This window comes from Helicoverpa zea, chromosome 2, assembly GCF_022581195.2.
Source record: "Helicoverpa zea isolate HzStark_Cry1AcR chromosome 2, ilHelZeax1.1, whole genome shotgun sequence".
Taxonomy (NCBI): Eukaryota; Metazoa; Arthropoda; class Insecta; order Lepidoptera; family Noctuidae; genus Helicoverpa; species Helicoverpa zea.
In genome coordinates this window covers 11,653,486-11,715,494 of record NC_061453.1, presented here as the reverse complement: position 1 = coordinate 11,715,494, position 62,009 = coordinate 11,653,486, and the positions used below count along the sequence as shown (strand labels likewise).

At 35.8% G+C, this 62,009-nt stretch overlaps 4 protein-coding genes across 8 annotated transcripts; all 4 read left to right on the top strand.

Moving 5' to 3' along the window:
• The first annotated feature begins 1,991 nt into the window (after positions 1 to 1,991).
• On the top strand, positions 1,992 to 5,396 carry LOC124639712. The gene is made up of 8 exons (XM_047177173.1): positions 1,992 to 2,025; positions 2,938 to 3,030; positions 3,297 to 3,438; positions 3,820 to 3,959; positions 4,169 to 4,229; positions 4,443 to 4,554; positions 4,851 to 4,946; positions 5,247 to 5,396. The coding sequence occupies exons 2-8, from the start codon at positions 2,955 to 2,957 to the stop codon at positions 5,304 to 5,306; spliced, it is 687 nt and encodes a 228-aa protein (XP_047033129.1). The 5' UTR covers positions 1,992 to 2,025; positions 2,938 to 2,954; the 3' UTR covers positions 5,307 to 5,396.
• Positions 5,397 to 17,337: 11,941 nt separating this feature from the next.
• On the top strand, positions 17,338 to 19,113 carry LOC124645082. Its single transcript, XM_047184828.1, has one exon. It carries the CDS (start codon positions 17,413 to 17,415, stop codon positions 18,727 to 18,729), a length of 1,317 nt encoding a protein of 438 aa, XP_047040784.1. The 5' UTR covers positions 17,338 to 17,412; the 3' UTR covers positions 18,730 to 19,113.
• Positions 19,114 to 22,567: 3,454 nt separating this feature from the next.
• On the top strand, positions 22,568 to 28,659 carry LOC124640077. 2 transcript variants are annotated; one of them, XM_047177704.1, is made up of 8 exons: positions 22,568 to 22,708; positions 23,958 to 24,046; positions 24,327 to 24,465; positions 25,153 to 25,292; positions 26,305 to 26,365; positions 27,540 to 27,651; positions 28,060 to 28,155; positions 28,530 to 28,659. In XM_047177704.1, the coding sequence occupies exons 2-8, from the start codon at positions 23,968 to 23,970 to the stop codon at positions 28,587 to 28,589; spliced, it is 687 nt and encodes a 228-aa protein (XP_047033660.1). In that variant the 5' UTR covers positions 22,568 to 22,708; positions 23,958 to 23,967; the 3' UTR covers positions 28,590 to 28,659. The 2 variants fall into 2 exon arrangements, with proteins under 2 accessions (XP_047033660.1, XP_047033651.1); XM_047177695.1 differs by lacking the exon at positions 22,568 to 22,708 and adding an exon at positions 23,382 to 23,442.
• A 1,206-nt stretch (positions 28,660 to 29,865) lies between these two features.
• Positions 29,866 to 33,710, top strand: LOC124640054. 4 transcript variants are annotated; one of them, XM_047177673.1, is made up of 9 exons: positions 29,874 to 29,924; positions 30,400 to 30,449; positions 30,600 to 30,701; positions 30,971 to 31,127; positions 31,441 to 31,586; positions 31,943 to 32,003; positions 32,244 to 32,367; positions 32,734 to 32,829; positions 33,532 to 33,710. In XM_047177673.1, the coding sequence occupies exons 3-9, from the start codon at positions 30,608 to 30,610 to the stop codon at positions 33,619 to 33,621; spliced, it is 768 nt and encodes a 255-aa protein (XP_047033629.1). In that variant the 5' UTR covers positions 29,874 to 29,924; positions 30,400 to 30,449; positions 30,600 to 30,607; the 3' UTR covers positions 33,622 to 33,710. The 4 variants fall into 4 exon arrangements, with proteins under 4 accessions (XP_047033621.1, XP_047033629.1, XP_047033612.1 ...); XM_047177665.1 differs by lacking the exon at positions 30,400 to 30,449 and having other exon boundaries at positions 29,866 to 29,924; XM_047177656.1 differs by lacking the exons at positions 29,874 to 29,924; positions 30,400 to 30,449 and adding an exon at positions 29,950 to 30,001.
• The last annotated feature ends 28,299 nt before the right edge of the window (positions 33,711 to 62,009 follow it).

Sequence of the window (62,009 nt, the reverse complement as noted above, 5' to 3'; positions counted from 1 at the left end):
ACGACGCAATTTATGAAGTTTATAATTTACCTACTTTTTAATATAAATCCGGTTCGGATATTACAAAAGTGGTGTTCGAAGCCTTGAACGCATAAAAAGGGGTATAATAAAAAGTCATATTTTGAAGAGCGCGGTAAGATTTGGCACAATGTTGAAACTTTATATCTATCATTTATTAAAAGAAAGGATATTCTGTTATATTCTATTTTTTCTCTGATTAAAAAGTATTAAATTCTGAAATCATGGTCGTCGTTTCAGCCGAAAGACGTTTACCTACTGCTAGATAAAAGTCTCTATCAATGTTCGCGCTTGCATTGATCTTCAACAACCCGCATCCACTGCTTCCCGACGACCTTTGCCAGGTCACCTGTCCATCTAGAGGGGCCTGCCCACGCTGAGTTTTCCGGGTTGCGGTCACAACTCATGAACTTTTCTGTCCATCTTTCATCTGCTCTGCGAGTTATGTGGCCTACCATACTCGCAGTTATTCTACTTCAGGTTTGAAATTCTGGGTTCGATTCCCTGGTCGGGTCGAAATCGCATTGTGGGATTTAGAAACATTTATTAAGCAGCCCGGAGCCTGAAAGTTCGTCCATCGGAGAGCACGTAAAAGTCCTACGCCTGTGGATTGCAGTCCCATCAGGCTATGAGAGTGGACGCGTAGTGAGTGCACCTGTGTCTGCGCAAATGCTTGTGCACTATAAAATGTCTTACATAGTTGGCTAGTCCTTACATGAGAACAGCCGCCGTAGCCGATAATCGGCTAGGAGGACATCATTATTAAAAATGTAAGTATGCCAAAATACAATACAGTAACTGCGAATATTGAGCGGTTCCTTTTAGATGATTATCGCAAATAAACTAGTTTATCACTGTTATAATTAGGTCTTCAACATGGCTTCGATGCGGTATGCAACAGTGATAAGATGCTATCAGCCCAACTTCCCGATATCGGTTAATGAGGATGCCAGTTTCTTTGTTTGGTTAATTTTTTTGTTGCATAATAATTGTTTTGACTAGAAAATTAATTTTAGGTAAAAAAAACACCAAGCCTCACTCCACCAAACTCACGTTTCAAGTGGCTCATCATTCATCCGAATCCTAGGAAAGAACAGGCCCGTGTCGGCGGCGCGCGTTTTTCCACACGTTCCTCAAAGAGAGTCAGCAAACCCCAGAGGGGCTAAGGCCTGTCGGGGCTGCGGAATAGTTTGATAGAGTTACCACGGCCCTGGTACATAAAGGGCTTGAGAAGGAACATGATGGGTTTCGAAATGAAAATCAAAAGTCATTTGATCAAAACAGCACTTTTCAAACGTCAGAAATTTATAAAAAAGACAGCCCCCAAAACGCCCACCCTTCACCACTTCCTATGTGTTTTTGCTGGGAAGAAGAAGTGGCGCAAAAAACTCCCCAGCAACACAGGACTGTACGTATGTAGATTAAAAGAACTATTTATTGGTTTTAGTCTGTAAGAATCTGACACTCCCTCAAGCCCGAGTCACACCGGAATGGCAGCGACGGCAGCTAGCTTTTCAAGCGATACTGATACTTTTAAGTATACATAGTTTAAGTTTAAATTATTTCACACTGAAAGCGCTCGCCGCAATGCTGCACCTATGGCACCTGCATATACGCACCTATCATTTGATGATTTCCCAACAAAATAATATAATAATAACATAGAAGTATTATTAGTTTACATTGCCTACTATTTTAGTATAGATAAACAAGACTTCAGTAGCACGTTACGTTAGGTTAGTAACTTCCTACAGCTTTTCCGTCATCTGGTAACAACTAGTATGAACTCGTAAATTATCTTATCTTCTCCCAAAAATACATCGCACCCGTTTGTATCTGGCTGCGTACCTAATTTTGATTGATAAACAAACAAAATAATTAAAAGATGTTATCTGAGAGATGAGACCGATTGATTAGCAATCAAATTAAGGGTCAAACGCTTCCGAATAGTATAAATACGGTCATTTTTTTATCAATCATATCATTCTACTTCTGAAATTTTGTAAGGTAAGACTTGTTAATTAGATACAAATACCATCAAATATTGTTTTTATAAAACATCTTCCATCTCAATAAAGTATCTTTTTAGGGTTCCGTACCCAAAGGGTAAAACGGGACCCTATTGTTTTCGCTCCTCTGTCCGTCCGTCCGTCCGTCCGTCTGTCACCAGGCTGTATCTCATGAACCGTGATAGTTAGAGAGCTGAAATTTTCACAGATGATGTATTATTATTGCCGCTATAACAACAAATACAGAAATCTAGAATAAAATAAATATTTTGTTTTTTTTTTGCAAATTTTTGCTCTGGTACGGAACCCTTCGTGAGCGAGTCCGACTCGCACTTGACCGGTTTTTTTTTCACCCTTTCACTTAATGTAGTGTGTCAATCTACCCACTTATGTCTTAGTAGACCATACATTGGTCATGTCACTAGATGAATTAGTGTAAGATTCAGCACCGATGTTCAGCGCAATGTTCAAGTGCGATCGTGACGTCATGGCTGCGTGCATTATCTCGATTGGCTTGCAATGATAATATTAACTACTTTCACACTAGTTCCGATCCTGTAGAGATACGGGACGCACTTTGATTTAGCTTAATCTTTGTTCAAGTTTGCACTTTGTTCATTATTTATACTTTCAGTTTGTTTCGTTTATGTTATTAACGGCTTCTGTTCTTTTTTTAAGTTTAAACTTCATAAGCTGTTTCGTGGACATTTAATAATTAGTTGATTGTTTGGAACGACTATCATATCAACCTCCATTGTTTTATTTACGAGACATGTTTAATATAATAAAGAGCATAATAAATTATGTATCTAATTTATATAGAACAGGTATAAATAGAAAATTCAGAAAAGTAGAAGGTATTCTTAACTAAGATATTTTTGTTATAAATTGTATTTTGTTTACTTTTCAGTTTACCGAAAAATCAAAATGAAAATCATCATTGCTTTCTTGGGCCTGATCTCAGGCATCAGTGCCGTTCCTTTCCTCGAGAAAATTGTTCCAAGTGAGTAAAAACTTCTAACTTTTAAAAACAAACGACGAAACATTTGTTTGTCGGTACCCTAAGAGAGTCAGAAAACTTGTTTTTCATTTCAATATCTGCCAGAAAAATCATATTTGATCCTATTTAATTGAGCAGCCTATGTGGATTATAGAGGTAAGTTTGAATAACTCCAGGTCTCAGTGCCCTCGAAATAGCCTTAAAATATTTGCTACTAAATACAGGAGAATAATGATTGCTTCTAAAGTCACGTCTTTTACCAATTTCAGGCTACTACTTACAAGACGAGCGATTGGTGAGTGGTTCTATTGAGAGTGCTATTCAAGACGCCAGCCAGTCCATCAAAGATGCTGGACTCGACCCGTTCCACATCAAGAGAGAAAGTTCCAGTTTCGCCCTACCTGTGCCAGTGTAAGTAACTAATATTAAGCGTACCTACCTTCTCTACGTCTACTACGCTATGCTACGTCTACTAGATCATTTGCCCGGCTTATCTTGGCGTAGGCTGTCTGTGTTAAGAGAGTTGATAAAACTTAATAACTTTTTTGATTGATTAACTTTATCAAATCTGTTTTTGGATGGGCAATCCTTTTACCGTCTTTTTGTTTTACCGATTAAATCCTAAAACTCTTTCGAACAATCTCACAACACTAATATTTTTTGGCGATGATTGTGTGTCTAAATCTTCCAATTAAGTCAATGCACTTGCATTTGATAATTATAATCCATCTGCCTGTAGTCTTTTTTGGATAAATGTTCTCTTAATTCAACGTTATATTTGTTACCTTTCAGTATCTTCAACTACGAGGCGTTTATTGAGGAGATATTGAGCACCGGTCTCAGTGACATCAAGATCCACAGAGTCAACTACAACATTATCACTTCCCGCCTTAACTTCGATATTGAGTTGCCTCTCATACACTTTTCCGCAGGTTATTATACTAAAGACCTTTAAAAAATATTAATAATCGTAGATACATAAAATTAGGCATGTAAACAATTGCGGTGGATCATAATGACGGAGAAAAAAAATGTAATATTGATAAAAATTAAAGTGCAAACTTTGATGACCAGACACATAAAATTACAGTGTAGTAGGACATAGAAACAACCCCTTATAAATTGCATGTTTTTGAAACAGGTGCTGCTGCAGCCGAAGGAGTACTCTTCAGCAATAACCTCGATTTCAGCGCTTCTGGCAAGTAAGTAATCGTAATACAAAATAAACAAACTCATTATACTACCATAACAGTTTTACTTAATCGAATAAAATAGCAATGTAATGTAACATTCGAACTTGTTGCTCAACGTCGAAAGGAGGGTTACTGCCTTTTGCAATCCCTATGTCTCTCATCATCATCAGCCTCTATGTAACAGATAGGTTCAAGTAGTAATTAAATGTTTGTTGCTTCCAGAGTGGAGATCGTGAGCATCCGTGTGACAGGCCAGGTCCGTGTCAGCATCGGCATCATCTCTGGCATCTCAATCCGCAGCATCACCATCAATTTGACTCTCAGAGACATTGTCGTAAGTTCTTCTCCTTTATTCCTCATATCAACCAATTGCCGTCCGCAGCAAATCGAAGGTGGAGGCGATTGAGGGCAACGATTTCCTCTGTTTTTATTAAATTGAGCAATACTTATTTAGCAGATAAAATAATCTTATGTTCTTACCCATACATTAAGATATTTTCAAAACTCCCATTTAAATATAATATTTTTTTCTGAATTGGTATTTTATTGATAAAAATTATACTAGCTCAATTCTCTTCTTTTAAGCGTATTACTATAAGTAATACCTATTTTTCTTTTCAATTCTTCCAGTCTGATGTGAACCTGGTCATCCTGGGCAGAGACCTTTCCGACGAGTTCAACAATTTCGTCGGCTCAACTATTCCTAACACTATCAAGGCTCACAACGTAAGTTACACTTTTGAATTTATATTTATTAGATTAAAATTTCAATTGAAATTATACCACAGTTTATGAGACGTTTTGATAGAGGTAAGCTTTATCAAGTTTAGCTTCCTCAGTTTTCGTAGTGTCATCAATTATATTTCTTTCTATTAAACTTTGGTATTTGAAATTATTTTCACAAAGTTGGCATCTGCATTGTAAATAGTCCATGTTATTACGTTAATGCTCTATACTATTTGTTTGTATTTATGTCATTGTTTACATAATAACATACTAAAGGTTTTTTTCTTTTATTGCATGCAGAAAGAAATCAACGAGCTCTTGGAGATAGTTCTACTGGAAGTCATCAATGCTAATTTGTAATTTTATTTTACGTTTTTATATTACGGACTGATATACTCATAGTCTTAATAGGATATGGTTTATAAAATAAATGTTTTTGTTTTGCAATAATTTTTGTTTTTAATATTTCCAATCTGATAAATATTTTTACGATCAAATAAGGAGTAGTTCCTTTAGTTCTAAGATATTCAAAAGTGTTTGTATTCTTGTCTCTCAAAGTCTGACTCAATTAGTAACAAAATAACTAAATCTGATAAAAAAATTAAAACCTAAATGTATGAGGCATTTCTGTTAGAGCTTTGAGCTTCGTGATTGAAGATATTGACACACAATACTTACATAGTAAATTTTTAACCTATCTATAGATGATCTTTCCTTTCCCTATTTGATGAAACATAGGTCATTTAAGTAAGGTAATAAGAAAAATCCGTCGATCTAAAGGCCCATTTTTAGGCTTCCGTACCTCGAAAGGAAAAAACGGAACCCTTATAGGATGACTTTGTTGTCCGTCTGTCTGTCTGTCTGTCTGTCTGTCTGTCTGTCTGTCTGTCTGTCTGTCTGTCAAGACCCTTTATCTTAAGAACGCGTAAACGTATCAAGCTGAAATTCACATGAAATACTCGGGTCTATTGTCCCTTTAAGCTGTGAAAATATCAAACTTCTAAGCCAAGCCAATCAAAAGATACAACCGATTATGTCGATATTTTCAACAAATTTTCGACACTCGCAAAGGAATCAAAACCTACAGGGTACTTCCCGTAAACTCAGAATCTTGAAATTTGGCATGAAGCATTGTCATATAATGCAAATATAGGAAAAATTGCGAAAATCACATTTTTTTTGTTATATAATATAATAAAAATATTTTAATAAAATGAAACTTACTACCTTATTTCTCACGAATGAATAAAGGTACCAAATTGAAATTTATACCAAATACCTAGGTCTATTGTCCCTTTAAGCAATGAAAAAATCAAACTTCTAAGTTAACGCGATCAAAAGATACAGCAGTTTTACCGACACCTTAGACGAATTTCCGTCACACGCTAGGGAATCAAAACCTACAAGGTACTTCCCGTGAACTCAGAATCTTGAAATTCGACACGAAGCAACGTTATATAGTACAGATAAAGGAAAAATTACGAAAATGATAAACTTGAAGTTACATAAAATATTAAAATAATATTATTTTTGCTTACATGACATAAAATATTTTTTTAATAATTATAAACTTACTACTTACCCTTTTTCACATGAACGCGTAGAGATATTAAAGTTTTGATAAAAAGTGAAATTCATATCAAACACTTCTTAAATATAATGGCCTCTAAACTGTGAAAATTTTTAAATCATTCAAAGGTCATTGGGCACCTTAGTATGGAAACCATACCCACGGCGGATACGAACGAAATATAGCACAGTATAATGATAAAGGCTCTGATTTACTATGGCATTAGTCGCATCAATGTGAACCATGGGAATCTAGAGAAAATCAGGTGTAAACATCAAATATTTTCCTCATTTCAATGGGGAATTTAAACGACCACGTTTGACGGATTTGAGAAATCATTTCTTTGTAGTGAAAGAGTATACTCGCCGTTTATTTCCATTGTCATCAGGTCAGGATCTGATGATGGAAATCCTGAGAAATCGAGGGCAACTATCAGAAATTGTAGGCATGCATAGGATTTAAACTTGATTCTCAGATGTATGTCTGGTGATACTATCAAACAGTGAAGGTTTAGAGCTTACCTGATGATGGAGACGTGAGAAAGTCGAGAGAACTCCTTAACGGTATGTTTTTAGTTACGTCGTGTTTATATTATTCGTATTGACGAGAACTTTTCTCAAAAGTTAAAAATAAAAACTTTTTACAAAAAAAAAACAACTTCTAAAAACAACAATAAAACTGTTTATATGCATCGGTCTAGATCTCGGTGGTTAAATAAATATAGATGCATCCTCTAGACACCGACTTCTAGACCGATGCACCTAACATCTTTTTAATTTCTTTCTTGCTTTTGTTTTCTTGTTGCTTTTTTATATGTTTGAAGTTGGATTTGTTTGTAAAATGCTACAAAATAAAGCCGACTTTATAAAACAAAGAAAGGGACAGAATACTTTTGTCAAGGCTCTAGAAACGTAAAGCCAGCAGCCCCGAATCCTACTCTCTAGCAGTCGTTGTTACAATTCGACAGCTACAAGTCGTCAGGCGGTTTCGAAAAAACCTGAAACTGGGGCTCGTTAGGTGATTAATCCCTCAAAAATAAAAGATCCCATTCCTGCAATGGCTGCTTTAACCCAAGTTAGTAGTGAATTCTCGTCACCTAAAATAAAATAAGCTCCAACACAAGGTTACGTTATAAATTGTAAAGGAGTTCCCATAACTATATCTGATCTTTGCTATCGATCCCACAATGGCAGTCAAACCTATCTATGTGAAAAGTCTTCGCCAATACGAATGAAATAAACCCAAACACGTGGTAGTTGCAACATACCGTTCAGGAGTTCCCTCGACTCGTAGTCTCCATAATCAAATCAGCTCCAAACCTTCACTGTTTACCAGTACCCTCAAAAATACACTCACATATCTGGTTATGACTCGATGCGTGCCTACAATATTCAAGAGTTGCCCTCGATTTCTCAGGGTTTCCAGATTCTCATCAGATCCTGGTCATCCGAATTGGCACCTTCCTTCTTTATGAAAATTCTTTAACAATAAAAACTAGCATTGCAACCTGTACAATCCTCTGAAACTGCTTGTCTTTTATATTTTTCAAACGATTCTGGACATTCGTCTCCATGGAATTTTAATAAAATATTATATTCAAAGAAACGTCATACCATTCTCCACGATTTAAAACTACTTTGATTCATGTCCGCCACTTTTTACAAAGCGAGTCAGATATGCCCAATGACCTTTAAGACATAATTAGTTATTTTCAATCAAATTTCTGAATGATGACTATAAAATGTTGTATATAAATAACTTTTACAAGGTACTGGCCTACTATTTTAGTTATTTTATAAAATTATAAAATAAAAAATATTAACTATTTTGACTCTCACGAAATTACCATAACTAAGATTGTTCTAAACTTAACGGTTGGCGCGAAACTCACTTTTTATCTATACAGGATTTGTACGGAACCCTCGCTGCGCGAGTCCGACTCGCACTTGGCCGGTTTTATTATTCTCTTGGTTCTAAATAAAATATTCGAAAGGATCCGTCAATTCGGTTTTCAAGGGGTAGTTCCACGACGGACGCGAGTGCGCGATTAGTCACTCAAATCTTAGAAGCCTGGGAGAGTTCGCAGAAGCCATCGGCATACTCTGTGATCTCTCCAAGGCATTTGATAGCGTGGATCACGATACACTTACTTTGAAGCTGAAACACTATCTCGAACTTCTCCGACCTCACTTATCCAACGGACAGTAAAAATTTAAAATCTGCGGCTCAACATCTTCGGGGACCGTTGATGAAATGGGCGTGCCTCAAAGCTCTCTACTGGGTCCATTACTGTTTCTAACTTATATAAAACACCTTCCATATATGTTGTTTGATATTTCAGATGTTAGTCATATTAATGAAAGCCTAGAAATTCTCTCCAAACAGTTCGAAGCTAACAATGTTCTGCTTGCCTAACGTCGCGTCGCCGCGGTTGAGAGTTATACAAGCTGTTGATTTGCATCCGTGCCATATTCAAGGAGGTAATTATGCTAATGATTCTCGACCTAAATCAATAAAAAAAATTGTACGTAATTTTTTTCTTTAATTTTTTTTCGGAATTCCGTAAATGTCATCTAGCCTTATAAACTTGGCGCGTATGTTACTGGCCTTAAAATCGTGCTGCACCCTCACACAAACGCAAACACAAAGCATACGCAACGATCACTCATAAATTTCATTCATAAAATTAGATTACTTCTGAAATACCACGACATTACAATGACAAAAAAAGCAGTGCATATTAGTTATTTCCCGACTACTGTAATTCCAATCGATTATTTACGTATTGTATGTCCTCCTCCTGAACTATGGCACAAATGCAAATCAACACGTTGTATAAAGCTCAATGAGAGCAAACTAGAATTAATTAACAGAACTGTCTTTTCTGAGCATTACCATTGTCAGTAAATTGCAGTCGGGCGCCCATATATCCTCCCTATCAGGGTGACTTAGTTCTGCTGCTTTTGCAGTCAGAAAAATAAGACAACTGACCGATGTAGCTACGGCCAGGCTAGTTTACTTCGCCTATTTCTGTAGCTTAATGTTATATGGTATATATTGTTGTGGGGGCAGCGGCTGATGTCTAATATTTTTTTTAGTTCACAAGTGGATCTCTTAGATACTTCTTTAAGGAAACTACTTACGTTTCCTTCTTTGTATAAGTTACCGGCCAAACCCGATTTCAGGATAAACTAGTTTTGCCTAGGCTAAACTAGTTCTTCCTAAACGCGAGAGTTAACTAGTTTAGCCTAATTCAAACCAATTTGTCCTAAGCCCGATAGGATAGACCTAGGCTTTTCCAGACGAGTTGATCCTGATATAAGTACGCACACGAAAATTAATATACTTACATTACCTTCTTTGTACATTTTCGAAAAACCTTCATAAATTATGTTGAGAAATAAGTTGTTTCAGGGAATTATACATTTTTATAACAAGCTACCTAAAATCCTTGATTTTACACATAAAAAGTTTAAAAATGTAGTTGAAATAATTTTGATCAAAAAGGCGTATAATAAAATTCAGGATTTCGATTCAGGGACGCCCCGCGTATTTTTTTTCTCTGCACATGTGGCTTATCCGGCGACCACTAGCACGGGAGCGCCTCTGACCAGATTAGCCAAGCGGAGCGCTAGTTGCAATATCTGTTTCAGAATTTGGTTAGCCATTATTATTTCTTGAATTGTATAAATTATTTTTCTCTTTACATTTGCGCTGAAATTGTTCTGAACAATTTTTTAATACTTGTTGTGTGTTCTCAGGAATAGCTTGAAACCATAAAATAAATGTAAACAAATATTAATTAAATTGACATTATTTGTTCTTTTTTCTTAATTAATATTGTTTCTTGCCGGATCTTCTCCATAGGACCTACTCTTTGGAACCGTGAAATAGTTTGACGTTTCGAAAGGACTTTCATAGGTAGGCCTACTTGAAGTAAAAAAAATATATTTTGACTTTAACTAAACCTTGATTAAATATTTTGGGAATAAGACACGGAAAATTTCAACCATAATATTCTCTTCATTGAGAGCGTTTCAATAATTATACCCAAAGACAAGTCTCTTTTTTGACTAAACATTTTATAATTATTATATGTATATGTTACCGTAAGATTACAAACATCGTTAGATTACAATCTATCTCGAGAGATTGTAAACTGTCGAATTATTGTGAACCGTAACATCTGATTGCAATTTAACGCATTATTTTTCGCTATATTATAATCTATCGATGAGAAATTGTCAAATTGTCAACTGTCCGAAAGCTCTCTCTGATTGGTCAGTCTTTTTGTAAGATCGACCAATCACGACCAGCCGTTCTGTTCCCATGGAGTTCCCGTAGAGTTAGGAATGAAATAGAGGTGTCAGTTAAATAAAATAAATGCTCTTCAAAAATTCTTCAAGTATTAAATTTATATAAAAATAACTCTTATAAAAATACAGTTAGGTATTTTGTCTTCAAATACAAACTAATATTTAAAAATAAAATAAAAGGGGTGCTAATTAAACAGGCTTCTTTTTAATATCATTATTCGCCCCCAATATTCGCCCCCAAAAATGTATGTTGCCTTCTATATTACTAAGTCAGCCACAATTAATAAAGCGTCGAGCATCTAAATAATACTATCTTAGCCACGAGTTATCTTCCACTCTAAATACAACTCAGCATGATGGTTATTTTTTTGCATCTAAATTTGTAGCATGCATTCTAACAGTAAACTTCTTAAATACTATTAAATGACATCATAAAAATATTTATTTACCTTCTAATTTTTTAACTCGTACCTACTGAGTTTTTTGTTTAAAATATAACACATCCCATATTAATTGACCCAGCATGGAAGTAAGCATGCAACATGCAGCAAGCATAACTTCTGTCACGGCTCCGGCGCTGCGGGGCTCCGGCGGTCCCATGCGAGCTTATCGTCGCAGATGGTTTTCACGCTCACCACCGCAGCTTCGGCTTGCTGGCCGGCCGAGCCGGCCAGCCTCAGCCGCGGCGGCGAGCGCTGAAACTACCTGCGCCTCAGCTCGCAGGCCGCCTCGCCCCTCCGCGCCTACGCGGTTTTGAATTGCACTCTAGGGGTAGGGCAGACAAGACTACGTGGAGTCGGTTTTGCAGCGATTCGTTTTCGTCACTAACTTCAATTTTTAATACAATTTTTAATTGTGTGTAATTTGAGTCTTAAAAATTAAGAACAATTTTTGATTTTATAAAAAATTAAACCGTCACTTATTTTTGCACGTCAAAGAGCTGTGACACCGGGAGTTGCAAAGAACATTGTCTTTTTTGACGTTCTACCAATCAGCGCGCAAGATGCATTCCGTTCTACGCCAGTTGACAATTTGACCGCTCTACATCGCTCTCGATCTTACAAAAAGACTGACCAATCAGGGAGAGCTTTCGGACAGTTGACAATTTGACAATTTCTCATCGATAGATTATAATATAGCGAAAAATAATGCGTTAAATTGCAATCAGGTGTTACGGTTTACAATAATTCGACAGTTTACAATCTCTCGAGATAGATTGTAATCTAACGATGTTTGTAATCTTACGGTGACATATACAAATATGTTTATGGGAAATAATATATCGCAATGTACTCGAAAAAAAGTCTTAAAAAACTACCTAGGCTATCATTGTTAGATTTTTTTGGGGAATAAATTAATAGTGAAAAAAATAATTATTATGGTATACACGAGGTTAGCAGAAAAGAAAAATTACGTAGTAATATCCATTACTCGAATTATGTCAGATTTAAATGAGGAATTTTACCTCATCTAGGAATAATCTAGGAAAATAAACCGGCCAAGTGCGAGTCGGACTCGCGCACCGAGGGTTCCGTACAAATGCTGTATAGATAAAAAGTGAGTTTCGCGCCAACCGTTCAGTTTAGAACAATCATAGTTATGGTAATTTCGTGAGAGTCAAAATAGTTAATATTTTTTATTTTATAATATAACTAAAATAGTAGGCCAGTACCTTGTAAAAGTTATTTTATTGAAGTTATTTATATACAACATTTTATAGTCATCATTCAGAAATCTGATTGAAAATAACTAATTATGTCTTAAAGGTCATGGGGCATATCTGACCCGCTTTGTAAAAAGTGGCGGACATGAATCAAAGTAGTTTTAAATCGTGGAGAATGGTATGACGTTTCTTTGAATATAAATATTTTATTAAAATTCCATGGAGACGAATATCCAGGATCGTTTGAAAAATATAAAAGACAAGCAGTTTCAGAGGATTGTACAGGTTGCAATGCTAGTTTTTATTGTTAAAGACATTTCATAAAGAAGGAAGGTGCCAATCCGGATGACCAGGATCTGATGAGTATCTGGAAACCCTGAGAAATCGAGGGCAACTCTTGAATATTGTAGGCACGCATCGAGTCATAACCAGACATGTGAGTGTATTTTTGAGGGTACTGGTAAACAGTGAAGGTTTGGAGCTGATTTGATTATGGAGACTACAGAGAGTCAAGGGAACTCCCGAATGGTATGTTGCAACTTCCACGTGTTTGGGCTTATTTTATTCGTATTGGCGAAGACTTTCCACAAAGATAGGTTTGACTGCCATTGTGGGATCGACAGCTAAGATCAGATATAGTTATGGGAACTCCTTTACAATTTATAACGTAACCTTGTGTTGGAGCTTATTTTATTTTAGGTGATGAGAATTCACTACTAACTTGGGTTAAAGCAGACCGCCTGACGACTTGTAGCTGTCGAATTGTAACAACGACTTCTAGAGAGTAGGATTCGGGGCTGCTGGCTTTACGTTTCTAGAGCCTTGACAAAAGTGTAATTCTGTCTCTTTCTTTGTTTTATAAAGTCGGCATTATTTTATTTTGTAGCATTTTACAAACAAATCCAACTTCAAACATATAAAAAAGCAACAAGAAAACAAAAGCAAGAAATAAATTAAAAAGATGTTAGGTGCATCGGTCTAGGAGTCGGTGTCTAGAGGATGCATCTATATTTATTTAACCACCGAGATCTAGACCGATGCATACAAACAGTTTTCTTGTTGTTTTAGAAGTTGTTTTTTTTTTTTTTTGTAAAAAGTTTTTATTTTTAACTTTTGTGAAAAGTTCTCGTCAATACGAATAATATAAGCCCAAACACGACGTAACTAAAACATACCGAGTTCTCTCGACTTTCTCACGTCTCCATCATCAGATAAGCTCTAAACCTTCACTGTTTGATAGTATCACCAGACATACATCTGAGAATCAAGTTTTAATCCTATGCATGCCTACAATTTCTGATAGTTGCCCTCGATTTCTCAGGATTTCCATCATCAGATCCTGACCTGATGACAATGGAAATAAACGGCGAGTATACTCTTTCACTACAGAGAAATGATTTCTCAAATCCGTCAAACGTGGTCGTTTAAATTCCCCATTGAAATGAGGAAAATATTTGATGTTTACACCTGATTTTCTCTAGATTCCCATGGTTCACATTGATGCGACTATTGCCATAGTAAATCAGAGCCTTTATTATTATACTGTGCTATATTTCGTTCGTATCCGCCGTGGGTATGGTTTTCATACTAAGGTGCCCAATGACCTTTGAATGATTTAAAATTTTTCACAGTTTAGAGGCCATTATATTTAAGAAGTGTTTGATATGAATTTCACTTGTTATTCAAAACTTTAATATCTCTACGCGTTCATGTGAAAAAGGGTAGGTAGTAAGTTTATAATTATTAAAAAAATATTTTATGTCATGTAAGCAAAAATAATATTTTAATATTTTATGTAACTTAAAATTTATCATTTTCGCAATTTTTCCTTTATCTGTACTATATAACGTTGCTTCGTGCCGAATTTTAAGATTCTGAGTTCACGGGAAGTACCTTGTAGGTTTTGATTCCCTAGCGTGTGACGGAAATTCGTCTAAGGTGTCGGTAAAACTGCTGTATCTTTTGATCGCGTTAACTTAGAAGTTTGATTTTTTCATTGCTTAAAGGGACAATAGACTTAGGTATTTGGTATAAATTTCAATTTGGTACCTTTATTCGTTCGTGAGAAATAAGGTAGTAAGTTTCATTTTATTAAAATATTTTTATTATATTATATAACAAAAAAAATGAGATTTTCGCAATTTTTCCTATATTTGCATTATATAACAATGCTTCATGCCAAATTTCAAGATTCTGAGTTTACGGGAAGTACCCTGTAGGTTTTGATTCCTTTGCGAGAGTCGAGAATTTGTTGAAAATATCGACATAATCGGTTGTATCTTTTGATTGGCTTGGCTTAGAAGCTTGATATTTTCACAGCCTAAAGGGACAATAGACCCGAGTATTTCATGTGAATTTCAGCTTGATACGTCCACGCGTTCTTAAGATAAAGGGTCTTGACAGACAGACAGACAGACAGACAGACAGACGGACAACAAAGTGATCCTATAAGGGTTCCGTTTTTTCCTTTCGAGGTACGGAACCCTAAAAAGGAATCTAGACAAACGTATTAAAACTTAGAAATTAGAGAATATTTTAAGGTTATTATGATATTAAGACTTGGACTTGGTTTTGGTTAGACAGAATCGTCTTCTAATTTTTAGGGTTCCGTCGGTCTCTGTAGTCTCCATAATCAAATCAGCTCCAAACCTTCACTGTTTACCAGTACCCTCAAAAATACACTCACATGTCTGGTTATGACTCGATGCGTGCCTACAATATTCAAGAGTTGCCCTCGATTTCTCAGGGTTTCCAGATACTCATCAGATCCTGGTCATCCGGATTGGCACCTTCCTTCTTTATGAAATGTCTTTAACAATAAAAACTAGCATTGCAACCTGTACAATCCTCTGAAACTGCTTGTCTTTTATATTTTTCAAACGATCCTGGATATTCGTCTCCATGGAATTTTAATAAAATATTTATATTCAAAGAAACGTCATACCATTCTCCACGATTTAAAACTACTTTGATTCATGTCCGCCACTTTTTACAAAGCGGGTCAGATATGCCCCATGACCTTTAAGACATAATTAGTTATTTTCAATCAGATTTCTGAATGATGACTATAAAATGTTGTATATAAATGTGAACGATTTTTGTAATTAAATCCATTAGGTAATATATTTTTAATATAAGTCGTAAAATAATAAATTATTTTTTCACTGGCAACTAAAATGGACTGCAAACGGTCACGGTGGCGCCACTTTCGTCTAACGGCGTTTTTAAATAGCGCGCACCGTGACAGTTGGGGGATTCCATTTTCGTTCGTCGAGCACACAAGATCTCTCCTGATTACTGTACTTTGTTATACTGGTGAAATATATAGTGCTGCTAGTTTAAAGTGTGATCATTGTAAAATAACCGAAATAACACCAAAGTGAGTATCCTAACCTAATTGTTTTATTTGCATTGCTTTTCCCGCTAAGTACCCCAATATAAGTTTTGTTCTCGTAAAATTTCAGTTGAAGATTACATCTCAGAAGTGGGATAAACGAGTTTAAAACAAAATACTGCTCGTTTATTCCGCCCACATTTTTTTTTTTTCTCCTTTTTTTTTGTGTTTTTTGTTTTCTTTGCTTCTTGATTCCTAGTCATGCAAAAGTAAGTAGTCGCATTTTTTACTGTGCTATATAATATAGCTCAAGATGTTTCGAATAAATCTAAGCGGGTACAGTGATGGCAATGAAAATTGAAACATTGATGAATTTATGCTAGTGCCGAGATTGTCGTTTTTCTTTTACCTATCACCTAGCTATACACGCATTTGGCCAGGGCTACTCTCTGGCAGTGCATAACTCCTACACGCATTTGGCCAGGGCTACTCTCTGGCAGTGCATCACTCCTACACGCATTTGGCCAGGGCTACTCTCTGGCAGTGCATCACTCCTACACGCATTTGGCCAGGGCTACTCTCTGGCAGTGCATCACTCCTACACGCATTTGGCCAGGGCTACTCTCTGGCAGTGCATCACTCCTACACGCATTTGGCCAGGGCTACTCTCTGGCAGTGCATAACTCCTACACGCATTTGGCCAGGGCTACTCTCTGGCAGTGCATCACTCCTACACGCATTTGGCCAGGGCTACTCTCTGGCAGTGCATCACTCCTACACGCATTTGGCCAGGGCTACTCTCTGGCAGTGCAACACTATTACACGCACTTGGCCAGGGCTACTCTCTGGAAGTGCATGAACACTAACCATAACCCTAGGACGGAATATAACAAAAGAAAAATGACAAACTTATTTAAACAGTTGTTGGAACAGGTTATACAAGTAGTTTTCAATATAAATTTACTTTTCTATCACCATTTTTACTGCCTACCTTCCAGTAAAGCTCTGTTATTTATACACTGAACAGTTCTCTGTGCGAGTAATACCCTTTATCATTATAGAAAATGGATAAGCCAACTACGATTTACGATCCCGCGTGTCCAACCGAATCAGCGCGTCGGTCCTACACTCGGGATAGGCGCCAATCGTCGCAGGGGCCGCGCAGTCACGTTGTCAATACGTCGCGCCACAGCGAGTCGCATAGTCGTGACAACAATGGGCCGCGCCGTTCCCGGACACGCAGTCGTGTGGACAGCGCACCGCACCACCACAGATCGCGCAGTCGCCTGGACAGCGCACCGCGCCACCACAGGTCGCGCAGTCGCCTGGACAGCGCACCGCGCCACCACAGATCACACAGTCGCGTGGATAGCGCGCCGCGCCACCACAGGTCGCGCAGTCGCTTGAGCAGCGCGCCGAGTCACCACAGATCGCGCAGTCGTAATGTCAGCGCGCCGCGCCACCACAGGTCACGCAGCCGCGTTGACAGCACGCCGCACCACCACAGATCGAGCAGTCGCATTGACGACGCACCGCATAGGCACCGGTCACGCAGCTATAGCAACGGCCGAGCGAAGTCTACAATGCGAATCAAGAATCCAGTTCGTGCAGAAGGCGCATGTGAGTCTGAACCATTAAAACCTAGTCAAGATAGTCTTACGCTCTTTTTGAACGCTCTTAAGTCTGTAGGTCATACTAATTCTCTAGATAAGTTAGGTAATATACATAATACTGTACCTGAATTTGATCCATGTCGAAAGGAACAGACGATGACCATGTGGTTACATAAAGTAAATGAATGCGCCACTATTTATGGCTGGACTGAAAAACAACTAATACATTTTGCTCTTCCTAAGTTACGCGGGGTTGCGCAGCGTTGGTATGAGGGTCAGTCGTCTGTTCTATTCTCATGGGAAGAGTGGCAAACCAAATTACAATCTGCGTTCCCGTCAGATGAAAACTATGGGCAAACTCTCTGTGATATGCTGGCTAAGCGGGCTCGTTTCGGCGAATGTCTCGAAACCTACTTTTATGACAAATTGGCCATGATAAATAGGTGCGGTATAGTAGGAAGGAAAGCTGTCGACTGTCTACTACACGGAATAGATGACCGATCGGTTAGGCTAGGGGCAGAAGCTGTGCAATATGATGACCCAGACAAACTTTTGGCCTATTTTAGGAATTCTAGAAATATAAAACCCACCTCGGATCGTAAAAATGTACATAAAGGCCAAAATTATATTAAAACTTCCGAAGCTTCAATTAAACCCGGAAACAAAGGACAACGTTGCTATAATTGCAAACAAGAGGGTCATATATTAGCTCGTTGTCCGTTACCTATAAAAAAATGCAGCAAATGCTCCAGGGTAGGTCATGATGCAGAGCAGTGCTTCGCAAAACTGTTACCCCCACCGGATAGTAATAAAAAGGTTAATAAGGTAGATATATCAGACCACAACGATGCGGGTGATAAATATCTGAAAATCGTGAGTGTCGATGGCATTTCATTTAACGCATTTATAGACTTTGGTAGTGAGTGCTGTTCTATTAGGGTATCAGACTTCAAACGAATAGGAGATACATATGACACTAATAACTTGCCTCATCTCCGAGGTTTTGGCGGCTCTCTCGTTCAGGTATTAGGAAAACGCCTTGTGAATGTCATGGTTGATGAAGTTGAGGCTGAGGTTGAATTACTTATAGTCCCTGACAATGCTATGCAGGTCCCAGTGATGATAGGTCAGACGTTCACAGAGCAACGTCACATTACTGTTTTTAAAACTAGCGATACTCTAACTATGTTACGTACTACAGATGATTTAGTAATAAATCGCAAAATAAGGTTGTTCTGCAAAGACGACCTATCAGTGTTTTGGTACCTCGTTAGTAGAGGTCTATAGCGATCCTGTTTTCGAAGGTGAGGTATATGTGGAGGGCGGATTACGACTTCAGTCTGATATTAGATTTTCAGTGTACCCAGGTCTATTTAATTTAGCAAAAGATGGGACTGGTCAGATATTGATGAATGTACCGGTTGATAAAATGGTCAGGTTTAAAAGGGGTGCTTTAATTGCACGAGGTTACATTGCTAAGAAAGATCTATCCGTAAAAGTGGCTCAAGTATCTACTGTTGAGCTTGATCTACAGGTATCACCTATTGTTGCTGATAATGTCAAGATTGGTAAAGGCATCACTCAAGATGAACAAGCCTCCCTATTGTCACTCTTAAATAAATATAGACAATGTTTTGCTTTTAATATGACTGAACTGGGTACCACATCTGCAGGAGAAATGACTATAACACTAAATGATAACGAACCGGTAGTATACAGACCCTACAGGTTAGCCGTCAGGGAGAAAGAAGTGGTTAGAGAAATGATAGGCGAACTGTTAGAGAATGACATAATTCGACCCTCCACATCTGCCTACGCTAGTCCTATTGTATTGGTCCGGAAAAAGACGGGGGAGTATCGTCTGTGCATTGATTATCGAGCACTTAACAAACGCACAGTTAAAGAACATTATCCAATGCCCTTAATAGATGATCAGTTGGATGTTCTTGCTGGTCATCAATTTTATACTACCCTCGACTTAGCGTCAGGTTACTATCAGGTGCCCATACGTGAGGAAGATAAACATAAGACTGCTTTCGTCACTCCTGATGGGCACTTTGAATTTAACCGGATGCCTTTTGGTCTCGCCAATGCCCCCGCAACCTTTCAGCGAATTATGAATCAGGTGTTAGGCTCTGCTCGACACAAAGAAGCATTAGCCTATTTAGATGACGTCATAATCCCTGCTAAACACTTCTCAGAGGGTATGATAAGATTAGAATCTGTTTTAAAACTTTTCTCTGATGCCGGTCTAACCCTCAAACTCTCTAAATGTCTCTTCTTTGGGCATAATGTTGATTATCTAGGATTCGAGGTGTCTAATGATGGTATCAGACCAGGGTCTAAGAAAGTCGAGGCGGTTGAAAAGTTCCCCGTACCAAAGAATCAGCATAATGTGCGTCAGTTTTTAGGTTTAGCTAGCTTCTTTCGGCGATTTGTGCCGGGGTTTTCCATTGTTGCTAAACCCTTGACGCACCTCCTTAAAAAGGATGTTCCTTGGGTTTGGGGTCCAGAACAAGAGGCATCGTTTAGGTCCTTGCAACGAAAATTGGTTGAAAAACCTACTTTAGCCCTCTATGACCCTGAGGCAGATACTGAACTCCACACTGACGCTTGTAAAATCGGACTTGGAGGAATTTTATTACAACGGGGCAAAAATCATGAACTTCGACCTGTGGCATATTTTAGCAGACAAACGACCCCCGAGGAACAAAATTACTCCTCGTACGATTTAGAAACGCTTGCAGTCGTATCTGCCCTCCAAAAGTTTCGGGTTTACCTAATTGGTCTTAATTTCAAAATTATAACTGATTGTAATTCGTTACGAGCTACATTCCAAAAGAGAGACATGGTCCCACGGGTCGCTCGTTGGTGGGAGCAAATGCAGGAATTCAATTTCAGCATTGAGTATAAGGCCGGTACGGCAATGGCACATGTAGACGCGCTTAGTCGAAATCCCGTCTCAGAATCACCGCCAAGTATTGTTAATGTCTCCAACGTTTCTGAAACGGGCTGGATAGAGACCGTGCAAAGCGCTGATTCTGAAATTCAAAGAATTATTGGCATTCTTAGGGACCCGGATACGGATAACATCGTAGACATCAAAAACAATTATAAATTAAAGGGTGAAAAATTATTTAGGATTACGGGGGAGGGTGATAGGTGGATGGTACCAAAAGGAGTACGTTGGCAAATCGTCAAACAAAACCACGACGATATAGGTCACTTCTCTGTTGATAAAACTCTTGAAAAGGTCAAATCCACGTACTGGTTTCCCAAAATGCGAACGTTTATAAAGAAATACGTCAATTCTTGTTTAGAGTGTGCGTACGCTAAAGCATCAGGAGGTAAGCAGCCAGGATTCTTACACCCAATCGAGAAAATTGATAAACCCTTTGACACAATACATATAGACCATGTGGGGCCGTTTGTACGCAGTAGTAGAGGGAATATGCATATTCTAGTAATAATCGACGCCTTCTCGCGATACATTTATCTGAAACCTGTTCGTAACACAAAATCGCACATATCTATTAGAGTCTTAAAGGAATATTTTGGTATATTTGGCGTACCTAGAAGACTAATTTCAGATAGGGGGACTTCGTTCACTAGTTCTACTTTTAAGAAATTTGTGACTGATAAAGGCATAAAACACGTACTCAACGCAGTCGCCACTCCCAGAGCCAACGGGCAGGTGGAACGATACAATAAAGTGATAGTCGATGCATTGACTGCTAAATCTGTTGGCACCCAAGATAATAAATGGGATGACCACCTGCCCGATGTGCAATGGGGCCTAAACAATACTATTAACAAGGGTATAAACCGCACTCCTTCAGAGGCGTTGTTTGGTATTAGACCCACAGGTAGTAGCGAAAGTAGAGTATTAACGGAGTTAGACGAAGAAGCGTCCGTTGACTTAAATTCAAGTAGGTCTGAAATTAGGCAGGAGATAAATTCTCATGTTGAACTAACCCAACAAAGACAGAAGGAGACCTATGATAAAAAACGCTGCCAGCCCATCCAATATCGAGTAGGGGATCTGGTACGAATTGAACGCCAAACACCAGCCACGGGTCAAAGTAAAAAGCTCGTGCCTCGATACCAAGGCCCTTATAGGATCACTGCTGTATTAGACTACGACCGTTTCCAGGTGGAAGATACACCTCTTACACGAAAAAATGGTAGACGATTCTCTTCGGTTGTAGCAATTGATAAAATGAAACCATGGCTTAATTTTAATAGACCTCATGAAGAGGATATTGTTACTAGTAGTGAATGTAGCGATAATGAATAATTTATTGTAAAATTTGTCATTATAAGATATTGATTCTTCATTAATTATCGCAAATTGAATCATCATGATTGTCACTGTATTAACTTTATTTACTGATTAAATAAATTGTGTGGTTCAGAGACAGGACGCTTTAGGGGCCTGTTGTTAGCTTAGAGGCAGGACATTACAGGGGCCTGTTGCTAACGTGTAGAGACAGGACGTTTTAGGGGCCTGTTGTTAGCTTAGAGGCAGGACATTACAGGGGCCTGTTGCTAACGTGTAGAGACAGGACGTTTAAGGGACCTGTTGTTAGCTTAGAGGCAGGACATTACAGGGGCCTGTGGCTAACGTATAGAGACAGGATGTTTAAGGGATCTGTTGTTAGCTTAGAGGCAGAACATTACAGGGGCCTGTTGCTAACGTGTAGAGACAGGACGTTTTAGGGGCCTGTTATTAGCTTATAGAGGCAGGAGATTTATATACTTACATGTCTTTCTTTTCAGATAACGTTAAAATAACCATTGTTGTAGAACATGTAAAAGCAGATAATGATATAGATTTCCAGAGAAGGTAGATTAAAGATAATTATGAGTTGATTTTGTATTTTGATGTTAAGTTTAAAATTGTTACATTTATATTTAATAAGCTTGTATTGTTTTCATGCGTACGAGGACGTACTTATTTAAGGATGGCCGACTGTGAACGATTTTTGTAATTAAATCCATTAGGTAATATATTTTTAATATAAGTCGTAAAATAATAAATTATTTTTTCACTGGCAACTAAAATGGACTGCAAACGGTCACGGTGGCGCCACTTTCGTCTAACGGCGTTTTTAAATAGCGCGCACCGTGACAGTTGGGGGATTCCATTTTCGTTCGTCGAGCACACAAGATCTCTCCTGATTACTGTACTTTGTTATACTGGTGAAATATATAGTGCTGCTAGTTTAAAGTGTGATCATTGTAAAATAACCGAAATAACACCAAAGTGAGTATCCTAACCTAATTGTTTTATTTGCATTGCTTTTCCCGCTAAGTACCCCAATATAAGTTTTGTTCTCGTAAAATTTCAGTTGAAGATTACATAAATAACTTCAATAAAATAACTTTTACAAGGTACTGGCCTACTATTTTAGTTATATTATAAATAAAAAATATTAACTATTTTGACTCTCACGAAATTACCATAACTATGATTGTTCTAAACTGAACGGTTGGCGCGAAACTCACTTTTTATCTATACAGCATTTGTACGGAACCCTCGGTGCGCGAGTCCGACTCGCACTTGGCCGGTTTATTTGCAAATAAATCGCAATGAGTTTTGGCGACCAAGTGCATTGTGCGAGGACAGACTGCGTATTGCAGGCTGCGAACGCGCGACAGTGTTTATATAATCTTCCGGATTCCGGACAATTTAGGAAATCACGTATTTCCAAATACGTCAGATCTTGCTGTTGTCAATAATCTGGTGATCTTTATCTCAATTGTAATAAACAACCTTTTCATTACATTAGACTGGTCAATTTTCAATGATACTTTGGAGAAAATGTCAACAAATTATAGTTATCAAACATTTTAATTCCCCCCAATCAGTGGCATGAGGACTGATAACTAAAGGATTAACAATTTTGACTATCGCAAGTATGTCTTTATCTCTACAAGAATTATCCATATTGATTGTATAAATATTTTCGGTGTCAGTATTACTTCAGCAGCTGAAAGGTAAGTCAATTTTTAATTTTATTACTACCTCTCTTTCAATTTCTGATAGAGTTCATCGTCATCATTATTCCTCTGCCTATACCCCAATTCTTCTACTATTTACTTCATTCATATCATGCTATTTGACATTTTCTCTCAAGTATTCTGATTTTTATCGGATAATTATTCGTACACAAGGTTTACCTACTATTTTCTCTTTCCTTCCTTACTTTATCACTTCGTACTTTCATATTATTTTTCAAATCTCAAGGTCACCTACTTACATGTGAAATACAATTTTGCCTTATATTTCTGGTGATCTAAACTTGACTTTTTCGAATTTTGTTTAATTACTTTCATACGTATGTGAAAACCTAAAACCCTTTTCCTTAATTATATGGGATCAGACCAATTTTTCTCCACTTCCATTGCTCTGTCAGTCATCATACTAAGCTGATTTCAAAGCAGTAATTCTGACAAAAAATTAATAGTTTAATGGTTCTTCAGAATCTAATAATTTATTTCATTTTTTATAGATAAATCAAGATGAAAACCGTCATTGCCTTAGCTATCCTCGTCGTGGGCATCAGTGCCACAGCCCTGCCTGGGTTAAACTCTGAGACAGGTAATGTCTGAAGTGTTTTAAAAATCTTTAAATCATTCAATTAAGGCCTAATTAAATTGAAAAAACGGTCGTTAAACCATGTAAAATTGTACATATACCTATGTTAAATTCAACGATATAATTTGTTGAATCATTGGTTTGCCTCCCGTGTAACTGTGACTTCAAAATTGACGTCACTATAAAATTGCAACACGTCGAATAAGGCAAAAAATGAAAAATATCGACTTACGAAATCACCGTTAATTCACACTAATAGTCTTTAAAAAACTTGTATTTATAGCTAATGAAAGAAGCGCAAGATTCATAACGGATAATATCGTCAGCGAAATTGAAAACGTCAGCCAACAGATCAAGGACGCGGGTCTGGACCCCCTTCATATCGAGAGAGAGGTCCTCGAGTATGCACTACCTGTACCTGTGTAAGTTTCATTTTATTTTTAAGCTTTAGAGTTTTTTTTGGTTAGGCTTTAGTTTTAGTTGCCATTTATTGAGTCCATAAAAGTATTTAAGAGGAGTTCATAAGCGAGTGTATAAGGGGAGTACACAAGAGTGTTTATTAGGGGAGTTCATAAGAGTATGTATAATAGGAGTACATAAGCGAGTATATAAGGGGAGTACATAAGAGTGTATATAAGGGGAGTACATAAGGGTGTATATATGGGGAGTACAAAAGAGGGTATATAAGGGGAGTATATAAGAGTGTATATAAGGGGAGTACATAAGAGTGTTTATAAGGGGAGTACATAAGCGAGTATATAAGGGGAGTATATAAAAGTGTATATAAGGGGAGTACATAAGAGTGTATATAAGGAGTACATAAGAGGGTATATAAGGGGAGTACATAAGGGTGTATATATATATGGGGAGTACAAAAGAGGGTATATAAGGGGAGTATATAAGAGTGTATATAAGGGGAGTACATAAGTGTGTATATAAGGGGAGTACATAAGTGTGTATATAAGGGGAGTACATAAGAGTGTATATAAGCGGAGTACTTAAGAGTATGAATAACAGGTCATAACTTAATATATATGTACATAAATATTATATTATTTAAGGATAAACGATCAATGATTTGGTTTCAGTTTTGATTTATCTTTTTACAGCATCTTCAACGCGAACGCGATTTTAGACGATATTGTGAGCACCGGCCTGAGTGACATCGTGATCAACAACATCAACTTCAGCCTCCTCTTCGCTCGTCTAGACCTCGAACTTGAACTGCCTTACATCCACGTTTTTGCTAGTAAGTACATACATTTAAACTCGACCTCGATGGTGCAATGGTCACCATGCCAGACTGCCGAACCTGAGGTTCCGGGTTCGATTCCCGGTTCGGCCGACATTTGTGTGATGAGCATGCTTGTTGGCCGTGGTCTGGGTGTTACAATATGTATTTATAAATATGTATAAATGTAGCTATATGTATAGTATATCAGTTGTGTTAGCATCCATAACACAAGTTACTTAATAACTTACCATGGGGCTAACCGGCCGTGTGTGAAAAAAAAAAAAAAACTATTAGCTACTATACTATTACCGCCTTTTTATCGTCCCACTGCTGGGCACAGGCCTCCTCTCACACGGAGAAGGATCGTGCGTTAATCACCACGCTTGCTCAATGCGGGTTGGTGATTTTAGTCTATATAGTCCAGGTTTCCTCAAATGTTTTCCTTCACCTTTTTAATTATTAGCTAATTTGCAAATATAAGTTTTCTCCCATATTATCTCCATCCTAAATAATATGTTTCAACTTCGTATTTACTACCCGTCAGATATTGAAATACCTATCAATATCTGACGGGTCCTAGCTAGAAAAAAAATATCGTACAATTTTTCGTTTTACAATGTAAGTTAATAAAGAAACTTCACTCGTTCGCATTTTTTGTATTAATGTAGTAATAGCGTTTTCACACCAGCGGATTTTACGGTTTCATATAGTTGGTGGTCAGCACGCAATTGACAACTAGTCATGCGAGAGATGACATTTAAATCCTCAAATTTTAACTAAATAACGATTTTTTAGTTTATTGCAATTTAGTAGTTTGTTTTTTTAGTATTTCATATTTGTTGTGCATCTTTATTTTACCCTATTTTATAGAATCTCTCTATCGCTGTAAGGTTGGCTGTAAGGTTGGCTGTAAGAGAACCGAATTCTGGGTTAAGCTCGCCGTTGTACATAACATATCAGTATTTCTTGTGTATTTACTGTCAAGTGTGCAAAAAAGAATAATAATAACGCAACGTGAATGTTTCAGGAAATATCAACGCTGATGCTACCCTCTTCGGCAACACCCTGTCTGTCCGTGGTGATGGCAGGTAAGATATTTAATTGCTTTTGTTTGATCACAAACTGTGGCCAGTCTTTCTGGATTAAATACAAAAGACAGTCTACTATATGTTCTCCGAGTAAAGAAAAAGCTTATTATTATGCATAATCGTAATTTTTATGCGAATTAGATCGTCTACTAGCTGATCCCGCTGACTTCGTATCGTTTAAATCTTCCCTGGACATTTACAAACATTTTTAAACAACAAAATAAGCTAAATCGGCCCAGTCATTCTCGAGTTTTAGTGAGACTTACGAACAGCAATTAATTTTTATATATAAGATTAATTCTATATTCTATATATGATAATAAGAACTAAAAGATCTTCTATGAGTTAACAACATAGTAAAACTGATAGCTAATCTAACACGCATGTTATGTGGTTAATCACAATGAGCTGCCTACGCTTGACCAATAGGTAAACTAGATTAGATTACGTGAGAATTAATATTTATCACATGGGAGATTATTGTTTTTAATTGTTTCTTAATAGGTGTTCAGGTAATAGGTATAGATATAGAGTAAAGCATTAGTTGGTATATTACATCATGCTATCAAACTTTTAAATAAAATAATGAATTGTCATTCATGATTCTACATATTATTATATCGATGTATCGATAAAAAGTCGATGTGTTAATCCAGGATATCACCTATGTCCATACCGAATTTCAACCAAATCGGTTAAGTCGTTTTTGCGTGTAAGTATAACAAACATATGTACATCCATACTCACATTTTCACAAACTTCCACATTTATAATATTAGTAGGATATTCTATATATTTCGGCTGTGTCAGCTTCAGCTAGCGGTTTCACCAATTTTCCATGGGAACTACTTCCCCCAACCAGGTGAAAGTAGCCTGCTATTCTGATATAATGAGCTATATTACTGCAAAGTTTCATCAAAATACATCAGTTTTTGCGAGAAAGAGGAACTAACATTCACACATACATAATTTCGCATTTATAACGTTGGAATACAGTAGGAGATAAAAAGCAGCATACATGTCATTCTGATATGATCTACATTACTGCAAAGTTTCACCATAATACTTCTAGTACTTTTTGAGTTTAACAGGTACACACTTCCACACATACATCATTTCCCATTTATAATGTTACAAGACAGTAGGAGCTTTATTTTTGCTTATTCTCCTACAGAGTGGACATCCGCAAACTGGTAATAAAGTTGGATGTGAGGGTCAACATCGGTATCATCTCAGGTATCTCCATTAGCAGCGTCACCGCTGACCTCTCTATTCCTAACATCTCTGTAAGTATACTGTTATTTAAAAAAAATTCCATATAATATTAAATCTAGATACTGTTATTAATAATATCTACAAACTTCGTCGTATATTGAATGAAGATGAGATAAAACATCACAATTATTTATTTATTCAAAATAGGCTGAAAATCAGCACTTTTGAAAGGTCAAATTTACAAAAGACAGCCCCCAAAATGCCCGCCCTTCACCACTTCCTATTTGTTTTTGCTGGGAAGAGGAATCGTACATTACTTATAAACCAGAGACGGATCCAGCTCTTAAAAAAATTGTGGGCATATTTAATGTCCCATTCAGAAAATCAAAGAATTTGAATACCATTTCGTTTTTAATAAAGAAATATATTTCCAAAAAAGCTTTAATAAATGTGACATCTTTGTTATTTTTCAATTTCAGACCAACATCAGACTGGCTATCCAGGGCAAGAACTACTCCGAACAGGTCAACGAACTGATCGCCAAAACTATTCCTGACACCCTGAACGAATTCAACGTAAGTTATGAGGCATAATATACCTCTTTTAGTTATAAGTGTAAAAAATATGCAAGATTTCTTTGACAAATGCTAGTGAAGGAGCATTCGTTCGGTTCGATTGTAATTGTTGTGCGTCTAAACTCTCAAAAACGGGAAATTTTGTAACTCGTAAAGATGTACTTGGTTGACATCTTTTTTTTTCAATTTTCCGATATTTTCAAATATCAGATACAGTGCGCAGTATCCTGCGTCAAGAAAGTTTTTCGAAAAAACCAGCAGTAAAAAAAAACTGTTTGTAATTATTCAATTTTTTTACTTTTAGGGCTTCAGGATAGGTAAAATTGCCTTCTGATTAAAGACTATTTTCATAACAATATTTCTTTATTTTACAGGAAGAACTTAATGAGCTCATCGGCATCATCGTTAAGGACATTATCAACGATAATCTGTGAACACTCTACGTGGACATGGCCTGAATATTTATTACGACCAAAAGACTTATTAAATTCATTGAAACTACAAGTTTTTTTTTTTATTTCAATCTCCTCAAAGCTTTTCCTGAAAATATTAACAGAAGATCTTAGTTGTGTCACTGTTTTGTCAAAATTGTGCTTTCTTTTTTATAGTTCAAAAGCTGATTGATGCTTTATGAAGCCTATATTATGGTAAAATATTGAATAACATAAATTTTAACGTAAAATGTACGTAAAAAAAAGAAAATGAATGGAAGTACACACGTAACGACGATTAGGTATTTGTTCGGTATCAGACCGACTAAAAACTTTGATTGACTTCACTATTTTCAAAAAAAAAAAAGTTTTTCCTACCAGTTTAAGGGCCTACTAAATAGTCGGAGTGTGCGCGCAGGCCAACGAAAAAGTTAAAAGATTCAAATTATGTAATTTAGTTTTCACGATGAGCGCTGTTTTCAATTGAAATGCCTCTTCTACATATATTCAGTTACAGTGGCCAGTAGCAAGTAAATAAACAAAGACTAATGACCTTATTTCACCCACTTACGTTCTGTTGTCCTACGTTTATGTTCACTGACCCCCTGTTGAGATTACCTACTTGAGATAACTGATATGAGCCAATAAAGGAGGATTATTGAATGAAGCATCTCAATCTTAAGCACGTGTTAGTAAATCCATACTTTTATTTACAAAAAAATAATGTGGTATTATTTTTAATGTATGATATTATAGCTGGTTTCTCCCTCTTTCTTATATATTTCCTGCACCCGGATATAAGCCAATGTCACCTGAGAATGGCGTAGCTTTCTAATAATGAAGGTATATTTCAAATCAGTTCAGCGGCTTAGGAGCCTTTAGAGTACAAACAACCGAACAAAAAAATATAATTTTAATAATTTACATTTTAATAATCAGTTTCAATTATACTAGCCGGTTTCCCGCGGTTACACCCGCGATCCGTAAGAACTACTTCAGTAACCACCGGTATAAAATATAGCCTACGTTGTCAGAGATAGGGTAGCTTCTCAACAGTGACATATTTTTTTTAATCGGTTCAGTAGTTTAGGAGCCTTTAACGTACAAACAAACAAAAAATCCTTATTCGGCTGGTAATTAAATCTTATTAATGTACTCATATTCTGTTATAATAAAATCATTGTTTATGACGTAAATAAACATTGCAATCTTAGTACCTCACTTTTTCAGATTATATTATTATCATTATCGCGTATCGTGTGTAAATAGTTGATATTAGTATATAATCTATAGACAAGGCGATCTTATTAGCAGTTTGGTGAAGTACGTGAAAGAAAGGTATGTGGCTTTGATTTTAATTTATTGATATGATAAATACATGGCTGATATCCTGTTTGTTACCAGTCATCGGTTTGGTTCGTAGTTTTCAAAAAATATGTTTTTTTCTTTAATCTGTTGTATGTCGGAGCGCAGATATATACGTATTAATTTTGTATTGTTTTAAAATTTGCGTTTCACATACCTAATGTAAATGTAACGATGGCTAAACCATAAAAACCCGTCAAATCGCTTAATTTATGAATTACCAACAATTTCACGTATGGTTTGGTTATCATTACACTTAAATGATGAAACCCATCCTAATTTTAGTATTGCTTCCCGTAGTAGATAATGTTGACATCAAGTCTGTATGTGAACTAACCAGAATTGCTTTACTTCTTAAATCTAAAGTCAGACCTCTCTAAAAGATAGTCCCTAAACAGGACTTGTTTAGCGAAACAAACCTTATTTAATTATTGGATTTTCCGTGCAGATCGTGTGGGCGTTTCAACAAATAATTGACAACTACATAATAGTACCTAGGTAGTTGTCTAGGAAAGATAACACTCGGAATGGCACGACAGTTTTTTCCGCTCGTGTGAAAGCGCTCTTAACTGTTTATATTCTAAATATGGAACTCGACAAGAAAGCAGCATTTGAGTGTGTACAAAAATATTTTTATTTTTCTTTTAGGCCATAAAATGCACAAACTATACATACTACTGTCAGTTTTTGGCTTAGTCGCTGCGAATCCAGTGGATATCGCGAAAATCAATGAAAACCTGTTGAGTCAAGGTAAGATTATATTCATTTTCATAGGCTGTTTCTAAATACTAGTAATATTTTCCAAGAAGGTACAGATATAACTATTTGCAACTGAATTCTATTATTTATACGCCTTAAAGGTGCTAAACAATCTTATAATTCTAATACACCTATATATTCCTTCCAAGTTTCACAGTCTGATCAGTAATGTTTAAGTGAAAGAGGAACAAAAACAATAAAATCGTTAAGTTCATAATAGCAGAGTAATGTTATAATGTTTTTTTTTAATTCAAATACAGATGCGGTGGCAAGAAATAGTGCGCTAGAGAACTTGGTGTTAAACTTACTAGAGGACCTTAGGAAGACTATGGTGACAGGCTCTGATGATATACCAGTACTAGATCCCCTGGAGGTGGACCATTTGCATCTAGATGAAGAAACCTTGCCAGCACCCAGGTAAGATATGGTTATTTGCGTCAAACAAATGAGGGCAATGTGTTTGTCTTTCATACCACCGCTGGTATGTTAATGACTCACCATTTTGGCGAGTATAACTATAATTCTTATTTCCAGAATAACTGTTATATACCTACATTACTGCTTACCCAGCTATCAGATCTATGCATAGAAACTCTTTTTACTAGCCAGATGAGACGAGGGCAAACATTTTCCCAGATTTACGTAGAAATAAACATAATGTATGTTCATAAATAAGTATTCGATCTTATGGCGACAGATAATTAAGGCCTTTTTTGATATCTTCTTTCAGTGGCCACGTGACCATCAAAGATCTGGTGGTGTCCAGGCTGAGCACCTTCGTGGTGGACACCTTGAACATCAACACTGCATCCATCTTCCCGCTGAGGTATCGCCTCACCTTCGACATCCACATACCTGTGCTGGAAGTCCTTGCTGGTCAGTATTTAGAAGTAATAATAATTATGGATCCAGCCTTTTCCCAGCTTAGTTGGATCGACTTTCACTGTAGGACTTTCATTGAAGAGAAGAGAATAGGTTTGTACAGAGCGACTTATCTTCTGACCTCCTCAACCCCTGTCAGGCTTTCTGGTTTTTGACCAGACAATAATAAAATTACGAATGACAAAAATCTATGAAAATAATCTATCAAATTATCAATGCAAAGTTCTGCAACAGTCAATAATAATTTCAGTTTATATCACAGGTACCTAATGATTCTTCTATTTTGTCGACTGTTATTATTTAACTGTTTATGAGGAAAGGTAGTGAATATTTTTTTTTGTTTATTACAGATAACTACGATCTACAAATCTCAGCAGCGGGTGTTAACATTTTTGGAAATGGAGACGCCAAGTAAGCGTTCGTTTATGTATTAAAATTATCTCTTACATGATAAATTAACTAAGATACTGAATTAATATTCTGAATAATTATGAGTATAACTACATATGTATCAACTTTGTCAACCAGCTTACATTTTAGACTTAGCGATACATTTGTTTTCAGCAATGTGTATGGCTTGAAATACCCTGTATACGGACAACTTTTTCGTTCCCATAACATTGTCATCTAAGTTTGTTTTCATCTCCCCAGGATCAATTTAATCGAGCCAAGAGTGAAAGGCGAGCTGGTGATGGGCCCCAGGATATCCATCGGATCTGGTATATACTACAGCATCACTAGCAGCGATGTTCAGTTGTCTCTGAAAGGTTTTCAGGTAAGATTCTATTATAGGCATATCTAAAATAGGTCAAAGGTAGACGCTCAATGCAGGCCGCGTTTGCAACCAGTATTTTTTTATTACATTTTTTTAAATAAACGAGGGATCTCAGTTCGGCAGTATACACGAATATTCAACATTTAATCATAGCTCAGAATTAACGTGACAATTATGGTATTAAGGTAAGGTAAAAATTAGACATATGCATGTTTCTATTCCACAAAGCTTTATACGATTGTTCAACAATAAGTAAACATTTTTAAGAGTACTGTCCAAATGTAGGTATGTCCAGGTGGCTATTGAAAATATAGAAAAAGCTATTGTGTTAGTGTTACAATAGGGATCATATTTGTTAATTTTCAGCCTCAAATCAATGGACTACTGAACGACGAAGCGATGTCAGCTTTCATTAACATATTTTTGAGTCATTTTGTACCTGAAGCTCTCATATTATATGAGGTAAGTTTAACCGCTTTACTTTTCGGTTAGCAGCAAAGGACTTTAATCAGAATTACAAAATACCCGTATCCCTACACCGAATTACAAAATAACTATGACAGTGGTACAGTTATCGGCACGGATATTGAGCTCTGACCTTCACCTGCGCAGAAGCGATTTACTGCCTTATTGCCTTATGCGTACGGGTGCGCAAAGCGATCCCCACTCTTCCGCCGAGAGCTCAATATCCGTGCCGGTAGCTATACCGAATGTTTTGTTCAGTTGACAGCTGTCAGTTTTTAAAGAAAAATACCATTCTTTGTACTTTACAGCAACTGTCAACTCATCAAAATACGGTCTGATCATACACTGAAACTGCCATACTAACTGTCATGACTATAATGTACGTATTTAATTAGAAAAGTCACTGAACACAGCTTTCCTATTTGAGATAGTGATCAAGTGGGGCTGCGGGTTGTTCGAAAGAGATACCGCGGCCCTGGTACATAAAAGGCCTATGACGGAACATGACGATTTTAGTCAGTAAGAGTCTGACACTCCCTCACCGCTGCTAACCCACAGCGGGAGGGGTCATTTGATGATTTTACGTCGATAAAGATAGTGATCAAGTATTTCTTTAATTTGCCTCTGTTGCTGACGATAGTACAATACATAAAATTCAAAGTTACTACAATAAATATTTGTTTATGTTTCTACTTTTAGGCGGACATCAACAAATTCTTGAGTGAAACAGTTCAAGAAGTTGGTAACGAGTTACTTTCTGATTTCAACCTGGCTGGCATTCTTGGATAACCACAATATTACTTCGAAAGAAAAAAATACACATGAAACAATTAAATTTTCAATGTCATAAATATTTTCAATAAATACTTCATCTTTTATATTGTGTTTTATTTTCCTGTAAAAAGAATAGGTGTGGATTTAATATTCCTTCAGTAAGAGACATCTATTAGAAGCAACTTGTAACTTGGAAGCAGGACAGTCTTTTGTTTTCAGCAATGTGCTAACACTGCGCGGTAGATGGCAAGACTGTTAACATTTTACAAATATTGGTATTTCATATACACATACGTTACAGTACCTGTAAAAGAAAAGGTATTTATTAAGAATCTGCCATTATGATGGATCAACATCCTTATACTTTGATACGCTGCATCCATTTACATCGCAATAAAAGTTGGAACCAGTCACCAAACAAATAATGTTGCCATGTTCACAAGTTATAAACTTCCCAATACGGTAAAAAAACACCCATTTCTTTTATTACACGTCTTTTTTCCCCAATTTACACGGAATCTAAGTAACCTTAATATTGGTAGGCCATTCTAAATAACGCGTACGATTCGCCGCTCACTACTATAAAATTCCGCTGTTAAACAAACATAAAACGAAACACAATATTAGGATTTTGATACATTAGCGGCCGTTTCCAATAATTGATCTATCGTTTGTTTCGCTTACTAGAGATAGAAATTTGACGTTAACGCTGAGGTACTAACAATGTCAATCACCTATCTTTAGTAAGTAAAACCAGAGATAGATAGAATATTAGGATGTTGATACATTAGATCGTAAAGTGTAAAATTAACGGGTGTCGGGTTATAGCTTAAGTAAAATTTTCATTATGGGCGCAGTGATGGGGTGACAGTCAAGGGTGTTGGATGGTTTCTGTTGTTGTTTTTAGATAGGTGTATTTTCCGAGAAATTATTAAAACTACTTGCTTCATATACATAAGTATGCTGCCACTAAGGTCCAGATTAGGCGCTCCGGGAAACTATAGTCTAAACAGACAGCCGATAGTTGATCCGATGGTTGGCAATTGTTTTTTTAAGAAATCTTTTTTGTAATAAGATTTTTGTAATGTGCTGTATCATATTCTTTTCATATTAATAAATCCTCATAGACTAATTTATACTGCGTTAAAACCAGTCAAGCACTCGCAAATATAAATGGCAAATAATTTTATCTGGTAACTGTCTAAACTGAACTAGCTAAAACACGAAAAGGAACTCTTCCTGCAGTTTCCAAAACCATGTTTTGCATTCCAAGTAACCATTCGTGGGACGTACTTTCTGCAAGTTAAACTAACTTAGCCTTACTTCACCGGGAACTAGTGTTCACTTAATGAAATCTACGCTAATTCGAGCACACATTAGGAGCTTGCGAATAACTTCTCAAAGTCGAGTGTGGTGAAGTTGCCTTTCAATGCCACTGGGACAATGTGACGTCTTTTGTTTTATAATTTTAAGAAGCTTGAAAAGCAGAGGGTTACTTAATTTTAGCAAAAAAACCGGCCAAGTGCGATTCGGACTCGCGCACGAAGGGTTCCGTACCATTATTAATAAAACGGACAAAAAAAACACGTTTTTGTATGGGAGCCCCCCAAAATATTTATTTAATTCTAGTTTTGTTGTTATAGCAACAAAAATGCATCATCTGTGAAAATTTCAGCTCTGTAACTATCACGGTTCATGAGATACAGCCTGGTGACAGACGGACGGACGGACGGATGGACGGACGGACAGAGGAGCGAAAACAATAAGGTCCCGGAACCCTAAAAACTGTATCTTTGTAAACTGCCCTTTTCACAAGTTTTTCTTCGTCTGTCAACTCAAGACCATTTTTCTCTGGAAAACTGAGAGCCAACAAGTAAAGCTATATGTATGCTGATGGTCAGCATTCCACGGAGCTGGAAAATGCAAATCTTTAAAGCAGACTACAGTTCTTAAGCTTCATTATTACTATCAAATTATTCATCAATTTTTTTTAAGTTCGTCGTTCGACTTATGGATTTTATCATCACCTCATCTTAATTTATTCTTTGTTTGGTTTTACTTATATTTTCATTTCAAATACAATCTTCAAAGTTATTTGACATCTTTAAAGTGACAAAGCGTCAAAAGCGTGTTCAGGTAGATTTCCCTTTGTCTCTGAGCACCGTATCTCCCTAGGCACAAAACTTGCCGACTCTTTGTCAACTCTGGAAATGGAAAAATTCCATTTCCAATGTTCAATCTTTTGAATTCATTTCTTTGAAAAAATTTCAAAAGTGGTTCCCGTAGTTCGGAACTCGGTCCCGGTTGTCCCGGATACTGCCTTCATTGTGTTATAGGGCTGACTAATTGTGAAAAGTGTCGTAAATTAATGAAATGGTACTTATTAATGTGCAATTTCTGTAACAATGTGGGAGAGCATTTTTTTTAGCTGTAAAAAATGCTGATAAATTTTTATTAAACCAAATAGAAATGGTAATTTAAGAGCATAATTATTTCACTGCAATATTTATTTTCAAGATTAGGTATGGTCATTTAATATCAGTTAAATGCGTGATGGTGGATAATCTTTAATTATTACATCACTGAATTGTATTAAAGCCTAGCCTTTTAGTTAAACCTATTTGCTACTAGAAATCTAACAATACCAGATTATCTGGCAACCCTGTGACATGATATTGGATGAAACTGCAAGTCGGACTTTAGGGACAGATAACTTGTGAGTACTGAGATGACTTGCACTAACTTTAGAACAATCATTTTACTTGCAATGTATACAGATTTGGAATAAAAAAAGATAAGGAAAACTGAGATAAAGAATTATTTGTAATTTGCATTTTAAACATTTATTTAATAAATTGCTAACTGACTCTCCAAACTTCGCATGCACTTATGCATCGTATTGTTTAAACTTTTACAGACATTTTAAAACCTAAATAAGACAAATCGGTTCAGCCATTCTCGAGTTTCAGTCAGATAAAAAAGCAGCAATACAAATAATTGTAATTTCTGGTACCTAAATAGGTACGAGTCGTGGTACGAGTACATTGATGTTTTCCACACGGGTTAGGTACAAGTTTTGCCAATGAAAACAATTACAACGTTTAATGGATAGAAAATGAGATTTTAATCACAAAATGTATGTCCAAAATCTAGCAGATTACATTTGTAAATAATTATTTGTTGAATAAAGCAGCAATTAACAAGCTCGTACTATTCGAAATTGCATAATTAGAGCAATTTGCGCGTTCATATTATTTTAATATACGTACGCATTAGCTGTATAACTGGTACAATTTGTGAGAGTGCTGCAGAGGTAAGGAATAGGGTACACTGTGATTTTGTCCAGCTGAACCATCATGGTTGTCGAGAAACTATAGATAAACTTATACCTTCCTTACCTTCCTTACCTTCCTAACCTTCTCCAATTTTATTTGGGGTCTGCGCAGCATCTATTTTCTTATAATACCTTTCTACCATCATCGTATGAGTGACAAATGCGAGACCTTGTGCTCGGAATTCGGTTGCTGACGACTAAGACAAAAACTAGTCAGAGTTTATGTCACTAATTAAGAAAAGAGGTACGAATTATCACTATATTATTTCTATATTACCTAGTAACCTTTCAAATTGTGGAAACACAAATTCTGGTACGAACTGGTGGTTTAAGCTTATGCTACTGCAGAGATTATTCTCTGCAATAGTCTGCAGTCTGCATACCGTGTAGACTCACCTTAACTATTTAGCCGCGGGCTCATTCTGATACTGTGGACAATTGAATTGCTAATGCTTAGCTTTGCGTTTGTACACGGGAATTATTTTAATGTTTAGTGTGTATATTGTGGTTTCTATTATGTAGTTATAGTTATACATATTTTAACTATGTATGTACAGAGGGCTGCGCTTAAACTTTAATACTTTGGGCAGCGATGAATAGAGAAGAGTGGAAGGATTTGGGCGGGAGGGGGGGGGAATTTGCCCAGCAGTGGGACAGCATAGGCTAATTAAAAAAAAAGAAAACAGCTGAACCGGTTCTGATGAGATTTACGATGAGAGATAGTAGAACCTACATAAAAGATTGAGATTGATTTAAAAAGTCATCATTTTTAAAATCTCTGGTATCTACTCCAAGTGGAGCATGATACCATTTCTGTAGCTAATTATACCTCCTACAAACTACTACAATCACAATATAACCCAAAACCTAAATTCACATACATTCTTACATTCCACTACTATGTAAAATCCACCAGAGAGGTCAGTGCTTTGCCTCCAAATTGGCACAAGCACGTATGACCATGCATAAAGAGTGCGATGCCACCATAAACTCTGCTTTGTTGCACCTAGCACTGCAGTGTTACAGAACTATGTAGGTAGCTTTATGGTCTACCTATGTTTTGGAAGTTATTTTTTTATAGGCCCATTACTTTAAATTAAAGATTGTATGGGTAAGAAGCGAGATGTATGCGGGTTTCGGCTTTAGCTCTCTGGCTGAAAAAATTAATGCCTTCACAAAACACGTGTACTACATAATATATCAAATCTTGAAGAAGTTTCAATATTGTGAGTACAGTAAGGTAATACTACTACTTAAACGAGACAATGGCTTCTTTTTAAAGTTATGTGACAGCTATGTGTAACTAGTGACTTTTACTTTCACCCGAAGGTATTTCATGCTTAAAATATGAAAATATGAGCCCGATATAGACACCAGGTCTGAATGTACTGGTAAAGAGAGTGAGAAGGTACTGGTAAAGAGAAAAAAACCACAAGATAGGCAGAGGCTTTAATTAGTATGTACCAATAATCTCTCAGGAACATAACGGGCACACATCCAATAACTGTCCTCTTAACAGTAGATAAGCAATCCCACATAAAAGTTATTCACAACTCTAATACAACGTAACTAGTTAGCTTTCCAACTCGCATATTACTTTTAAAAACCGGCCAAGTGCGAGTCGGACTCGTGCACGAAGGGTTCCGTAAATTACAGTTAAATCAACCTATCTCAAAAACTATAAGAGATACTTTGATCAAACCAAAAATCGTTGAAAGAGTTAATTAGCATGCATCACCTCTATTTTTTTTAGAATTTTATACCCCGTAGTTATAAAAATAGAGGGGGGGGACATACTTTTTACGACTTTGAGAGCTGATATCTCAAAAACCGTTCACTTTAAGAAAAATGTTTTTTAGAAAACTTTATATCATTTTAAAAGACCTTTCCATTGATACCCCACACGGGTATGTACATCGAAAAAAAAAATTTCATCCCTCAGTTACATGTATGGGGGGCCCCACCCCCAATTCTTTTTTTTACTATTTAGTGTCATATTTTTGTAGCGGTTCATACAACACATATTCCCATCAAATTTCATCACTGTAGTACTTATAGTTTCCGAGTAAATCGGCTGTGACAGACGGACAGACGGACAGACGGACAGACGGACATGACGAAACTATAAGGGTTCCGTTTTTGCCATTTTGGCTACGGAACCCTAAAAAGCAATAAAATTAAAATGGAACCAAATGGAATGGCTAAAGTTTTAAACGTAGATTTTTTATTTAGATTTTTGTACCTCGTAGCTCTGGTGAAAGTTTTGCTTTGTACTGTGGAAGAAAAAAGCGTTTTAGAAGTAATGAAATATTGTAGTGTTTGCAGTATTTCATTATACAGTATGTCTTTTTAGTTTAACTTATATTGTAGTATTTCGGAAGATGACATCTCGACCAAGTACCAATCTACGTAACTAGCTTTGGATTGAATCGCTTAATCCCTACTAATATTATAAATGCGAAAGTAACTCTGTCTGTCTGTCTGTCTGTCTGTCTGTCTGTCTGTCTGTTATGCTTTCACGTCTAAACCACTGAACTGATTTTAATGAAATTTAGTACAGAAATAGAGTTGACCTTGAGAAGGAACATAGGATAGTTTTTATCCCGGACTTTTGAAGAGTTCCCTTGGAAACGCGATATAACCGAACTGGATGCGGGCGAAGCCGCTGGCGGAAGCTAGTAAGTAAATAATCATAATTCCATTTTGATGTCCGGTCCCAATATATGTAGAAGGTGTCGTCCAATAACAATTAAAATAAATATCCTTTTAGATATTATGCGAGAATATGCCGATATGCCTGTCTGTGTGTAGCACTTTCACGTAAAAACTACTGGATGGGACATGGATGAAATTTCAAGGAACAACAAGTAAAATATTAAGCTTAATCTTTACATGTTAGCTTATCAGTAGTAGATTAAACGGCAAAAGGGTTTCTTTATGTCATGTAAAATTTACAAAATTACATTATTATACATCTATTTCAAACTTGACACGTTTGTAGTACCAGTACCTACATATGATGATGATGATGTCCTCCTAACCGATTATCGGCTACGGCGGCTGTTCTCATGTAAGGAGATTAGCCAACTGCGCAGGACATATTATAGTGCACAAGCATTTGCGCAGACACAGGTGCACTCCCTATTCCTTCACTCTCATAGCCCGATGGGACGGGAATCCGACACGACCGGAAAGAGATCAGGCGCAGGACCGACATTTACGTGCTCTCCGATGCACGGGTGAATCAATCACCAACTTCCAGGCTTCGGGCTGCTTTGTGAAAGTCTTCTAAAACCCACAAAGCGATTTCGGCCCGACTCGGGAATCGAACCCGAGACCTCGTGCTCAGCAGCCACACTTGCGACAACTAGACCAACGAGGCAGTCAAAACCTACATATAATTATGTATTGAATATGTTAATACAATGTCCCGACGATAATTCTGTCAATCAGGCCTTCATTAGCGAATAGCAGGTCGCTACATAACGCATAGATACCTGTCACTAAATAATGTACCGTTTCAACAGTAATTACATTAGCATCGCACATATATTATTAACGTAGTCTAAACGGGGATAAAAGCGGATTTCAATAGTGTTAAACTATTCTAGTTTCATTGTACTTACTTTAGTTTTGAGTGAATGGTTGATTTGATACCTAATTTGGTAGTTGGTTGCGCGGGTGTAAAATTGTCATATAAGTCTTTTACAAACTATGTTGGTCTAGTTTAATCGAATGCAGTTGAGAACTAGTGTTTTCCATGGAGCGACTGCATATGTAATCTCTTCAACCCGGGCAACCCTGGTAAGACTGGTTGTCAGAGTTTCTTACTCCTGACTTACTCACGACTGCTAAAGAATGACAGCCGGGACCCACCAATTTAACGTTCCTAACTGTCCATGTCCATCTGTGCGTCTGTTACTACGAGATTCTCAATCCTACTTTTGCTTACATCATTGTACTTTTTTAAGTTCTTTCTATTCTGAAACGAAAATACGTATTTAATGCTATAAACCAAACAAAAACCTACCAGTATTTATATTCTCGGTCAATTAAGTCACAATAACAGAACTTTCACCGCAATTAATTTAATTATTCATAAGCTCTGACCCACCGGGTTTTTCAAATAAATATTTTTATTTATAAAGGTATATATAAAAATAACAATACACCGTGAATCCTGCCCATGGGTCGTGGATAAAGGTTGAGATCCGCTATATCCTGTCCTAAATAAATACACGATTTTGTGAAAGTTTTTTGCGAAAATATCGGAAATAAAACGACGATTTTATGGCAGGAGGATAGTTCATATTATATGAGTATGGAGTATTTTTTATCAATGGGGTCACGCTTTATTTCATATTTTTTTGTTGATAAGTGTGGCTTTTGTGGAAGCTTAGCTACAGGATTTTAATTTCTATACATATAATTTAATTAACCTTACTTTTTTCATTTGTTACCATGCCCATAAAAATTAATAATATTTTATTTCTTTCTAATCAATTAATATCTCTCTTTTTAATATCTTTGTGAAAAGTGCAACGAAATATCATTTCAAACAAAAGATGCGCTTTCAGCTGAGAGACTAGTCGATCATTTAGTTGCAACAATAAAACTGAAATAACAGAGATCTACCGGCTTTTGTTTCAGGTTCTTTGTGACCCATATTCTATTCTTTATTATAACCTTTTTAGCGAGAAACTCCATTGATATAAACAATGAGTTATTCTACGGAATTCATACCGTAAAACTGTTTATTCGTCAAAAGATTTAGTATGATCTTCGCGTAAAAACTACTGAATGGATTTTGATGAAACATTTCAGTAATATAGCGTTGGGCGTTACGGGTAGTCAAAGGCCAGTAAGTCTGACACCAGTCTAACCAAGGCGTGTTGGGTTGCCCGGGTAACTGGGTTGAGGAGGTCAGATAGGCAGTCGCTTCTTGTAAAGCACTGGTACTCAGCTGAATCCGGTTAGACTGAAAGCTGACCCCAACATAGTTGGGAAAAAAGGCTCGGAGGATGATGATTTCAGTAATATAGCGTACACGTCTAAACAACATATAAGGATTTTGACCAAGAACAAAGAAGTAGTTCTCTCAAGATTCGGGTGAAACTGCAGGCAGGTGCCATATATCTCACACTCGTAGTACTTAGGACACAAATTAGAAATGCTATTAGTCTGTCGTTAGACTTCTGAACAAAGGCAACCTGTTTGAAATACTTACCGTCAACGTTTCTAAACTAGAACTTTAGTTTCTGAAGTCACATTAATGTGCGAGTGTATTAGAGGCAGTGAGACCGAGTGCTAGGTGGTGTGACTTGGAAGATCTTAATACATTGGTTTTCCCCGTAGTTCCGTCGTCGTCCTGAGAAAACAGACTTCTCGCAAACAGAGAAATACTAGCCTAAGTCTATTTTTAGGCTCTAGACTAGCTGTGCACCAAATTTCATTGAAATCGGTTCAATAGTTTTGGCGTGAACGCGCAACAAACGGAGGGAGTAATTTTCTAATTTTTATATTAATCTGTATTTCAGTTCGAAGGACAATATATTTTTTTTCACGACGCCAGACATGCAAATCTTTTTAATTCAATAAAGGTTTTACGAAATTTATGGAAATACTTGTGTATTGTCTGCCTTCGAAAAACCAGAGTTCCATTCAATTCGATTATTTTAAAAAACGTGCTGTATTTTTCGTTTTCCTCACCGATGCCAAATGGAAGGATGAATTTAGAAGTACAAATTGCCGGGTTTTTAAAACATTTGCACTTAACGGTGGGTTTTAGTCCTGACTGAAGTAAACGACTCTTACTGAAGTGTCACTCATTAGAATATGGCGTTATTATGTGATATGCTGTATGATTTGAACCCAATTAACGTACCTGCCTTAGCCTCGAACTACTAGACTGGCAATAATTGATGTTATTTTTTTATAATTTACCACTTTACACAAATGATCTTTGCCAAATTTTAAGAAAAATTAAGAAAATGTGAATAAGCCCTCTTATATTCTTATGAACGTTGTTTGTCTTTACTAAAACTGTAAGTTAAGCTGGTCGACAGTCCGACTTTGTCCTTCTGAATTTTATATCACAGTACAAAATACGGTTGTTTTTCAATACAATTTTATCAGTCCTACAGGACGGAGCAACGTTTGATAACGCACGTAACGATAATTGGATTCCGCGATTTGTAATTCAAATTGTAATTTTATTACAAAATCGTTTATTCCTCTTAGCTGAATAACAGGTGTAAATGTTAGCAATTTGTACGTGTTTTAATATATTTTATACCTGCTTAAGAAATTTCTGTTCTAGAGTTTTTTTTTCTAGTAACGCAAATAATTATTTTTTACTTGCATCAAGTTGAAATATCAAACGCTGTGTTTCTTTTTGCCTAGTATCAATTCTGTTGGTTGTACTGAACACCCTATGTGCCCATAAAAGGTAAAGTTTATCTTGTCAAGTGTCATTCATTTACCAATTCCAAATCAGTAATGCCTTCCCAAACCCTAAAACCTAACTGCAATTGTCCTGAAAGTTGCTACACTAAAAAAAGAAACAAAAAAGCAAACACGGATAAAAGTACCGGATTTAAATTGATAATTTAAATTGATGCTCAGCAATTATAAAATCGCACCCTTAGAATGAAAGTGACTTAATTCAAAATTCCTGTAATACTCGTTTTTACAATAAACTGACCTTAAAAAGCATAATCTATAACCCTGTAAATAAAAAGAGACCTATTTCTAACTATAACAGAGACTACGCTTATTTCGGTCTCTTTCACTCGTTCCGCTATTCGTTTACGCATATTGTGTGAAAGAGCCAGAACTAGTATTACGTCAGATGCGCTTGCGAGTGAACATGTAAAACATCGGCGAATCTCAAAAAGTGTCCGTTTATTGCGAATACTGCCACGGTAAGTTACACAATATTTTTTGCCATAAAGTGACATTTTGATTAATACGTCTTTATAAAACAAAATATGGAGGTAGTATTCAGTGACCTTTTAAGGATTAGGTCTATTTAGTAAAAAATAATTATAAAAGACAAACGACACTTATAATAATAGGTCTGTCTATGACTAAAGGCATATTCATTATTTTTGTTATTCTTAATATTGAACCTGTTTATTACTAAAATTAAAAAGTTTAAGTTGTAACTTTTTTGGAATATGCCCCTATAATATTAAAGTTGTGTGGTATGTTAAGATATTTAGGTACACAGAGCCACACATCAGTGTATTCAGATCTGTGAATTTCTACAATTTATTGATCGATGCTCACCTTAAACTTTTCCAACACGTTATGATAAGATTTTATTAACCTGATGTGGCTTTTTTCCTACACCGTTTTACCGCACTCCAACCCGTATGCATCCGACAGGACACCCGCCCACTTAACATAATTGTATTGGTTTTTATACCAATACTTTAGCATCCTAATGATATCGCTTGGGAAGTTCTTGATATTTTCTCCATTTTCACCACAATTTTCTCCATAGGCAGTCGTAAGATACGAGGTCGAAAGCCTTGGAGAGGTCCAGAAAACATGCATATACAGGTGTTTTCCTACTTGTATAGTATTGAACAGTCTGTTTGAGGCATAGTATAGCTGTTTCCGTGGATAAGATTGGCTTAAAACCAAACTGGGCATCGTTAAGTATTAAGTACTTATCCAGCTGCTGGTCAATCAGACTTTCAACACCTTTGCAATGATGGTAGCCAGGGATATAGGCCTGTAGTTGCTCTTTTCACTCGCATCTCCAGTTTTATTCTTAACAATAGGCACAACAATAGTTTTAAGTAAATCCGCTGGAAGATACGAGTGACTCAGGCACAAGCTAAAAATAATTGCTAGCACTCGCGGTAAGTGCTTACCAGCATGCAGCAAATGCTCTATACTTAGGCTGTCATGACCCAGCGACTTGCCTCTCTTTAATTTGCGTATGACAGTAGCTACCTCCCTGGCCGTAAACCTAATAGGCATGTCTTCAGACCCCCCCACCACCTCAAGCCCACCAGACGACGTACCCAGGGGAGACCCAACCCTAAAGGTTCTACTAAATAGGTTGGCGATATCACCAGGATCAATAAGGCCATCAATACTCACAGGCAGACCCGACCTTTGATTCAACCTGTTCGTGGCTTTCCAAAAACTACCAAAATTCTTTGCGTCATGATGACTTGCAATAATGTCCATTTTTATTTGGTCCTTATTATTTTGGCACCATTTCAATTTACTTTTAAAAACCTTTCTACTTTCCAGCATTTTTTCATATAAATCACCATTTTTCGGTCTACCAAACAACGTCCAGGTTTGAAAATCCGAGCCTGTCTGTGTGCGTCCTTCACATGCTTATTCCAGCCCGTTATGTAACTCTTTTTGCGCTGTAATCCGTTCTTACAGTTACTTGCGATTGCACCTTCATAGAGTATAGCACAATTTCCGCATAAATATTGTCTAAAATAGTTTCATGTTTTATTTATTTTTATTTTATTTTATTTATTAAGGCAAACCAACAACATATACACAAAAACAAGTATAGTTACAAAATTTCTTACGTAAGTATTTACTGTGTCAATATGTCACTTACAGGTATGCACACCATTTACAATAAGTTACAGAGTTATACTTATTTATACCATTACTGCAGTCAAAACTATGGAAAATGTTCCTTAATTCTACATCTAGTTTTACTACATTCAGTAAATTCTAAGGGAAAGTTTACATTTTTCAAGAGATCATTACAATAATTGCTATATAACTCAGTCTGCTGCAAAGCTCTGTCACCCCATGTTACTTTGTTACATTTAGGAAGTGCAGGTGCAACTTTTGGCCTTAATAACTTAAGATCACACTTTATAATTAGAGGCAAATGGTCCGACCAAGACACGTCATAGAGCACACTAGCGTCTCTAACAGTGTTCCACGCCGCGTCTGTCACTACGCAGTGGTCTAACCAACTAGTAGAACCATCTCAACTAGCACACTAGTGGAAATAGCAGCCTATTTGGCAACTGTTAGCTGTACAGTAGTGCTTTAGGGGTTCCGAAAGTATCTTTAAGTTCTATTATTGCTTCCGTAGCTGCTCATAGCTGCTCATAGCTGTAAATATCACTAAAGGCAGCAGAAACTGAACCAAATGTCACTCTGGGTTTTACAAGAGATCATTCTACAACCCATTTGCAGCCTACATCTTTAAAAGAGAGTTCAAACAATTATGTTAAAGGTTAAAGCTGCTAAAAAGTTTCTATTGCCGCTGATGTACGCGTTAGAACTGCATAAAGACGCTAATTGTAGACTTTTTAACGGAACTGTTTAAAAGATATATTTATCACTTTTCTGCCACTAAAGGTTTCATTGCAGAAGTGATTTGTTATTTTGTGCAGACTTAAGTAGGAATTTGATCCTCTGTTCTACTTATAGCCAACACAAGGCTCCACAATAGAAGCAGGAGGTTAATAGACATTGCCTGCTCATTTGGATACATTCTGTTATTTTATTCACAAACACAAGCAAAGGTCCCGTAGATTTTGTTTTCTCAATTACTGATAACGAATCAGTTACTTGAATAAATATTATTAAGACTGAAATAAATAAATACATTCAGATTTTTATAACATTGCATTTTAATTTAATACCCTATGTCCAAATAACTTTCAGTATGACAGTGTCTTATTATTTATTGTGTCTACGGAATTATTACCAATATGTGTCATAAACAGACTTAATTCTTAAAAAAACATAGAATGGAAAACATAATTTTGAAATAAAGTGACTTAATTTGAAACTACTTTATATTTTATGTTAAAATATATATAAAAAAATACTATAAACATAAATTTGCATTGTCATTGTGATCTCAAAAGGCTAATCCACAAATCTGGTAAAAATCAATAGTAAGCCATTAAAAACGGAAGAGATATATTAAGATGTATTAAGTAATATAATTTTTTGATGACGATTTTGCTCATTTCCCACAAATTGCATTTTTTGGATTCGGTCACTTTCATTCTAAGGGTGCGAAATGTTCACAACACAGCACTGTACAGATTGTACACTACTGTACACCAGTGTACCACCACTGTACTGTACACTAGTGTACAGTGTACAGCCGCGAACAAAAAGATAGCAGAAACTTGGCGGGCGATTTGTCTTTTTTTTGTTTTTTTATTCAACGCTTTGCTCGCGTTTTTCTTTTGTTTAAAACGCTTCTGAAGTGCTTTTTTTAAATTAGAGTAGTTTCTGATTTAGTGGATTTTGAATTGGTCTATCGATGTTTTGTAAGTTTTTGCTTAAATTGGCTTTTTGTTATGTTGTCATTGAGAAACAAATACTCAATGCCTATTCATGTATTGCCTGAAACACAGGTTTAAACTAAACCTAGTTCGGGTGGTCCGCTATCAAAGAATGCAACTTCCGAATCAATCCTTGTTTATATTTTTGTTGTTGTACCTTTTTTCAGTTGGATTAGTATTTTTTCTGGTAAACATATTTTTTTGAATACATTTTATTTTTATTATTATTTTTTTTTTATTGCGGGTTGCGTGCAAAGTCATTTAAGTACACAACGCTTTCATTCTATCAATCCTGTAACAATGTCAATATACTTTACTATTTTCATCTCATTTTTCCATTTTTTCCATTTTCCATGTTTAATTAGCAAATTATCTATATCACTTTAATTATTATCATAAAACGTCGCACAACATGAATTTATCAATTGAAAACCATTTATCTGTCTTTCTCAGCATTACAAATGCACAATTCTAATAGCTCTTCATCAGCAAACTAAATGGCCATCTTGTTTTTGTTTATTTAACCGTCAAGTCGTTTATAGTGAGAAGCTGAGCTTGTAAATTGAGCAGCAGGTCTTGTTACACACAGCTGTGAGCTGGTACTCTGTGTAGCGATAAGGCGCTCTGAGAGAACACTGCACCTTAACACGACTAGTGAAACTGTGGAGATGCTGTAGATACAATAAAGAAATCAAACTTTTTTGTAACCAATTTGTTACTCCTCTTGGTAAGATTGGTTGTCAGATTTTCTGGCTTCTAATAATCAGTAACAACAGCCAAAGATGTACAAATAACAGCTGGACTCCATCGATTTAACTTTGTTTTGGAAACATGGAGGAACTCGTCAAAAAAGGCCACACATACACGAACCGACTGATTGACATTAGTGCGGCTGTTGATGATAAATCCTGGTCGGTTTTGGCCACAGCGACTTGGATCTGCGGTCATAAAGCCACGAACAATAATAAAAAGAAAACTGAATTTGAAAATAGAATGCGCTTGTCCACTCCACTCGACACGATGACAAAACAAGAGCATAACTACACCCGTCGCCGTAATGAGTGTTCGGAGCCCATTTAAGTCGATCCTACCGTCTGCTTCACAATGCTGAGTCGCTGTCGGACACAGTGGAAAACGGCGTCTTTGTAGCTTCGTTACTTCGATTTGCATTCTTATAGTTTTAGTTCGGGTTAATTAGGGAGCTTTGTCTTTGTAGTACCTTTTTTGCTGTTGGAATTGTGAAGTGGGTTTCTTTTTGTCTATTTATTGGTTTAAATTTTACTGTTCAATAGACTAATGATGGCTGGCTCCACATTGTTAACTAATTGGTATCATTCTTGACGTGCTCATTATACAACTTACCGGTGTCACAAAATAAATTCTGATATAAATGATGTAAGGAGGGGCTTGTATATTTTACTCCGTATCGTCACGTATGTAGAGTAACAAGCAAAGAATGCCAGAGAATAACCCCCTTAACAAATGGGTTCTACTATTTTATACAAAGCTCCATAGTTGAATTCCCAATGCAGTATTATATTTTGTATACAAAGCCTACTTTGTATACAAAATCATGTAGCATATATGCTGGATATGCATTCGGTGCACATGTCACGGGCACCGTTGGCGACCACCACACAATTGTGGGCAGAACTAATTAAGTGAACAAATATCCTATCGCACATAGAACGAGCAGGCTAGAGGTGTCATGTCAGACTCGGGAAATAGGGCCACTTCTGGGAGTTTGCTAATTCTGTGTGATTAGCAGTTGTGAGACGAACTAAAAATATGAGGGTTTTTTTTTTAATTTAAGTCAAAATAATAAAGTAAGAATTAGCTTCATTCCACTAAGAAAACACTGTAAATATTTAGTCAGCCGATAGTTTGATTGGGTTCATGCATAAATCTGTATGTAGATGAATGGTAGTGTGCATTGAATCTGAAAAAGTATGATTGGATTGACAACTACCTTCTAAATAAACTGTCAGCCAGCCATCTGGACAACTATCGGATTGCACGGGATTCTAAAATAATTCGGTCTCTGTAATACACCTAGAAATAAAAATTGAGCAGTTTCAAGAAATTGCTCTGAACTTGCCTAAGAATAGTTCCTACCTACTAATCACCCCGTAAATGCAATAAAAAACACCCCTGTTTTTGCATAGAGAGGTTAATAAGGAAATGCAACATTTTACCTAAAAACACAGTCTTATAATAACTCCTTCCAAATTCATTCCTAAATTAGCAGTAGGTCAAATACCTTCGCACGATCACAGTTATGCTGTTACCGTAACATACCGGAGCCTCATGTATAAATTCCTGGCATTAGGCCATGACCACACATTTGCAACTAAAACTAATTAAGTGGTTAATAGCTGTGTTGTATCTGTGGTCGCGATTGGATTGTCACAATTACATTGATGTTATCTGTGTGATGTGCGCTTATGTGTTGCGTGGAATGAAACATTTTGGGGGTCTAAGAAATGTCTTATTGTCTATAAATAAAACAAAATAAAATATCAATTTAATCAATTTATTTTCTACTCAATGATTTTGTCGACTATCCTTGAAAAATCGTTTGAAACTGTCAAGATGACTAACCCTCATATTGCATGCTGAATATCGACTTTTCTCTACGAAAATTTTATCAATTTTAAGATGGGTCATAAATGTCATTGGATGCGAGTACATATACAAATTATCACATAGGTATTGATTTATCCTCATTCTATACTACCTGATACACATTTGTTAAGCTGTTTGTTTGAAGTTTCAAACAATTAATTACGATAATGCATTGGTACACTGTCAGGCGACGGATTTCAAACACTCACGCGTCTTTACGTTCTAGATACCTATACGATCTGTAGAATACACTTTGAGTCCGTAAAAATGGGTCGGTGGGGATAATCGGTACTTGTATTTTTAAATGTGATAACTTTATTTTTTTTATATAAGGATAATAAATTAGTTTATTTATTTTCATAATTTATGGTAAAACTTGCTTTCGCCTGTGACTGCACCTGCACCTCGAGGGAGCTATTTCTTGCATTAGGATAAAAAGCACCCTTCCCGATATGTTATAAGTACCTACGCATGTAGATTTTTATTACTGCCAAGTTTCATAAAAATCAGTTTGGTACACTTTTATAATTTGCAGTATAATGTATTTCTATATAAAATAGCATCTTACATACACAATTTTTTTACCAAACTTAAACAAATAAGATAGGTATTATATTCTTTCCAATAAAAAAGTGAAGAAAACACGCAAACTTTTCAAATTATCACAATGACGAGGCTGACTTTAAGGGCCGTATCTCGACTTACGTCGTTAAAATTATATTATTATAATTATAACTTTTATAATTATGTACTTTAAAATTTTTAATTTGTTTCGAAATAAAACATGTCGTCTACTTAATTTGCATGGTAATAAACTGAGATATTGTTTTAATTTCATTTTATTGGATTACAAAATAAGGAAGTAATGATGAATTTGTGTAATATGTAGGTATGTATAGAGGCATGTATTATATTTTATGATTAATATCCTTATAAAGGACTCAATAAAGTTTTGCTTTGTAATTTCACTGAATTCAGCGTAGGTTTTCAAAATATTTGTAACTACATATTTTTGCTTATCATCTGAATCAAAGAAAACTTGGCAAACTCGGAAAAAAAATGCCGATTCACTGGGAAAGCTTGAAAATCTGAAAAAAAAAAACATAATAAAAATATGTAAAGAAATCCAAAACAATTATGCAATTAAAATTATCTGAATTATATTTAAAAATAATATTAGACTTTCAACTATATTTTGATTATTTTAAAGTAAATATTATACTAGTAAACAAAATTATTCAAGTCTTTAGAAATAGATCCTAATGAAGTTTTGTTTGAAAGAATATTTTTCTAAAGTGTTTTTATTTATTTAAAGCTCTCTGAAAAACTGTTTATTTAAACTTTTCAGATGTATTAAATGTCAAAGACTTTGATTTAATATTAGCTTATTCTAATAGACTTTTTGTGTTTCTTTAAAATTAAATACATACTGAAATGCGATAAGGATTAGTTTTATGCATTCATTAAGTAAGTACAAACATAGTAGCAGAAACTATATATTTAATAAATAATAGATTATTTCAAAACTATGATGTTTAAAATATACTGTGTTTGTTTTCAAGAATGTGTAATGTAAACAAAAATTCATTTTTTATAATAAGGAAGATTTTTTGTTTGTTTGCATCGTAAAGGCTCTAAAACGACTGATCCATCCGGAACTACTGAATTGATTTGAAAGAATCACTATTGGAAAGATATACTCTTTCCGAGTAATATAGGCTAAGTATATTTTATCCCGGTACGGGCAGTAGTTTACACGGGATGCGGATGGAACCCCCGTTTTTACGGCTAGTTAACGATAACGTTCCGCAATATTAACAATTAATTACTCCGTTAATTGAACTTAACAGAAAATGTTAGTGCAAGTTATCAAGACGTTCAGTAACTTTGTCTTCAAACTTCAGTTGAACAAGTTTCCGACTTAATGTATACGCGTTGATGTTACAGTTTGCTTATCTTCAATGTTGAGATAAACGGATCTTACAGTTGAGGCCAAAGAATTTGGGGAAGGTGAGAAAATATTTATTTTTAAAGGAATAATCTGCTGTTAATATAATTGTTTTTAATGTCACAATAAGTATCGTATTTGTGCATCAATAAAATATATTTAAAAAAAGATTGGTTTATAGATTTTTTTTCAATATTTTTTTCATATACTCGTATTCGAATGATAGTGTATGTAAAAAAGTTGGCTGAAGTGGAGATAAATAAAATGATATTGGAATTGTTTGTTTTTTCAGTGGCTTAATCTGAAATGTGTCTAAGAAAGATGAAGAAGACTGAAGACTCAATATTTATCATTCGTTGAGTCATAAAAAGTAAAATATTCATTCAGTTCTTATTTAAATAAATTGTCTTTTCTAAAAGTGGTATTTCAAAAATAAATAATATCTACTAACACTTTTAAGACAGTTTTACGTCAGATACTTCTGAGGAAAGAAACATGGTATTTTCTCAATAAATATTTCTTTCAACTTGGTTAAGGAAAATAAAGACAAAATGTTACATTAGTGATTTATTTTATTTTTAATAATAAAAAAATGAATTAAATAAATGACTGCGATGAGGAAATAATTTTACGTCATATTTCTTCCGATTTTAAAAGTATCTTAGTGTTAGTAAGTATTGTGTTATTTTCTTTTTAATATTTTGTTTTTTAAACTTATTTCATTCTATTTTTGATTTCTAATCGGTGCAAAGTTTGATTATTTGGTTTAAAAACGTTTATCTCGGAAAGTATTATTTCGGTTTTAAAACATTTCATATTTCAGCATTTAGCATTTTTATCCATGAAAACTACTTCCACGGAACGCGTGCAAATCCGTGGGAGGAAGCTAATTGAAAATATGACCTTTTGAGTATGCGCACACAACAAACTTTTAGTCGGCTGATAGTTTGTTTGGGCTTATAAATCAACACGAATATGAATACCAGTACGCACATTACAAAGATCAGGTATTTGCAAGGTAGCAGACCAACTGAAAACTTTGATTGGCATCAAGATTTTCTTTTCCTTCTAATTTTTGCGAACCATCAGGTCAACTGTCGGCCGATTTTTTAGTCTTCAGTTTACAGGTACCCTTAGTTACCTTAGTTACCAATGTGTGTAGCGCATAATTCCAGTTCGGTTATAGCAATGCCAGTGTCGGCACGTACTGTGGTTAGATCCCGAGTCCAGCACATTCGATATCCACCAGGTTTTGTTTACAAGAGATGTGCCCAGTTTCACGGAAATACAGTGTACCCACGGTTTGAATCGCTGTTACGTATTTAGAACATTGTTTGTTTTGTTTGTCAATGAAGTTTTTTATACGAAATGTTAATTTTTTAAATTTTAAAATATCATAGATATTTAATAAATATTGGAAAACTTGTAGATCTTTTATAAATACATCAAGAATGCAAAATATATTTCCTTCTAAATACCAATGCATGATCAAACTGATTCATCAATATACTAAAGCCCATTTTATCTACTTTCGTTTTAGAACCACATTTGTTCCTTCGTGCTTCCATACTTTCTATAAATAACCGTTGAGCTTTATGGCTTCAACCAGACATAAATCCAAATACCAATGAATGCAAAACCAAAAAAACACACACATTTACGTGACCCCCTTCAATTTTACGCTTTCCTTACTTTCAGATAGAAAAGTATTAACTATTTTTAGACAAATCCTGCTTGAAACTAAAATCAACATCGTTCCTCACACACTGGATGTAATATCGAAAGTTCATTGAAAGTCTCTCCACAAAGAACTTATGAAAGAAAGAATAATAAAGTACTATAGCTTCTATTCTTGGTTCAAGATCAAAAGCAAAGACAAGGGTTTTTGTAGTTTTTTTTTGCGTAATCTCAATATTTTGTAGAGTATGAAAAGGAGTAGTGATTGAATGTTATGGGAGGCTCCGTGTATAAGTTTGACTGATGGATAAGAATGATAAGTGGTTTTCAGTTTTTCAATGCCTAACAATCCGATTGATTATATTAGGAGCAGAGCATCCGATCCTCCTCTACATACAGTCGATCAAAGTATTGGCCGACTTAAAGTTTGCAGTTTACGTTGGTAAACTGCACATCAGTTGTGATTTATTCATATAATCTACAAAATATGTCTTAGTTTTTTAGTAAAATCATTAGCTACGAAAATGACTGAATCGCATTTATTTGTCTTTTCTTGAAACTGTTTTATGACGATAACTACAAGCTTTTAAGAAGTTTTTCCCCAAATATTTAAAAAACAATCTACATTGCACCATCTGCTTCAAAACTATTCCATCTCGACCACAAAAATATATTGAAGGTAACAAGTGCAATAAACTTTGAGACTTCATCTAAAATGTATGAAACATAAGCGCTCATGTAATTGGATGCAGCAGCTACCAAGAACTAATTACTCTAAGTACCAATCTAATACTCTAATGGTATTACGACTACAATATTTTTATGGACGTAATGCATTTTGTCTAAATTGAAGCACTCACTTTAATAAACAATGTTATTTTTCTAAAGTTTTCAGTTTAGAGTGACTCTTTGAGTGGCTGTGCTTTATTATATTTTATTTTGTACTAGTGTTTCTTGTGGTTCTGTCTGTTTCCCGATAAAACTAGATCGTTTACCTGGATAAGATATTATCTACGTACAAAAGTAAATAAATAAATTTGAATTTGAATTTTGAATTCGGATAAAAGTAGCCTGTGTCCTTTCTTAGACTTTCAACTATCTGTGCGTGGAATCATGTAAATCTATTTAGGAGTTATGATGTGTGCTATGACATCATACTACGACACTACGACAGGCAGACGTACTGACAAGTTCTTTTGCATTCATAATATTAGTAAGGATTTTGAGCATGAGAAGGTTTCAAGATATTTTATGGTTCAGAAAATTGGATGTGAAATGATGCGAGATAATGCTGTTGCTAAATAGTTTTGAGAACTTTGCCCTCGTGTGTTATAATATTGTATTGTATCTAGCTAATGGAGTGTGAATCGGCAGGGCGGGGTCTGCTAGCGAGCGTGAGCAATTATTATCAAAATTGGCGGTAGCGTTTGTCAAAAGCGTCACATTATGTCTGCCACTTGATACTAGATACCACGAGACACCACGCTACCACCAGGCGTAGCGATAGCGAAAATTCTACCAGGAATTCCGCACAAGGCTTCATAAAAGTATTGATTAAAACGTCTCCAAAAAAATTATATCATTTTTCTTTGTTCACCACCTGCCGTCTTTTTCAACTTTGTCAAAAAAAATCCAAAGCATTCATCTCGTCCCTCAATTCTCTTTGAAAATAAACCTTTTGAGGTATCTTTTCAAATATTTGCAGACGCTAATTAATCTTGGACGTCTTAATAAAGTGTCTTGAGTGTAAAAATAAGGGTGCGTCCCTTTTGTAGCGGGCGGCGGTGGAGGGTTAGGTGTGAATACTCTGAAGGGTTTGGGACACTCGATACCCCTTCAAAAGTGGCGAAGTGTTAAGATCTGCCTCATTATTTCAAGTTGGTGTCTCGCCAGATGATTATATGGCGTCTTGAGTTTTACCTACAAGGTCAGCCATACATAGGTGGGACCTTACTAATATTGTGTTTTTCCAAAATTTTCATTTATATTCTTATTTTTAGGGTTCCGTACCTCAAAAGGAAAAAACGGAACCCTTATAGGATCACTTTGTTGTCCGTCTGTCTGTCTGTCTGTCTGTCTGTCTGTCTGTCTGTCTGTCTGTCTGTCTGTCTGTCTGTCTGTCTGTCAAGACCCTTTATCTCAAGAACGCGTGGACGTATCAAGATGAAATTCACATGAAATGCTCAGGTCTGTTGTCCCTTTAAGCTGTGAAAATATCAAGCTTCTAAGCCAAGCCAATCAAAAGATACAACCGATTATGTCGATATTTTCAACAAATTCTCGACACTCGCAAAGGAATCAAAACCTACAGGGTACTTCCCGTAAACTCAGAGTCTTGAAATTTGGCATGAAGTATTGTCATATAATGCAAATATAGGAAAAATTACGAAAATCTCATTTTTTTAGTTATATAATATAAAAAAATATATTTTAATAAAATGAAACTTACTACCTTATTTCTCACGAACGAATAAAGGTATCAAATTGAAATTTATACCAAATACCTAAGTCTATTGTCCCTTTAGGCAGTGAAAAAAACAAACTTCTAAGTTAACGCGATCAAAAGATACAGCAGTTATACCGACACCTTAGACGAATTTCTGTCACACGCTAGGGAATCAAAACCTACAAGGTACTTCCCGTGAACTCAGAATCTTGAAATTCGCCACGAAGCAGCGTTATATAGTACAGATAAAGGAAAAATTGCGAAAATGATAAATTTGAAGTTACATAAAATATTAAAATATTATTTTTGCTTACATGACATAAAATATTTTTTTAATAATTTTAAACTTACTACCTACCCTTTTTCACATGAACGCGTAGAGTTATTAAAGTTTTGAATAAAAAGTGAAATTCATATCAAACACTTCTTAAATATAATTGCCACTAAACTATGAAAAATTTTAAATCATTCAAAGGTCATTGGGCACCTTAGTATGAAAACCATACCCACGGCGGATACGAACGAAATATAGCACAGTATAATGATAAAGGCTCTGATTTACTATGGCATTAGTCGCATCTATGTGAACCGTGAGAATCTAGAGAAAATCAGGTGTAAACATCAAATATTTTCCTCATTTCAATGGGGAATTTAAACGACCAAATTTGACGGATTTGAGAAATCATTTCTTTGTAGTGAAAGAGTATACTCGCCGTTTATTTCCATTGTCATCAGGTCAGGATCTGATGATGGAAATCCTGAGAAATCGAGGGCAACTATAAAAAATTGTAGGCATGCATAGGATTAAAACTTGATTCTCAGATGTATGTCTGGTGATACTATCAAACAGTGAAAGTTTAGAGCTTACCTGATGATGGAGAAGTGAGAAAGTCGAGAGAACTCTATGCATGTTTAAAAAAATAATAGATCCCATTAGTAGTGAATTCTCATCACCTAAAATAAAATAAGCTCCAACACAAGGTTACGTTATAAATTGTAAAGGAGTTCCCATAACTATATCTGATCTTTGCTATCGATCCCACAATGGCAGTTAAACCTATCTATGTGGAAAGTCTTCGCCAATACGAATAAAATAAGCCCAAACACGTGGTAGTTGCAACATACCGTTCAGGAGTTCCCTCGACTCTCTGTAGTCTCCATAATCAAATCAGCTCCAAACCTTCACTGTTTACAAGTACCCTCAAAAATACACTCACATGTCTGGTTTTGACTCGATGCGTGACTACAATATTCAAGAGTTGCCCTCGATTACTCAGGGTTTCCAGATCCTTTCTTTATGAAAAGTCTTTAACAATAAAAACTAGCATTGCAACCTGTAAAATCCTCTGAAACTGCTTGTCTATTATATTTTTCAAACGATCCTGGACATTCAAAGAAACGTCATACCATTCTCCACGATTTAAAACTACTTTGATTCATGTCCGCCACTTTTTACAAAGCGGGTCAGATATGCCCAATGACCTTTAAGACATAATTAGTTATTTTCAATCAGATTTCTGAATGATGACTATAAAATTTTGTATATAAATAACTTTAATAAAATAACTTTTACAAGGTACTGGCCTACTATTTTAGTTATATTATAAAATAAAAAATATTAGCTATTTTGACTCTCACGAAATTACCATAACTATGATTGTTCTAAACTGAACGGTTGGCGCGAGACTCACTTTTTATCTAACCAGGATTTGTACGGAACCCTCGGTGCGCGAGTCCGACTCGCACTTGGCCGGTTTATTTTATGGTAAAGTTCGGACGGTCGAATAGTGGTTCATTACACTGCCACAAAAAATATAGAGCAGATTTAAGTTTGGCAAACACATAACGGGTGTTCCGGATTGATATAATATAGGATCGGTTTTTTAAAACTGAAAATATAAAATCAGAAAGTATGGTGACTTGTTTATAAATTTTAAAATTATTAATAACCAATTTATAAGTTTAAGTTAGTCGCTCCTTATAAAACGGTGGTATTCAGCTGCATTCGGTTAGACTAGAAGCCGATCCCTACATAGTTGGGAAAAGACTAGGCAGATTTTACATTTAAGATAAAAACAACCATTATAGAATCCGTTTATCATCATTGGAGTTAAAAATAAATGTTCAGCTTTGTAATACCTATTAATGAAGAAAATACCCATCTCCAAGAACAAAGGAGATAAATATTTAAGCCTATTATTTCCAACTGAGTGACTTTTCCATATCACTGATTCTAGTTTTATTTAACCTAAACCGCTTCTATTGAAGTCTCACCCTAAAATTAAAATGTCTTTTAATTAGTTATATAAATCTATATTTTTTTGTTTCTTTCAGTAATGAAATGCGTGTACTAATTTGTATAGAAATGCTTGTATATAAGATACTTATACATCAGATGGAAAATTATGAAAGTCAATAGCCTAATTAAGGCATCTTGTTTGCACTTTTCTAAGGAATAGTCCCCAGGCCGGCGAACAAATTTTTTTTTGATACATATACATTTAAGACTTTGTGAGTGCCTTCCTTACGCTGAGTCCGACAAACTTTTGGAATGCACAAATTTTGGTGCCGCTGCGTTTTTTAATGCTTGACTCCTGAAATTGTCGATATGACGTCACTATGGCTCTTCGTACATACACGTTTCATTTTTTGAGATTCGTTTAATAAAGTTAACTAGAGAATGGTGGTCAACTTGTCCGATAAAGATCGTGCTGCGTTTGGAGTGTCCACCATCCTGAAAATGTCGGTATGACGTCACTATGACTCTTCGTACATACACGTTTCATTTTTTGAGGTTTGTTTAATAAAGTTAACTAGAAAATTGTGGTCAACTTGTCCGATAAAGATCATGCTGCATTTGGAGTGTCCACCATCCGAAACATGTCGATATGACGTCACTGTGTCTCCCCATACATACATGTCGGACAAATACAACAATGATAGATAATACTATTCTTATTGCAAATATCGACTTGTCCGACAAATGTAGTGAGTCAAATAGTCAGTTCGACAAGAAAATGAGAACAAAATATTACAATTGGAAGAAGTTTATTCTTTTTGTCAATTTCTGACTTAAATATTCACGTGCATTATTTAAGTATATTAAATTGGCATACTACTTACCAATTTTAATTACTATTTTAGAAAAAGTAGCCTGACTAAGACGTATTGTTGATAGTTTATATTATGTTAAGGAATAATATCCCACATCTATTAATGGACTATATATCAATCAAAAGGTCTTTTTAAGTGCAACATTTTGTCTCAACATACCACTTATCAATTCTTAGTATTTTAGAAGATATAGCCCAAATAAGGCGTATTATCGATAGGTTTTACTATGTTGGGGAATAATGTCCCACCTCTAGGTATGAACCATATGTCAATCGAAAGATCTTTTTAAGCGCTATATTCCGTCTTAACATACCACTTACCGATTCTTAGTATTTTGGAAGACATAACTGACCTAAGGCATATTATTGATACTTTACATTGTGTTAAGGAATAACATCTCACTTGAAGTTATGAGCCATATTTCAATCAAAAGATCTTTTTAAGCGCAAGGTTGTATTAGCATAACTCCGACAAATTGTTAGTACTTTAAAAAAAAATCTAGTTAACTTTATTAAACGAACCTCAAAAAATGAAATGGGTATGTACGAAGAGTCATAGTGACGTCATATCGACATTTTCAGGATGGTGGACACTCCAAACGCAGCACGATCTTTATCGGACAAGTTGACCACCATTCTCTAGTAAACTTTATTAAACGAATCTCAAAAGATGAAACGTGTATGTACAAAGAGCCATAGTGACGTCATATCGATTTTTTCAGGAGTCAAGCATTAAAAAACGCAGCGGCACCAAAATTTGCGCATTCGAAAAGTTTGTCGAACTCATCGTAAGGAAGGCACTCACAAAGTCTTAAATGTATATGTATCAAAAAAAAATTGTTCGCCGGCCTGGGGACTAGAACCCGTAATTTTCAGAAAAAGGAGTCTAAGTAAATGTCACAAATTGTAAACAGGAAAGTCATTTACTTTACCCAAGATTTTAAATACTGGTTCCTATTCTTCTCGAACTATCCACAATTTAAATCTATCTATATTTTTTCTCTTTCAAAAGAATACCTTTACCTGCTCACTGCTACAGATTCATAAACTTGTATAATGACTTGAAAACAAACTTATTCAGTTGTGTATCGGTTGTTTCGTTTAATTCAGTTCTTCAAACAACTACTGAAGCGATAAGGCATTTAATTAAACGGTACGATCGGTCCGGGTTCTTCTTCATTGTTATACAATTTATTATTAAATTCGTTTCGCTTTGTATAATTTTGTTGTTTATGTATTTATGGATTTTGTTTTTTTGCTTGTGAGCTTGTTATACCTTTACTTGTTTTTGTTCGTTATTTCTTACAAAGACTGGCGGATTTTAGTCGGATTTTAGTCGAATTATCCCGAGCGGCAAAAATGTGTCGCTCGGTTTTATACGTCATTTTCTACCGGTAGCTGTCACTTGTTTGCTGTAGCGCATTAAGGCGAAACACTAAACGGAAAATCCTATGGTGTGCAAACGAGGTTATTTTGGTTTTTTATACTCATGTAAGTAACTTCTTTCTGTGATATAGGTACATAGGATGCGATACGTTCGATCATGTAACTTAAAAGATAACAGTATACAAATAAGTATGAAAGATAGATATGCTGCGCCGATCCCTTATAATTGGTATATGGGCAGTAGGCATTATCCTCCATAACAAGAGTTGATGATAATTAGGGTAAACAATTGACCCAAAATTTGTATTATAATAGCCGGTAAATAACTTTTGTGTCTGAAAGAGTAGCTTTGATAGTCGAAAGGACTCAAACATTCAGTCAGTTTAAAAGTTTATTTTGGGACAAACCCACTATCCACTTATAGTTAAATGATTTACCGATACGGTTAGACCCTCGAAATAAGATTGTGGCCTACCCATAACACCCGGAGTCCACAAATCAATTAGACTGGAACCACATCTAAAATCTCTCAAATAAACCACACTTATGGTATAATAGGCTTGCTGTGTACCGCCGTTTCACACATGGTAAAAGGGAACTATAATCCACGGGTTTTTTTTGTTAGAATTTTTCTGTACATAATCAAAATTCAACATTTTGGTGTAAGTACCTGAAAAAAAATATTTAATTTTAATTTACAGGTAGGAATTGACAGGTAAACTATATTTTCATTATAGCTACACTTGACATTTTCTTGTCCCTATTCCTATTTTTTTACGAGGTCGACGCAGCATATCTTCTTCGATGCTTCTAGTGAATGACATCTCACAAGTAACATAACACTATCTATAGTTAGGTATTCGCTGGAAGCCGGTCGTTAGGAATCATCCCTTAGATCCCTTACATAAACAAAGGAATGTCAACAAGTTAGCAGGACGGCTAACACAATTAACAAGTCTAATACGGATAACATGTGGTTTGCCCTAACTCACATGTTTGAACCTCGCACACTAAACTGCGAAGACAGACGGTAAATACATTTATAACTATGTACTTGTACACAAGTGACAGTATTATACCTACCTATAATGTACACATATCGTATTTATATATTTTATGTATGTTCAATTGTATCGACGGCACAGGTTCCAGTGCCAAAGTTTTTCATATCGGTCTTAGAGCGCTTTCACATCACTGGATTTTTTGCTCAGTTTTTGCGGAGCCACAGTCAGTTTTGCCACGGACGTTGAAGCCACAGAATTCGCTGGAGTGAAAGCACTGTTAGAGTGAAATTGTGACGACTACTAAGTACCAGGTGGCAATGGTGAATAGACCAACTTCAGTTCAGTTATTTAATACTTTAAATATATTTAAGCAAGGGTAAACCAGCAGCTGTTTTATGAGAGCACCATTGTGTGTAACTGTATATTTCAAATTTTGCTATAACACTAAAAACAAATTAATCCAGCTTACACGATTAAACCACTACCTACACATACATGCCACCTACATTGTACGTAGGCGTTCCAAATTAGCAATAACAGCGGCCGCACATACTGACGGAACTATG

Excerpts from the sequence above, each read along its gene's own strand:
- LOC124639712 (XM_047177173.1), top strand. The coding sequence starts at position 2,955 with ATGAAAATCATCATTGCTTTCTTGGGCCTGATCTCAGGCATCAGTGCC. Across the intron at positions 3,031-3,296 it reads CCTCGAGAAAATTGTTCCAA|GCTACTACTTACAAGACGAG; the intron begins GTGAGTAAAAAC and ends TACCAATTTCAG. Across the intron at positions 4,555-4,850 it reads TGACTCTCAGAGACATTGTC|TCTGATGTGAACCTGGTCAT; the intron begins GTAAGTTCTTCT and ends CAATTCTTCCAG.
- LOC124645082 (XM_047184828.1), top strand. The coding sequence starts at position 17,413 with ATGCGAATCAAGAATCCAGTTCGTGCAGAAGGCGCATGTGAGTCTGAA.
- LOC124640077 (XM_047177704.1), top strand. The coding sequence starts at position 23,968 with ATGAAAACCGTCATTGCCTTAGCTATCCTCGTCGTGGGCATCAGTGCC. Across the intron at positions 27,652-28,059 it reads TCTCTATTCCTAACATCTCT|ACCAACATCAGACTGGCTAT; the intron begins GTAAGTATACTG and ends TTTCAATTTCAG. Across the intron at positions 28,156-28,529 it reads ACACCCTGAACGAATTCAAC|GAAGAACTTAATGAGCTCAT; the intron begins GTAAGTTATGAG and ends TTTATTTTACAG.
- LOC124640054 (XM_047177656.1), top strand. The coding sequence starts at position 29,965 with ATGGCTGATATCCTGTTTGTTACCAGTCATCGGTTTG. Across the intron at positions 30,702-30,970 it reads TGAAAACCTGTTGAGTCAAG|ATGCGGTGGCAAGAAATAGT; the intron begins GTAAGATTATAT and ends ATTCAAATACAG. Across the intron at positions 31,128-31,440 it reads GAAACCTTGCCAGCACCCAG|TGGCCACGTGACCATCAAAG; the intron begins GTAAGATATGGT and ends ATCTTCTTTCAG.